Genomic DNA, 56,505 nt, shown 5'->3' with positions numbered 1-56,505 from the left:
GGGTATTTTGATATTAAACATTATAAGAGCATTATAAATTTCTCAATGAAATTTTAGGAATAAATAATTGAGGGGTCAAATAAATGTTATTAAAATTTGGGGAGCATTTTGATATTAAAAATTGTAGAAGCATTATAAATGAAATTTTACGTTTTTTCGAATTTTACCGTTTTACGATATATCAACTCGTATTTTTCAGATTTCCGAAGAATTTTTCGATTGTTGTCATTCTAGAGTATTTCAACTTTTAGAATTCGAATTTCAGTTTCGTTTTATCGAATTTTACTGTTTTACGAGTTATCGACTCGTATTTTTCAGATTTCTGAAGAATATTTCTATTATTGCCATTCTAGGGTATTTCAACTTTTAGAATTCGAATTTCAATTTCGTTTTTTGAATTTTACCGTTTTACGATATATTGACTTGTATTTTTCATATTTCCAAAGAATTTTTCGATTATTGTCATCTAGGGTATTTCAACTTTTAGAATTCGAATTTCAGTTCTGTTTTTTTTTAATTTCACCGTTTTACAAGATATTGACTTGTATTTTTCAGATTTCTGAAAAAATTTTCGATTATTACCATTCTAGGGTATTTCAACTTTTAAAATTCAAATTTCAGTTTTGTTTCTTTCAATTTTATCGTATTTTTCAAAAATCTGAAAAATACGAGTCGATATATCGTAAAACGATGAAATTTGAAAAACTAGAACTGAAATTCGAATTCTATAAGTTGAAATACCTTAGAATGACAATAATCGAAAATTTTTTCAGAAATCTGAAAAATACGAGTCAATATCTCGTAAAACGGTGAAATTAAAAAAAACGGAACTGAAATTCGAATTCTAAAAGTTGAAATACCCTAGAATGACAATAATCGAAAAATTCTTTAGAAATATGAAAAATACGAGTCAATATATCGTAAAACGGTAAAATTCAAAAAAAGGGAACTGAAATTCGAATTCTAAAAGTTGAAATACCCTAGAATGACAATAATAGAAAAATTCTTCAGAAATATGAAAAATACGAGTCGATAGCTCGTAAAACGGTGAAATTCTATAAAACGAAACTGAAATTCGAATTCTAAAAGTTGAAATATCTTAGAATGACAATAATCAAAAAATTCTTCAAAAATCTGAAAAATACGAGTCGATATCTCGTAAAACGGTGAAATTCGATAAAACAAAACTGAAATTCGAATTCTAAAAGTTGAAATACCCTAGAATGGCAACAATCAAAAAATTCTTCAGAAATCTAAAAAATATGAGTCGATATCTCGTAAAACAGTGAAATTTAAAAAAACGGAATTGAAATTCGAATTCTAAAAGTTGAAATACCCTAGAATAGAAATAATCGAAAAATTCTTTAGAAATCTAAAAAATATGAGGTCATTATATTATAAAATGTGTCCGAAAGACACAAAAAACAAAAAACTTAATCTTAAATTCGAAAACTATATATTGAAAAATCTTAAAACATAAAAAACGGATATAAAATTCGAAAACTACACGTCAAGAAACCATAGATGTGAAAACTATCAATTTACCCCTAAAAAAATTTATATTACAAACATGTCCAATATTTATCTCTTGCCCCCTCAATAATTTTTGAATCTTACAGCCCTTGCAGTTTCAAAAAAGTAATTTTTCACCCCAACCCACTGTCACACATGGCAAATTTCAGAAACGCCCACAGTGACCTAATAACGCCATCAGATCCCTAATGTTTTAAAAAAGCCACTAAACCCCCCTACCTTACTGTCACAGTGGGCTTGTTCTTCATGATAGTGGGAAACACTATTCCCACTGTCGGACTGCCAATGGTTTCGGAGGCTTTTTTCGGCAAAAAATGATCATTTCGGTCTCCAATTTCAACATAAATCGAATCTACATAGGCTATAACACAAAACCCCTCAACAAATTCAACGAAAACAGTCAAGAATTAAAACATATTAAGCATTGTACAAAATCGAAACCCTAATATTTCAAACCGCAAAATCTCACTCAAATCTCAATAATATGAATAATAATTTGATTCAAATAAGATTACAGAAGATATATTAACCTTCTTGACCATTTTCGCTCGTCGGAAAGCAAGAAAATCGACGAAAATCGGCTCGACAGTGGGACGATAATGGGCAACGGTTGACAGTGGGAAAAAAGTCTATTTTTCTTTGGATTTGCACAGTAATAGTGGACGTTTTACAGTGAGACATATGAAATTTTGCCTTGTTTATATATAGGGGTAGTTTAGACATTTCACAAATATTGGGCATTTTTGCTTTAATCTGAATTTTTTGGATAATTTTCTTAAGCCCCCTTACTTTTGCCTATTTTTTATAATTTCCCATTTCATTATCTCTATGCGACCTGCTTTCTTTAAGTAATTTATTTACAACCCATTTTTGTTTGACTACTAATGTTATCTTGGGGGTGTAAACAATCAGTTCGGTTTGATTTGATTCATTAAAATTGAGTCGAGTTTGAGTTTGAATTACTCACTCTTGAGTTGAATTTAAACTTGATGTTGGTTAGTTTAGTAAACTCGCACTCTCACATCTTACGTCAAATAAAATATTAATAAATCCTTACAAGTTTTAAATTTAATTTACCTCCATAAAATCTTATTCTTTAACTTTTTTGAATATAAGATGTAGTTGATAATTGTATAATTTATGAGATTGAAGAACATTTCGAAAATTAAGGACTTTAAAATAATTTTTTGAATTTGAGTTAAAGCCACCCATTTTTGTTTTGAGTTTGAGCCAAGACTTTACTAATTTGAGAAACTCAAACTCAAATTCAAATTCAAACTCTTTTATAAAATAATTGAATCGAATTCAAATTATTGTGCTAATTTTTTATCTTTCTCACTTTATTATTAAAAACTTAAATTACTTGTTGATAGCCACGTTTAAGTGAAAAACTTGATAATTATATCCTTTGCTTTTTTCTAAAAAATAATTTTTTTATAATTTATTATTTTGAAAGTGATGATATATATACTCAAATTTAAATATTTAAATAATATATTTATTATAATATAATTAAATATTTTTAATTTAAAATTACTTAACACATAATAACATAATTTAAGTAATTAATTAAATAATAAAAAATAAATAAATATAATTTTATTTAATTTTCAATTAGTGATTGCGCATCATAGTTTTTCTCAACCTTTGTCCATATAAATATTCATTTTCTTGTAAAACCTTAAAAACAACAAAATATTATTCTTGCATATATAACTAAAACATGACAAAACATTAAAAATAGGGATATTAAATATTAGGATTCTAAGCGAAATTTTTTTAAAATTTAAACATTAAACAAAAATGTCTTATTTCTTCGAAATGATTAAAATGTTCTTACATATAAATTAAAAATTTTTATAACCCACCCAAATTTCCTTGAATTCATTGTTGGAATTCAAAGGAAAACCAGAGGCTCCCACAATTTAGCAATTGCTTGATGTATTCAGATTTTTTCAGCATTTTTCAAGTTTTCTTACGATGAAAATGACAAAGAATGTTAGTACTTCATCCCTTATTTTGTTTGAATCATTTTATTATTTAGATTTTATTGATTTATTGAAGATTCTAAGCATTATTAGTTTTAGGGTTTTGAATTTTAACAATGTATAAAATGTGTTGATTTTTTCTTGTTTTTGTTGAATTTGTTGAGGGACATTATATTATAGTAGATTTAGATTCGATTGTTGTTGATATAGAAGGTTGAAATGATAATTTTTGGTTGGCAATACACCTCATGGGACCTCGAGATTCCCCAAGGTGGATAGAATTTGCCCCAGCTTAGGTCAATGCCATGGGGGAGGGGGGAGAAATACAAAAATTCAAACAGTGAACACCTTGACGGATTGAGGGGAGAGGTATTTTGAACTGTAACACTGAGGGGTTCTCGGGGGGGAACTCAGAGGAATTGATATTTTTTGAAACTTTAAGAGTTGTAAAAGAGCAAAAATAGATAAGAGAACAAATTGATATTTTTCGTATCTGTTTTTCAATTTTATTCATTTTATTATTTTTTAAAGTGTTGTTTTCAAATTTTAGGTGCATTGATAGATTCAAATTCATTTACAAAATTAAAAAAAAAACCAATTTTCAGCTTTTTATCATAATGCTTTTTTTATTTTAAGAAAACACATGTTTTTTTAATTAAAGGAAAAAAAATTATTTCAATTTTAAAAATAAAATGTACATTTTCAAAACACGAAAATAAACATTTCATTTTCCTATTTACATTTGTACTTGATTAAATGTAACTATAAAGAAAAATAAAAATAATCGAAAATGTCTCTTTAATTGTTAGATAAATAATTAAAATAACTCTATTAAGGGAAGTGTACATGAATAGATAAATTTTATATTCATATGTCCAATACATTAGTGTTGGAAACAATCATGTGAAAAATTAAATTCTATACAATAAATATTAAATTTGTGTACTTAGATTTTAGTTCTGATTAAGCCTATTCAAATATGATGCAAGATATTGACATTAGTCATTTTCACGACCTAATTTGCTTCACATATTGCATTTCTATGAGAGATAGAATCTCTGTGTATTATGTACCCTTGGGAGAGGAAGAAGAGAACTCTCTTTCTATTTATTAAAAAAAATAACACATTATTATATTCCTTGGGAGGAGTCAGTTTTTGGACAATTTATGAGTGTCCAATTATCCTTTATCTCCCTATAATAACTATCCTTGGGGGTTAAATTAAATCGGATCAAATTGACTGATTATAAGTGGATCTAAATCCACTAATTAGAGATAGATGAAATTATCCCATAGAAACGCTTGCCTTAGAATTATTTACGACATTTGAAAACTTGTACAGTAAACATAGACCTAGCTTTCCTGCACATTCCAATTTTTTTGTTGATATTTTTGGTATTTTTTCTTGATTAATCTTGCAAAAAAATGGGAAAAAGAATAGTGTTATAGATTTATAGATTTGAACCCCAAGATATTCCGATCCAAAGGATATAATGGCGAAAAAAATCAGAAAAATAACAATACGATATACTTGGTTTGGATTTCGTAAAAAAAAATCCTACATCCAAGGCAGAGGTGTTCCTTTAGTCAAATCTACTAATATCAAGTTCGATTACAGAATCAAACACACGGATCTCAATCTTTGTACAACCAAAACAATATACACGGTAAAACAAAGTCAAAGAGACCCCGACTTCACCAATGAGACACCGCCAATTGAACTCAAGAAGCCGAAACTCTTTCACAACAACCACAAGATGCAAGAAACCAAAGAAGGAATAAACCCAACAGCCTCACGCCTTTCCTCTCTCAACATACAGTTCACAGCTAACGCAAGACTTATATACTTAGGTCAAAAATGTGTGAAAGCCCAGCGAAATGACAAACCTGCCCTCACTTAATGAAAGAAATGACTCATGCATCCTTAACTATAATTACAGTACTACCATTATAATTTTTAAACAAAACATTACAAACTCCACCTTGTTTGAAAACTATAAGACTAAAAAAACCATGAATTTAACTAGTAAAAACGCCTCTGCAAGACAAACTCACACACCTCCAATATGTAACAAGTCTAAGACACTCTTAAACTTGTTTATTGGAACAACCTTTGCCAAAATATCAGTAGGATTAACCTCTAAAGCAATTTTCTCCAAAATTACCTGACCTTTAGACAAAATTTCCCTTATAAAATGCAACCTAACATCTATATGTTTTGTTCTCTTATGAAAACCACTATTTTTAGACAAATGTGTTGCACTTTGTGAGTCACAATATATCATAAGAGTACCACAACTCAACCCTAACTTTTATGTTATACCTTTTCAGCCACAAAACTTTTTTATTAGCCTCTATTAATGCAACATACTTAGCTTCTATTATAGACAAAGCAATAATATGTTGAAGGCAGCTCTTCCAACTTATCACATTATCACCATATGTGAAAATATAGCCAGTTAGAGACCTCCTCTTGTCTAAATCTGCAAAATAATCTGAATCACAATATCCTTTAACAAGTAAACTATTAACATCAGATGCAGTATATACAAGACTAAAATCATATGAACCTTTCAAATATCTAAACACCTATTTCACAACATTCTAGTGTCTTTTACAAGGTTTTCCCATAAACCTACTCACCAAACTGATTGCATAAGCAATATCAAGCTCGAGTCCTATCATAGCATACATTAGACTACCTACCACATTACATAAGGAATCTTTTTCATACATTCAGATTCATCAGTAGGCAAATCATGTAAAATAGACATCAATTTGAAATGAGCTCTTATAAGAGTATTAACAGATTTAGCATCATGCATATCATACAATTCAAGAACTTTTTTAACATACATAGATTGAGACAACGTTAAAATACCTTTAATTCTATCTCTATTAATATCCATGCCTAAGATTCTTTTTACAGGCCCTAAATCTTTTATTTCAAATTCATCTTTTAACAATTTTTTCAACTTATTCAGATCACTTATTTTCTTTGAAACAATAAGTATATCATCCACATATATCAACAAGTAAACATAACTGTCCGTTTCAATTTTACAAACGTAAACACAATTATCAAAGTTACTTCTAGACTTCTAGAAAAGCCAATGGAGAGCATATAGCCATCAAACCTTTTATACCATTGTCTTGGTGCCTGTTTTAGGCCATACAATGACCTTTTTAGTAAACAAACCATATCTTCAGATCCAAGTTTCTCAAAATTCTCTGGTTGTTCCATATAAATCTGCTCTTCTAGATTATCATGAAGGAAGGTAGTAGTAATATCAAGCTATTCAAATTCTAAATCAAATAATACCACAACAGATAAAATAAGCCTTATTAATGTATGTTTAACTACAGGTGAAAAAATCTCATGATAGTCAATTCCTTCTACTTGGAAAAAACCTTTTGCAACAACTCTAGCCTTAAACCTTCTATTTTCAAAGCCTAGAGCAGTGAGTTTTCTTTTAAAAACCCATTTACAACCTATAATTTTTTTATTTACAGGTCTTTTAACAAGAATCCATGTGTTATTTTTATGCAGGGAATCTATCTCAGCTTGCATGACATTTAACCATTCCTTTTTGTGTTTACTCATATAGGCTTGTTTGAAATTAAAGGTTCATTCAATTCAATACAATCACCTATATTAAATGCATATGATATAAGGTTTGCATAAACATATTTAAATGGTAGTTTAATAGCTCTTCTAGACCTATCTCTAGCCAATTGATAATCAGAAAGATCAAAATATACATCACTGTTTAAACTACTTTGACCCTGACTCTATGATGGTTGCTAGTTCAAACCCCTATCTTCATATTTTGGAGTATGAATTGGATCTGAGCCCAAACCAGATCCATCACTTGACTCAAAACTGTCAAAATTACTCAAGTTAGAATTCTCCACCTCAATATAAACCTGTTTAGACTGAGATTGGTTAGAGATAAACAGATCTTTATAAAAAACAGATTCATTAAACACAACATCCCTGCTAATCACACATTTTAACTCATCAATTAACCAGATTTTATAACCCTTAGTCCCTGTAGGATATACTAAGAAGACAACTTTTAAAGCTCTAGGGTTTAACTTACCCTGTTTCACATGGATATAGACAAGGCATCCAAAAGGTCTCAAGTGACTTAATTTTGGTGGTCTATCAGACCACAATTCAATAGGAGTTTTAAAGTTAATAGCAGAAAAGGGTGATCTATTGATCAAATAATAAGTAGTAGCAACTACTTCAGCCTAGAATTTCTTACTCAATCTTGAGTTAGCTAACATGCATCTTATCTTATTCAGAATGGTTTTATTCATTCTTTTTGCAAGACCATTCTACTGAGGAGTGTCTGTACAGGTTTTATGTCACAAGATTCCAAATTATTTACAAAAATCAGTAAATTGTTTATTACAAAATTCAAGACCATTGTCTGTTCTTAAAACTTTTAATTTTTTATTAGTTGATTTTCAACAAGAGTTTTCCATTCTTTAAAAAATTCAAAGGCTTGATCTTTAGTTTTTAAGAAATAAACCCATACTCTTCTTGAAAAAATATCCACAAATGTTAGAAAATAATGAGCATTAGACAGAGAACTAGGTACCTGAGGAGAACCCCACAGATCTAAATGCACATAATCAAGAATATTCTTTGATCTATGAGTAGCATTTGCAAACTTCAACCTTTGTGACTTCCCTAAGACACAATTCTCACAAAACTCTAATGTAGAAATTCTTTTAGAATTAATCAAGTTTTGTTTACAAAGTTCTTGCAAGCCCAAGAAACTAATGTGTCCTAGCCTTTTATGCCACAAAACAGTTTCATCCACCTTATCAGGTTTAGAAGATATTGAGTCACTAACAACTGTTCCCTCTAAAATGTATAACCCATTTATTAGTTTAGCTCTCATTACTGCCAAAGCACCTCTCATTATTTTAAGCACACCTTTTTCAAATTTATAAGAATAGCCCTTGGAATCTACAAACCTAAAGATATTAGGTTTCTTCTCAATTTAGGAACTAGTCTAACATCATTGAGAATTTTAATAAAACCATCAACAAGTTTCAGTTTTATTGCACCTATACCAGTTATCTCACTTGCATCATCATTACCCATTAAGACTTTTTCCCCATTTATATGTTTTAAATATAAAAACCAGTCTTTTCTAGGTGTCATGTGAAAGGTGCATTCTGAATCTAAAACCCATTCTTCTCTAGACAACCCCTTAGATAATACCAATACTTCAGCATTGTCATAGCCATCAAGTAGATTTACAGACTCATGTTTCTCATTATTGGAAGGAAAATTCATTTTCTTTCTTTCAGGGCAATTTTTTTTTCATATGACCTTCTTTATGACAATTCCAACAAACTCTTTTAGGCCTAGATTTAGATATATTATTTCTTTTATCTTTTTGTTGAATTTTCTTTTCTGTTCTACCTCTAACTTGCAAACCTTCACCTATGGTTTTCTTTTCTATCTTCATTTCTAAATCTTTTGACTTAAGAGCCCCTAAGACATCCTCTAAAGAAAGAGACTCTCTACAATATTTGATAGCAACTTTTACATCTTTAAAAGTTTCAGGCAATGAGTTCAAAATAATAATGACTTGATTTTCATCTGAAATCTTTTCTTCTATATTAGCCAGATTAATAATAATTTTATTGAACTTATCTAAATTTTCTTTCAAAGACTTTTCTGGATCCATTTTAAGACCAAAAAGTTACTCTTTCAAATAAATTTTATTAGTCAAAGATTTAGTCATATAAAAAGATCCAAGCTTCGACCATAATTTTGCAACAGTATTAACATCATCAACTTGTCTTAAAACATTATCAGAAAAATATAAAATAAGCAAGCTATAGACAGTTTCAGGTACCTCAACCTTTTGAGATTCTGTCATATTAGAAGGTAAAACATCCACACCCTCCAAGGCCTTTGCACATTTTTGATGCATCAAAACAACCCTCATCTTTTTTCCTCCAAATATTAAAATAATTTTTTATGCTAAATTGTTCTATTTCTAGTCTTGTTGACCTCATTATGTTCTTTTGCTTTTTCTTTTAGTTTTTTTAATTCTACAGATACCAAAAGAATGCATAGCAGTACCAAGAAAGCAAAGTACTCATAATAAGAACACAACCTTTCCGAAATATATTCAAATATATCAAGAGACACAACACATATATTTCACCAGAATGTACTGAAAAGCACGAAAGCCAAACACATCTCAAGATATACACAAATAGCCAAATATAATCGAAAAAGAAAAGAAAAAAATAGGTCAAAGTACATAGATCGAAAAAATCTTTAATGGCTTTGATACCACTTGTTATAGATTTATAGATTGAACCCCAAGATATTCCAATCCAAATAATATAATAGCGAAAAAAATCAGAAAAATAATAACACGATATACTTGGTTCAGATTTCGTAAAAGAAATCCTACATCCAAGGCAGAGGTGTTCCTCTAGTCAAATCCACTAATATCAAGTTCGATTATAGAATACAAACACACGGATCTCAATCTTTGTACAACCAAAACAATAAACAAAGCATATACACAGTAAAACAAAGTCAAAGAGAACCTGACTTCACCGATGAGACACCGCCAATCAAACTCAAGAAGCTGAAACTCCTTCACAGTAGCCACAAGATGCAAGAAACTAGGGAAGGAATAAACCCAACAGCCTCACGCCTTTCCTCTCTCAATATACAGTTCACAACCAATGCAAGACTTATATACTTAGGTAAAAAATGTGTGAAAGCCCAGCGAAATGACAAACCTGCCCTCACTTAATGAAAGAAATAACTCATGCATCCTTAACTATAATTACAGTACTGCCCTTATAATTTTTAAACAAAACATTACAAATAGTAACTTATTCATCTTCATCACGCATTGCTCATAATATTGAGATTTACTTGTTTATACAAAGAAATTTGAGGTTCAAGATATCCAGTTGACTTGTTTTCATTCTTGAGTTTTTATGTAAAATAATTTAAATGGATTATGATTATCTTGATTTATTAATTCTTTTAGTAATTAAATAGTGTGATAATAGTTCTTTGGTGAAATGGGGCATGAAATGAACATTTCAATGCCTTTTTTTAACATGTGTGATTCGCAAATAATATGCGAATCACGCATATGGAAGAAGATGAAGGTGGTTTTTTTTTTTAATATATGTGATTTGCAAGTAATATGTTAATTACGCATATTGGGAGACTGTGATACCCCTAGGCGAATCCCACATCGACAAAGCACGGGAGAGATGCTGGGTCTGTGTGTGCTCTGTCTTTGGATCCCACATTGGTTAGTGGTGGGAGAATTGAATTGGTTAAATAGCCTGTGAGCTCCTTAACTGTCAAGACGCGTTTTGGGTTGCAAAGCCCAGAAGCAAACCCATGATGGACTGTGTGTCTAAAGTGGACAATATCTTAACAGTGGGTCGGGTTATTGGACCTGGGGTGTTACAAATGGTATCAGAGCAACTCCGCGTGTCCTCTTGAACGATGGTGGGGCAAACCTCAGCGAGGACGCTGAGTCCCGTAAGGGGGGGTGTATGTGATACCCCTAGGCGAATCCCACATCGACAAAGCACGGGAGAGATGCTGGGTCTGTGTGTGCTCTGTCTTTGGATCCCACATTGGTTAGTGGTGGGAGAATTGAATTGGTTAAATAGCCTGTGAGCTCCTTAACTGTCAAGACGCGTTTTGGGTTGTAAAGCCCAGAAGCAAACCCATGATGGACTGTGTGTCCAAAGTGGACAATATCTTAACAGTGGGCCGGGTTATTGGACCTGGGGTGTTACAGAGACAATTAAAATTTATGACGTTAAATATTTATATTGTCCACGTGACATATTTATAAACAGGTGTGCGCTTTTCTAGCATAATCTTTCGTTAGAACAAAATTTCAAATTTTTCAATGATTATGCATTTTTTCACATATCAATAGCCAATATAATTCATATAATAATAAAAAGACTAAAATGACCTAAATACATGTTTGTGAGTGTTACGACCCGTGGTGGCAATGAAGACAAAAATTGCGACTGTTATAAGCATAAGTGAGAGATCGAAAAAGAAAAAAAAAGGTATTTACACTTTTTAAAGACATATGAAATGTCTACTTTAGTTGAGTGAAATTGAATTTCTATCGAGAAAGATTTTTAAGATAATAAAAAGACAAAAATATATTGTAAAAAAAGAGGAAAAAGAAAAACAACCTTTATATACTTACATATAATCATTGTCAATAATGGAAATAGGTAAATGATTCACAAAAAAATTTTCAAACTCAAGTGGTGGAAAATAGTCATACTGATCAAAATTCAGGTCGAAAATAGTTATTCATTCATTGGAATAAAGAAAAATTATTCAAAGTTGAAGCAAAAAAATCTAATCACCCTTCACATTTAGAAATTTTGCTAAATGTAGTAGAAAAAACAAATATTCAAACAATGGTAAGCATATTATGACTATTTCAATGGTGAAAAATAAATCAAGATTGACAACATATAAGGAAGAAATTGGAATAGGGAAAGTATGTGTTAATTTTAAATATGATTTATTGAAGATATTAGGAGTAAAACATGGTAAGAAATTGACAATATGTCTCTAATTGAAAAGAGGAAGTCTGACATGTAGTGGCTTTGAAACCAAGTGGACAAAATTCCTCCAACAATACAGGACTAAAAACTTATAACGTTTTGTCATTTTGTCCCCTCAAAGATTGGAAAGTATAATCACCCTCAGAAATCTGTAAAAGTATTGTATAGGATTTGAACCGAACCGAGATTTAAGAAAGGTTGATTTAAGCTCAACTAGAATTGAAAAAGTCTCGCTCAAACTCAAGTTAGCGATGAGTTTATCAAAAAAGTTATTAAAAAAGAAGAATCGAAAATAAAAAAGAAAAATTATTAAAGAAAAAGTTAAAATTAAATAAAATTTATGAGTGAAAATAAAAAAGTCAGAACATTACAATCCGTTAATAGTTTTTTCAATAACTCACTTAAGTCAAATTAAGATAATTTTAATTTGAATTCACCTCGTTTAAGTTAAACACAAATCAAGTCTAAGACAGTTTGGCTTACATTTTCCCCAATACGATATTGTCATTTAACGTCTTAAAAAGTACAAAAACCCCCCCATTAGGGGAGTGTTAATACTTTTCAAAAGTTAGGGGGCATTAAAACTTTAAAAAAGAAAAACAAATTTGCGTGGATGCTCTCCAGCATAACCATTTTTGTTAATCATCACATGCCACAAATATAGACAATTATTTCAAATTATTTAAAATAAAAAAAAATTATTAAAACAACTTACCGTGTATTTAGCACAACATGAGCATTCAAAAAATTTACCCAAAAATATTTTTCACACTCTTCCGCGATTACAGGTTTGCTTCTCACTCTCTTCCTTTCTCTCTATTGGAAAATTTCGGTTTGATCTGAATTTCTAAGCTTTGTTGATTTACGAATCGCTGGCCGTTCTGATTCTAGGGTTTCGTTTCATCGCGGCGTGTTTGGTGGACCGGTGATTAGGGTTTTGCATTGTTCGGATCTGAATTTGGCGGTGGCTTCGGTGTTTGATTGCGAAGATGTTTTGGCGTATGACAGGATTGTCTACTGCGTCTCCGGTGAGTTTTTGTCTTTGTTTTTTTTCAATTTTGATTGCTTGGTTGCCTGATTCGTGATCTGTGTGCGCATTTGTTGCTGCATTTATGTGTAATTTGGAAATGGATTTCTTTGTTTGGATTACATAGGTTATTGTATTTAAATTTTTTAGTTTCGATATGCATACAGAACAGTGCGTTTTGGTAAGTTGTGGTTTCTGTTTATATGCGTATCTTTTCTAGTCATTTTGAATTGAATTAAATGCTTACTTAGGTTCTGGTGTATTTGAAATAAAGAGGAATTGACTCTGTGGTCAAAGAACTGTTTCTATCAGCCAAGTTTCAGCAAAATTGCAATGCAATAGTGAGAGTTAAGAGTGTTATCTGTTTGAATTTGATAAATTTTTTATTGTTTTTCTCTTTTTTATATTATAGCTTGTCTCTTTTTGGACATAGGAAAGACAACTATTAATGTTGATAACAATAGAAATCTTTTGGTTAGTTGATCAGGGGCAATTTGGGTTTCAGTGAATAAGTTTACTGGGTAGTAATAACGGAGTTATATTATTGCTTAATTTAGATGCTAAAGTTTAAATCATCCTGTAGGAGAGCATAAGAACTGTACCATTTTGCGCTGAATTTTGTGTGTTGCAAAATCAGTATGTCTGCCGTAATGAGAGATGAATAGAGATAAAATTGTAAGGGGTTCCTTCCAAAGAAATTTAATTTGCTACCAGGATCAGTAACTGTGACTGTTCAGTATTACCAAGCAATGAAGATAAGAAATTTAAGAGAAAGATTTAAGAAATAGAAGGGAGAAACTACACTTAAGATTTATAAAATTTGAGGGAAATTGACTGATGCCTGAGCATTTGATCATCACTGATGCTGGATACTATTCCAGAATGAACTTCTAGTAACTTCTTTTTTCCAAATGTTGTCTTTTACCCCATTTGTTGGTTTAAATAAAAAAAATTGGAGAATAAAAGGACTCAAATTTTTTTTTTTTAACCCTATGCTGATCCATTTTTCTAAGCCTATTGGATCTGGAAACTATCAACCCTCAGTTTTTATGAAAAAATCAGTAAGAGAGGAGATGTTTTGAATGATGTGTTGTCTCTAGCTAGATAACTAACATTGGTAAAGTGGGATGAAGATTTATACTTGATGTTAGATCTGTTCATGAAATAGATCCTTTTTCAAGAGCATCTCATGCTCTTTGAACGTATTTTGCTCAAACTGACGTTTTAAAAGTAATATGTTGCATGCTACATGCTTTGTTTTAGACTGTTGCATCATGATGCATAATATGCCATCGCAGATGCTTCATCACAAACTGGATGTGTTTGAGGAAAGCTTGTGCTTGACTTGTTATGATGGAAACAGAAGTTGTGGTTTTGCTTTAACATGATTTTTGCTTCATTCCCCATTTGGTGATAACATCTGCTTGTCTTTCTCATATTTATTACCCAGCTCATTTAGTTTTGGATGTTCTAAATTTTTATCCAAAAAATTTTAGTTTTTTTTTCTCTTTCATTTCACTTTTCCTGGGTCCTAAATGTAGGTGGAGACAATTTTGGATAAGGAGAATTTCACATTGGAGGAGCTTCTTGATGAGGATGATATAATTCAAGAATGCAAAGCTTTGAATGGCCGACTTATAAATTTGTAATATTTTTTTAATCTTCTTCATGTATATGAAATTTTTATGTATTTTGTCTTTGTTTTGTTATTGCTAATGAGTAATTGATTTCTAGGGACTATTTCTACCTTGTGTTTATTTTTAACTTTTAAATTGTATCTTCGAAAATTGTGTCTTTCTGCTATTTTCAAGGATCATTACTATTGAAATGTCATGATACATGAGGTTAATTAGCAAAGATTGATTAGAATACAGGTTGAAAAGTCAAAGTGTTAGTCAAAGGTTGATTCTTTTTCTCGTAGTTGATTTTTTCACTCATTGCTTCTTAGGCACTAGGATTTGGCTCCTTAGCTAATGCAATAGATTTTAAAAATGAGGTATTCAAACTTACAGGATCTATAGCTGCTCAATCTTTTTCCCTTTTCTTATGCTTATTTACATGAGGGATATCCCTTGTTGGATTTCACCTAGCATTTGTGCCTGGCACAAAATTCTAATGCCTTGGCAAGCTTCAAGGCATTTCCTTCATTGTATGCTCATTTGAGTTTTTGTGGTTAGGATATTATTGCTAATGCCTTGGTGCTGTATAGGTATTGACTGCCCTTGGATAAAGGCTTCAAGGAGGGATATCTTATTTATTTATTTTTTTAGAAAAAGAAACTATACAAAGAATTATGAGTGCTTTTTAAATTTGATGTGTTTTATGTTCTTCTCTGTGCAACACTGAAATTGTGCCCTTAAATTTGCTTTACAAGCTTGCCATTTTTTTGACAGTTGATAATGGTTTTCTGGTTTTTATTATATACCATATTTTGTTATTTTTCTTGCCTTCCAGTTTGCGAGAAAGGCCTCAGGTTGAACAACTGATTCGATATGTTGTGGTTGAGGCTGCTGAGGATGCTGAAAAGAGGCGAACTTTTAAGTAGGTTTAATGGATGACCATTTTTATCTTGTTGCTACATGGTATATCAGTCTGGATTCAGTAGTTGATATTACCATTTATTTATTGATTCCTTAGGTTTCCCTTTATAGCTTGTGAGATTTTTACTTGTGAAGTTGATATCATTCTTAAGACATTGGTAGAGGATGAGGAGGTAAGATGCCAACTCTGTTCCTTTCTGGTTGCTCATTTTATATTTCCAGAATGTCAATCTCTGAACTGTCAGGTCATTTCTTATTTTCAGTTGATGAATTTGTTGTTTTCCTTTCTGGAACCGGAAAACCCGCATAGCACATTACTGGCTGGGTACTTCAGCAAGGTACCTCAAACTGAATTTTAAAGATAGTAGTATGTCAGATGAAGGGACTATCAACACCCCTCATCATTGGAGGTTCTCTTTATATTCTGATTATCATTTTATCTCTTCTAATGTTGCCCTATTGTCTTCTTTGTAGGTTGTGATTTGTCTGTTGTTGAGGAAGACAATTCATTTTATGCATTATGTTAAAGTAAGTTAAGTTATCTCTTTCAACTTTTTTTAATATTCTTTTCCATTTGTGCTACAATAATTTTAATGACAGTTCACTTTCCAGTGTATAATTTATCATTCTTGTTGCCTTTGAAATATAAATAAAAAAGAAGATTTACAGAGGATGTTTATCAATGAAAAATGTTAATTTAACTCTTGGAAGTGTCAGCCATTGTGGTGTCTAGAGTTGAGATTTTCACTCCCTTTGTGATTATTTTCTGCCAGTATTAATATTGAATGAATAGGCTTCCATTTCAGTTGAACCTCCATCAGTATTTTATGCTTGTAAGCCCCTTGTTTCTTTTGCTATGAGGATGTGATGAAGGTATAATGGAGTATGGTAGTCTGTAAGTAGAGTTGAGTCATTGTAGGGATGTTACAGGCCCCTTACATCATATATGAATTGGGGAGTTTGCAGTTTTGCAAATCATGAGAATTCCGGGGCATTTATTTCCACGCTTGTTCATTTACTGGATCTTAAGTTTGCATTGCATTGTTATCAGGATGTCTAAGAAGATACAATCGTCTTTTGTTCAAACAGAACAAAAAATTGAATAATTATGAAAATTGGTGTGTAGATGTTCCTACCTATTGATTGTTCTTTTGAATTGTAACTACAATTCAGAGTGTAGGTCTGATTTTTGGTAGAAATTTTACCTTATCTCTTGAGCTGAATTTCAATGAATCCCATGGATTTAGTTGTAATTGTGTTGTTGCTTTGAAATGAGCACGCTATTGCTGTCTTCTTTGTATGTAATAAAACCATCATATGTTTAGTCAGAATTTCCTTTCCTCTGTGGGGTTGGATCATGTACATTATGATTGTGTTTTATTGAAAAATTTTCAATCATGAATTATAAGTTATCTTCATTGCATACTTTTAGGGACTGAGCACCAATATTATTAATATCACAAGAAAACAATGCTAACAATAAGAGGTCTCAGTTCCTCCCTAAGGATAGCGTCCTAGTTAGCCAAAGGCTGCGCAAAATACCCAAATAACAATATTTTTCTCCTTCTGTTCCTCCATCCAACCCCTCCTTTATAGTAATTTCATCTCATCCCAATACGTGCAATCAAATACATCAAATATCAACTAAGTCAACTATTTTCTAAATCAGATATCATCTTCCTAATCAATATCTAATGTTATCATCCTTATTTATATCTAATATGATCTTAATAATTTGAACTTCTTAATTAATATTGCCCTAATACAAACATTAATTGATAAGTAGTTGCCTTCAACTTCCATTGAGTATGATATTTGACTTGTATTATTGGCAATAAAGGGTATGTTTATTTTTGATAAGGGTATGTTTATGTATGCAATGTTTTTGATATCTTTTTTTATAGTCCACTAATATGCCTCTTATTTTTATCTTAATATAGTTAAATGTTTATTAACAATTTATATAGATATGTTGTATAATATTTGACTTTTTTGTGAGGACATGTCAATTTGCTGATCAGGGTAATAAAGCATAATAGTGTTGGGCTTGTTGATTTTCAGTCCCAAGAAATTGGAGGTTGTTCTTGTGGATTTTAAAAAAGAAGCGATATTTTAAGATACAATTTGAATGTATTCATACCTTATACTGATCCTTGACACTTATTTCTAGGAGTAATGATTTGCAATGTTGTTATTGCTCAAAAATTTATGATTCAGCAAGTCATATACTTTATGAAACGATGGCAGATTCTCTATTCACCTTTAGATTCTTCTGACAGCACTGGTTAAAACCATTTCTCACCACCCTATGCATCCATTTTTTCTAATTTAGTTTAGTTAATTTTTTTATGTTTCTGTATGATATGTAGTAAGCTTATGTCCCATTTTTATGCTGTCATCCAGGCACATCAAGAAATTATTTCTCGGCTAGTTGACCTGATTGGTATTACATCTATCATGGAGGTTGGTTGTTCATCATATATGTTGCTTGTATATTAACTACTTGCTCAAAGTTATGTTTTGGTTACATTCAATTGCATCTGCATTATGCCTGTATTTTGTTCCTATAATTGCTACCTCTTTGTAAACAGGTTTTAATACGCCTTATTGGTGCCGATGAGCACATGCATGCAAACTATAGCGAGTCAATGCAGTGGATAGAGGATACAAATGTGTTAGAGATGATTGTGGACAAGTTCAGCTCTTCGGTAAGTTTCTTTCGTTGTCTTCTTAATTTCTATTCTTAGATTTCTATATCTTGATAAGGTGTGACTGCAACATTTTCTTGCTACTGCATTCATATTGAAGAAACTGGGTTTTCTTAATTTTGATTACATCTCGTTTTCTCCCCCATTGGAGGGACTTACATATATTTAAATTTCAGTTAGCCTATGAAAGTAATCCTCGCTTATTGTTGTTGTTATAAAAAAAAAAAAATGTTTTGATGTGCATAGAGTGGCCATGAATATTTATGATTCTACTAATAGGCATATCTACAAGTTAAGTATAATGATCTGGATTTTACTCCCAGAATTTTGTATGTCAAGAGCTTATAATAGGTTTATTTAATACTTTATATTTATATATGCAATGAAAGTTTGGAAGCTAAAATTAATCAGGATTGCAAAACTAAATTGTGACATGAAGAAAATTCTGAAAGCTAGTTAAGTGAAATCAATTCAAGTTGGTTACTAATGTAATAATAATGTTGGAATTAGAGCCGGCAGTGGGCCGTGCTTGGCTGGGCTGAAAATGGCGAGGCTTGATGTGCCACGAGCTGTGCCATGCTAAGGCCCTCAAAATGCGGGCCCTGCTGGTCCACAAAATAAGAAGGCCCGGGGTCTGACCTGCAGCATTGTGGGCCATGCCTTTGTGGGCTGGCCCACCAATTTTTAAAATTTTTGCGGGCCGTGGCGGCCTACAGGCCTTCCTGTGAGGCCCCGACACAGCCTGCTATGTTCGTGGGCCTTGGCATGGCGTGCAAATTCTCTAGTTGGAATTATGTTATTTACTGAAAAAATAAAGATATTCATTACCAATTTTTGATTGACTAGATTTTCTTTAGACAAGCAGTGAAATTATTGGCAATGATCAATTAAATCATTTGATATTCATTGTTGGATTATGAAGCTTGATGGTGATGGAAATGTCAGGTAGTTTAATCTGTTTTGGGTAATACCTCCTTCCTCTTCTTTGGCTCTGTTAAACAAACATGTTACTTTGGACAAGCAGTGTTATGGAATTTTTACAGTTATGGCTACTTTTTAGGCACATTATTAGAAATAAACAAGAGAGTTTCTTTTTAGATACATCTGGCCAAGAGATTTTGTCTATGTTGGATAAAGTAAAATTTTGGGATTCTCTTTGGGCATCTTTACTCCAGAGTTTCAAGATGTTTCTTTTTTCTTTATTCAACATGGGGGAGCTTCAATTACCTAGATCGGGAAGATTTTTGTGTGAACTTGTTTAGGGATTTAGGGATGATTATTGTTAAATTGGAGAATTGTTTTTCACTTTATATAGTTTTTCTAAGCCTAGGTTTTAGGGACAGCTTTCCTTTTTTGTGTGGGAAACTTTTCCGTTTTACTTTTTATTTGATTGGAATCTGTTTGTTTCTGGCCAAAAAGAAAAGTAAAAAATAAATAAGGAAACAAAATTGTCAGGTGGTTTATGAGTAGTCAGAGGAGTGACTGAAGTGGGGGATCTGATTAACTCAATTATTTGCCAATTTATATATTTTTCCTTGGTGCCAATTTCTTCAAATGCCGCTGCATTTTTGAAGATGTTAGGTCTTTTTTGTTGGACCCTTTTAAAGGTTATCTAGATGAGATGCAATGTTTCACAAATTGTTGTAGCGATACATCTTTGACTTCTGGTCATTTGCCAATTTATATATTTTGCATTAGTGCCAATTTCTTCAAATGCTGCTGCATTTTCTAAGACTTTAGGTCTTTTTTGTTGAACCCCTTTTAAAGGTTATCTAGATGAGATGCTTTGTTTCACAAAGTGCTATAACCAATACATATTTGACTTCTTACTGTTGGGCATGTGAAGTTCAAGAATAAAATGCAAGTTTAAATTATTTGTTATTCACACTCTAGATTGATATTCAACAATCTTTCATATGTAATATGCAATGATTGCCATGTATTAAATAGATACATACTTTTTTTGCCACAGGATTGTCCAGAGGTGCATGCAAATGCGGCTGAAACACTGTGTTCTATAACACGATTTGCTCCCCCGGGTTTTGCAGCTAAGATTACTAGTCCAATGTATTGTTTTATCTTACATTGTTGCCCAGATAAACTGCTAATGGTTCTGTATGGCATCCCCCTAATTTTATTACTGGGCATTTCTTTTTTCTGTGCAATCATGCAGTTTCATAGGGAGGTTATTTCATCATGCTTTGGAAGACTCTCGGCCAAAATCTGTTCTGGTTAACTCATTGTCTATCTGTATATCTTTGTTAGACCCTAAGAGGCTAACATCAGGGACATACTATATGTTCAACCGTCAGATAACTCATGGATCCACAGTAACTGCAAATCCGGATACAGTTGAAGGAATGCTGGGTATCCTAGGTGAATATTTGGTCAATAAGTTTTCCATTATATGGTGATACAAGATCAGAGCCTTGTCTGTTTCTGTCACTAATTTGTTTTCTTTTTATGACTAAAGAAAATAATTTTGATGTTGTGCAATTCTGCAGGTGATTTACTGAAGCTTTTGGATGTGTCGTCTGAGGAGAGTGTCTTGCTAACCACATATGGCAAGTTGCAGCCACCTCTTGGAAATCATCGCTTGAAAGTATGTCTTATTTGTTTATTCTAGTCCTTTTATTTTTCTTTAATGATTTAAAAGCTATCTTAATTTTTTTTTCCGTTAATTGGGGAACCTTGCTTGGATTGGTTATATGGGTAAATCCCTGGGGCATAATGATTAGACCTACAATCACTGAAGCAGGTAAGTTAGGGCTTCCAAGCGTGGTAGAAGCTCAAACCTGGGCTTCTTCCTAGAAGTTCTAGTGCTTCACTAGATTTGCTAACCCTTAGGGTTTGGCTGTCTTAATTTTTGACCTTCGCATAAGTAGAAGTTTCTACTGTTTGACTATTTTGTAGGTAGTCCTAGCTTGAATTTCCAATTTGTTTTTCAGAGTAAGCTAATTAGTGATTTGCTATTCTTGACTACTAATTGAACATGAATGTTTTCAGATTGTAGAGTTCTTTTCAGTATTGCTGACAGTTGGCAGCGAAGCAGCTGAGAAGGAATTAATTCGACTAGGTGCAGTGAAAAGAATATGGGACTTGTTCTTTGAGTAAGTTAAAAAGAAGCTCTGCTATGCAATGGAGGGTGACCAGACTTCTGGCCTTATGCCTGTTTTAATTGACTGTAGGTACCCATACAATAATTTTTTGCATCATCACGTAGAGACCATAATCTTATCTTGTTTGGAGAGCAAAAAAACACCTCTTATCGAACACCTCCTTCATGAGTGCAATCTCAGTGGGAAAATTCTTGCAGCAGAGAAGAATTTCATTTTAGAAGCTGATCCAAACAAGGTAATTGTCCTGTATCTGTAAGTTACTATTATTTATTTGTTGGGGCATTTCTTAAAATTATTTCTGTTTTTTCTTTTCTTTTTATTTTTTCTATCATGTGCTTTTTTTTATGGGTAAGTTATCATGTGCTTGTTGCTTTTGGTCAGCACTTAACCTTTTATCTGCTAGTTAGAACTAACAAATATTGTTCTCCAACAGCCAACTATTCCAGCTGAGGGTAGATTGCCGCCCAGGATAGGGAATATTGGGCACTTAACACGTATATCTAACAAACTTGTACAGCTGGGAAATAGCAGCAAAGAAATTCAAGCATATTTGCAGGTTTATTACTCAACCTATACTGTTGTTTAATCAGTTGATGGGCAATATTGCTTAAGGAAAGTTCTTTCACTGGCTTTTAAAGAGGTAAAGTCAAGATTACAGCCTGATTGGCTTAGTTATATAATAGACTAATATGTGCATGGTGGAACTGTGAGTTGGGGTATATTAAGTAGTTCGTAGGTCTTTTATTTATTTATTATTGTAGTTGTTCTAGAGCATGTTTTTTCATTTAAGATCGATTGAAAGATTATGCTAACTTTGAGTTTAACATCTCTCCCTTCCTAGAAGTGTCCCAACTATTTGTGTCATGTGCATGTTGTCACTAGCAGTGAGCTTGTTGTCCTGATTTTGATTAACTTACACTATATATCTCTTATCTAATGCAAAATTATCTATTGTTCTCAATCATTATTTGAATTTTCTTAGTCATTATTATTTTTTCATTTGTGGATTTTAATTATATAGGAGAACAGTGAATGGAGTGATTGGCAAATAAATGTCCTATCAAAACGAAATGCGGTGGAGAATGTATATCAGTGGGCTTGTGGGTATGTTTTCTTTCAAAACATGTTGTTGAACCTGCCAAAGGTTTTTGTTTCTGAATCTTTCTGCTTACGCATCTGAAGTAAGTTTAACTACTTTTTATATGATTGAGTTCCGTGTGCTGTCTTTTCATATTGCATTTTGTAGTAATGGTTTTCTTTAGAGAAGTTGTTGATACATTTTCTAGATTCTACAGCCATATACCTATATACCTGCCAGGATAAGTCTGGTTATTACACAATTGTGATTTTTATTTTACTAGCATGCCGTTGCGTAATTGTACTTGCCTGTTATGATCAGTGTAAGTCTGAGTGCAAAGAGCATATATGTTGAGATCTTCCTTTTTTTTTTAAATTTTGAATAGGAAATATGAAATTTTATTTAAAATACAAATGTTTACAAAAGTAGTTGCGTAGTAGTCCACAAAAAAGTTAAGAAATATAAATCTCATTAACAACATTCCAATTCTCTTGTCTGCAATCTGATTTATTATTTACCAATGGAAGTGCAACAATGTTGGCTAAATTATATGTATTGAGAGTAGTTGGAAGAATTCTTGGATGACCAATTCGTGTTGTAATTAACTCTGTTGGATGGACCACTAAGTTACTTTAATAGTTCTTTTATTTTCCTGTGTGTGGGTGTGTCTAAAGGATTAGTAAGAAGCTTGTTTCATTAAATGGGTTAGGGATTATAGTTCCCATTTATTTAGATGATGCTAATTATTAGATGCATAAGAAGCTTGTTTCATTAAATGAGTTAGGGATTATAGTTCCCATTTATTTAGGCAATGCTAATTGTTAGATGCACAACTCATATAGGCCAAGGCCTTAAAATATTTTACTTTATTTTAATTTTTTAATTTCATAAATTAGTTACACTCCTATAAAAGTATCTAGAATGGCTAAAATTATATGTTTAAATGAGGTTGGTGCATTTATGTGCTACTATCCCTTTTACCATGGGAGAATTTTGTTGCTACACTTGTATTGAATTTAATAAATGTCTTTATTTACTTTTATTAATATTGGATTGTTTTATCTGTTTAAACAGGAGGCCGACAGCTCTACATGACCCGAATAGAGATAGTGATGATGATGATTACCAAAATAGAGATTATGATGTTGCAGCCTTGGCAAATAACTTGAGCCAGGCATTTCGATATGGCATTTACAACAATGATGATATAGATGAGGTACTTTTTAGAATTTTCGGAGTAGTCCAATTGCAATACATTTTTAATTTCTTTAACTCATCAAATAAATTTTCATTAGCTATATAGTTGAACGGTAAACAATCAAATATTATGAGAAGGAATTATGAAGGTGGAGAATAAATATATTTTTATAAATGCTACTAGTCAAGTAGGTTACCAACAGAGACACGATTGCAGAGGCATATCACCTTTGAATGATCGACAGAAGTCATGACCACTTTTTAAGCTAGGTATTGATCTTTGAATTGTTGGGTCTAGGAAATGCCAAGTGAAGGTATGAGGCAGACTTGCCATGTTTAGAGAACAGATGATCTACTCTAGAACATGACTTATATCCATGGGGCAAGGCCATAAAAAGTTAAGTGTCAAAGATTTTATAAGATGATTTTTCTCTTATGGTCTATTTTGCCTAATACCTCCTTAAAATATGTGTGGATTCTGTATGAAGACCAATTTAACTGGAGCGTTTGATTGGCTTTTCTCTGGTCATAAATCCACATGCATTTGTCTGGAAGGGTGTGAACTATCATTTTATTATCTTGCAGTTATCTTTTCTACACATATACTATGAAGCAATAAATTCAAGATGGCATTTGAAATCTGTATTTTGTTCTTTCTTTAATTTATTTGAGACAGCAGAAATCACACCTATGTTTTAAATGTTTATAAATTATACTTTCAAAGGTTCTTCTTTAAATAAACTTGTCTGGTTGTTATACCCCTCTAATTTGTATTTTCATTCCTTGTCAGCTCACTTTTGTATATAGTTTATTGATGAAGTAACCTAAGCAGTTCTTGGGGATTTGCTTCTTTCCAAATCAAAACTCTATTTTCATTTTGAAATGGAATATCTTTCTTAGCATCATTATGGGCCATGGTCACTAAAGAATTCAAGGATTTTTTAATTTCTTTTTGAAGAACTGGGAAGCTCTTTTGCACTAAAATTAGAGGCCGATTTTTTATAGCTCAATATTGTAGAAAAATGTCTGACCTGTTGTAAATCTGAAAGAGGACTTCTGGTCCATCTCAATCTTTGCATTTTTTGTTGTAGAAATAAAATTTTCTGTTTTAAAGAGGTTTGACATTCTCTGTTTTGGACCAACAGCACCCAGCATTTGTTTACTTTTCAAATTATGTATCTGCATATATAGTCATGTAATGGTTAGACTGTAACTGTTTATCCTATCTTGGATATGGGTACAACAGTTGTGGTAAGCCATATTTCTTGGGAATATATCATTGTAATGGGGAGTTCTAATGCAGATGCAAGAGAAGTTTGTACCATCCTAACCTAAATTTATCTTTTATTTTTCATCTCTTTTCATTTTAGCTATTAGACTGGAATCATTGTGTCGCATATGTAATACCTGTAATGTTATTTTCATGCATCTGTGATATTTATTCATTTTTTAAATTATAACATATTAATTGATTATCATATTTTTCTAGATTATTGATGATAATTTTTATTGGTTACTTCTTTTATTGAATTGCTTTTCCTTTGCCATTATTTTTTCTTTCACTGATGCGAGTTTCCCTTTTTAGTGAGATTCTATGTGAAGCTGGCACAACTTACTAATTCCTTTTTATGAATTTCAGGCACACGGCTCTCTTGGACGGGATGATGAGGTATGAGATGAAATTATATTTCATGCTCACTTTCTTGATTGTGAAGAGAATAACTTTCTAGTATCTGTTTCAGCAACTGCTTTCGAGCTTTTTTTCCTTTTTCTGTTTATTATTATTTGTATAATAATAATTTTTTTTTTGATGATGATGATAATCATCATTATTTGCCGTGATTTTTTAACCAGTCCATGCTCAATTCTTATATTTTTATATTGCAATATTTTGTTATATCAACGTCGGAGCTTTTTGATGAGGCTTAACAAAATCTTATCAAACCTTCTACAGAGAAGTGTCAAGTGATGTTTCTTTGGGTTTTCTTACTGAGTATGCAGGAAAAAACTCACTATATGATCCCTATTTGAATTATGTTGTTTTGATGTCTGCATGAAAGGGATAGGGTGGGAAGAGAGCAACATTTTTTTTTTTTTTTGGGCTTCTCTTGACAGCTTGCTCACTTGTAGATCAATTTTCAAATTTATAATAAATTATCTAGCTTCATATTAAGAAAAATCATGATGTGTGTTACTGTTACAGATTTACTGTTAATTATGTCAATAGTTCTTTGGAAATTGACTAGTTGGATATTAAATCTATATGCTATATTATATAGTGGAAAGTAGTTTGACCAAGTTTTTCAACCATAATCTATCATCATTAGTCTTTTGGACTATTCTAGTTGTACAGCAGTGAATTAAATTTTGTCCAGTTGCTATCTAAATATGAAGAGTCTTAAAAACATAAATTTTAATATGAATATAATCTAATTTCTATTATAACTCTCATAACTTGCTGTCTTGTTAAAAAAAAAATATTTATGAGTAGTGGATATTTTCTGATGGATATACTTGGCAGGATGTCTACTTTGATGATGAATCTGCTGAAGTTGTTATTTCTTCTCTGCGCCTGGGAGACGACCAAGAAAGGTAGGTGAAAAGCCCGTATTTAATCTTCCATTCTTTTTGCTCTTTTTGCTTGGTATCAAATCAGCAAGATATATCTGGAAGTCTTGAGGTCATTCTATTAAACCTATAAACCTTGTATCCAAATTTCGTCGTTAACATGTTGTAGATAACAAAGTAGATGTTTTTGTGCTTAAAGAGTGACTTATGTTAACCTAGTAAGTATTCAACATGTAAAAAATATTAAATTTATCTTAACATATGGGCCATGTTGCTTATTCTATAGCATTTTTTTTGGTTATTACATTGGCTTTTAAACTGGTAGCCCAAATTTGTGAATTAGAGTAAGAGGACCTACTTTGGTTGTGTTGTGGCTATGTGGAATATTTTTGTTCTTCCTGTTGAATTAACAATAACTTTCATACAGGACTAGAACCTACTTTTCTAGGTTCTACTGACTCAGTCTGTTCAGCAAAGAATGGTTGACATTTGAGGAACAAACCTGGTTTGTTCGGTCAACTTTAATGCGGACAATGTGTGTGTGAAATCAACTCTAGTCTGACTAAAGCTTGGCTATATACATGTTTCTCAGTTTTTGAAACAGACTAGCACCTGACTTTTTCGGTTAGGCCTTTTATAGCTTCTACTGATCTGTTCAGCAAAGAATGGTTGACATTTGAGGAACAAACCTGGTCTGTTGAGTTGGTCGACTTTACTGTGGACAATGTGTGTATGAAATCAACTCCATTCTAACTAGTGCTAGGCCATATGAACGTTTTTCAGCTTTTGCAACATTTTTTGGAATTGAATGCCTGGATTCTAACTAGTGCTTAGCCATATGAAAGTTTTTCAGTTTTTGCAACATTTCTTGGAATTGAATGCGTGGATGTTTGCTGCTGCCCGTTTGAAATCTATGAGTTTTCATTTGGACGGCTTTTCCTTGAATTCCTGTAACATACATTTAGTTTAAGTAGCTTTTTGCATTTATAATCAGGGTTTCCATCATGCAAATTACCTATTTACTGACCATCCTGATTTTGGACCTCGTTACCGATGCTTCTTCTTTGGTCTTTGCAGTGGTTCTCTTTTTACGAATTCCAATTGGTTTGCTTTTGAGGATGATAGAGTTACCAATGACCGCTACACTGAATTACTCTCTTCTCCTTCTCCTAATAATGAAGAGGCTGCTGTTACGAATGGTGGAGGAGATGATGAGGTGGTTATTGGGGAAGAAGACTTAGATGACAGTGCAACGTCTGATGCTGTACCAGAAACAAAATCAGAAGATACAGTTGTTGACAATCTGCCAAAAGATTCTGAGGAAACAGGAGGCAGTGCAAGTGAAAAGCCTCCTGTGTGGGTTGAATGGAGGGAGAGTCCGGATCCCAGTAACCTACCCAATGCAAGTGAAGCTAATGGTGAGGTGCAATTAGACTTGATGGATAAGGTTGTTGATCGCTGCCCAGATGCTTCTGAATCTTCTGACAAAATAGCAAATGCAATGCCTGCCGGAGATTCCCTACAGTCAGAAGATGAAAATAAAACTCCAAGTTATAATCCTGCAGACAACGGCGATCCAAGTCCAGAACCAATTACGTCTAAGGAGGTGGAGACAGCCGTAGGAGCGGTGAAAGAAATAGAAAACTGATGTATATTGTTCAACAGAATGAGTTAAATTGATGAATATTTGAGAAATTGGGCACTGTACTTTTAGAAGGTTCTTCTGTACATTGTCAAAGTAGGGCATGATGATGTTGATGATGATGATGATTCTTTTTTTTCCCCCAGGCATTGAAGAGAGTGCAGTGGAGTTCGTTCAACTAGAGAAGAGAAGAGAAGGGGAAGGGGACATTTTACAAGTAATGCAGGATTTAATCAGTCAAATTAACTTTAGCATTTAGTTAGGGGGGGATGACTCAGAAGAAATGGAATTTGACGTACACGGAGTTTTGGTGAAATAATCTGTTCATATTTGTATTTATAAATGTGATATATAATAATAAGAATTGATATGCATGCCTTTTATCATTGAAAGTATTTTTCATTTTCGGTAACTATTATTGAATAAATATTTGTGTGAAATCAGGACTCTGGTTTGAGTTGAAAAATATAGCATATTTAAACTTCTTAAAATATTTTTGGAATGTTTTTAACATGTATTTGGATTGGAGTTGATTCTAGGGTCAGTTTAAAATCATTCAAAATTGATAAATTATAACTTTAATTCAATAAAAACAATTTAATTTTAAATTCAATTTAAGTAGATTTCAACTCAAAATTTCAAATTTTAAAAAATGAGTTTTTAATTTATATTAAAACTTGGTTTGTTTGATGGAATATTAAATTTGAATTTAGAATAAATTTGAGCAGAGTCCCAAGGTTTTAAAAAAAAAACATCGTCCCAAGGGGCAGGACCCTTATAATTACCGGCTGCATTAAAACCCCCTTTTAAGGGGGATTGTGCCCAAGTTTGAAAGGGGTTGTTTGATTTTAAAAATATTTTATTACTAAAATTAAAAAATTATTTTAAAGATAAATTATCTTAAAGATTATTAAATATAAATTATTATTATTATATTTAAAAAAATAGATAAATATAAATAATTATTATATTTATTTAAAAATAATTAAAAAATATTAATATATAATTTTATTTAAATATTATTACGTATAATTATTTAAAAACATTTTTTTATCTTATTTATTATAATAATTAAAAATATAATTATTTTTCTTTTAAAAAATTAATAAATAAATTATATATTATAATAAAATCAAATTTATTTTAATAATCCTTTAATATCTAAGATAGATATGATATTCAGATTATTTCTTATATTATATGTTAAATCATCATTAATAATAAAAAATTATTAATTATTTATAAATTAAATAAAATAATATAAATAATAAAAAATAAAAAACGTAACCTAAAAGTTAGCTCAACAGGGCTCACAATAATTTATTAAATTGGAAGGATGGCAGGCCGAACAATATGCGGATAGACCTGTAAAAACAGAGTCCATGAGGTTACAGGTCATGGCCTGACCCTTTGTGTTGAGACAAGCTACATAACCCGCCAAAGCCGAAGTCGTCTCTTGAGAGACCTTGACATCACGGCTTATAGCACCGACAGATAATGTCAAATTAGACCCTACCCGGCCATAGCCCCTTCTAAATCCATCCCAAGCAATAAGCTATTTGATGTTGTATTCTTCTATATTAAAACAAATTTTTAAATATTCTTCCATCGCATGGGGATAAAATCCTTGCATAATTCTCTTCCAAGTCTCACATTGCTCTACACAAACCAAATGCCACAAAAAAAGAAGTTTTGAATGTTCAAATAAATAAATTATGAACCTTCCTTGAACAATTAATCAATATCTTCTTTCACTTGACCATCTATCCTCGATGGTTGCATAATGTATTTGATCTTTACTTTTTTAAAGTCCCAAGTGAACAAAGACACAAGGCATCAGGAAAAAGGGAGGCGCTGGATACAACAAAACTGGAGGATACAAACTACTATACTCAAATAATTTATAAATTTGAACAAAAGAAAACATGTTATTAATTTCACTTGATTTCCCAACTCACACTAGTCAAAATTGGAGATCAGAAAAATCATTTGCATACCCCTATCATGAGAGTGTAAGGGGATGGACAGCAACTCCATTTTGAGCTGCTGGAAGACTTCCCCATCTTCCGAGACGAGGTTCCTGCCATGAAAAGTATTTTAATGCATTAGATCTAAACCACTCTTAACTGCAAATTAAATATTATTTTCTGGATAACTAGTAGATATATTAAGCATGTCACCTTTCCTACTCCAGCAACAAGGAACTGTCCAGATTTTGCAAAAGCAAGGGAATTCACAAACCCAACCTGCATTGCACACGACAGCGATCAATTGAGATCCTGTGCAATTATGAGCCAACACTTAAATTGTACGACTTGGCACATAAGTACCCGACAGAAGCAGTGACAAGGGTATGCACTTTATAATAACCAAGTTAGACCTCAATTCTAGCTTATTTATACCAGACAAGTACCATGCATAAACCTATATTGTTATTTATGCAGGACAAGTACCATGCATAAACCAATATTGCAAAGACCCCAAGAAAAATATGCCACTGCAGAGCCTAAAGCATGAGAAAACTAATGGCTCACTGAAAACACATGGTTTATGAAAATTTGACAAAAATTTTCATACAGTATGTTAGATTGAGAGTTCTTATCACTACATATTGATTTTATTCTGCTACTGAACTTTAAAATATTCCTTTATGAAAATTTGCCAGGTTAACTTACTATTTCTTGAAAATTTTTCATACAAATCTTGTTTTCACATTAAGTGTAATAATCAAGATGTTATATCAGACTGCAAAATGCATTCAGCTATTTCTTATCAACAGCACATACACAGACAACCATTATCAGACTGCAAAATGCATTCAGCTATTTCTTATCAACAGCACATACACAGACAACCATTACATAGGGATTAATTTACCAATGGAAGGTTGAATAAGGGTCGAATGCCCTTGGTTTCACTTTCGATTGCCCACAAACGGACAGAACCATTACCAGCTCCTGATGCAGCAAGATCACTGCCTCTACATATATTAATTGAACTGACCCACGAATACGCTGACGAGGAATGATAGGTTGTAGGATCATCATCACCACTCTCTGAAGAAAATCAACAGCATTGAGTTAGTCCCAGTTAATGGAAATACTCATTAACATCAAATATAAAAGCAAGCTCTTCACTAATTCTGGCTCTTATTATGAAAACTATAGCATATTGATATGTTAATGGAAAGTGGAAAAACCAATATATGTATAAAAGGATAAAACAGAAACATAAAAAAAAGAATCAATTCATACATCACTGATAGTCTCATTTTCACTATAATCATAATTAAACTTTTCACAATGAAGATTAGACATGTAAACACTTAATGACACATCACTCATGTCCACTTCTTGTCTGACAATCATATATAGGCAGTTACAGTAGACTGTGCCTTTATTTGTGAAAACAATATGAAACATTTTGCACGTGCTGTAAAAATACTCTTACCACTATTTCACAAACTTGCAAGTGTGATAGTTGTTTTGCAAGTAAACACACCTTAAAAGTAGGCATACAAGTTTAAAGTTATTATTGCAAAAACATTCATGTTTATGGTCATATCTTTGAATAAGTTTTCATGAATTTTCAATGAATAGACACTCTATTTCCAGTTGAAAACTGAGCCCATGACTTTAGATCATGTATATGTTTTTTCCCAAAAAATTCAAATTAAAATTAAAAAGACAAAATTTCCAGATTTCAATGCTAGCAGTAAGAATGAGATTAAGAAAATCATAGTGAAAAACAATTTATTTGAACAGGAAGGGCAATAGAGAACACACAAGCAAAAAAAAAAAAAAAAAAAAAACCAAAGGCAACCAAGGCATATAAATTTTAATCAGAACCAGATGAAGATACTGCAAATTTACCCATAAGACCATTGGAGGTCTGGCCATTCTTATTTTGTTCAGTATTCTTGTAGCCACTCAACAAAGGATGGGCATTCTTCACAATGTAAGCAGGCTTCTTCCGCAATATACTCCAAAGCTCAACACTTCCATCATCTGAGCCAGACAAGAATTCATCGTTGCTGATAAAGCAACAACATTCCAGAGATGAAGCAGGAGCTCGAAACACTAAACGTGACTCCTCAGGTACCTATTTAAAAGAATACATTAAGTGAGGACATGTTCAAAAATACAGTAAAAAGGTTACCACTGTAAAAAAGTGCATAGAAATTTCCTCAATCATATATACATTTGCAACAGAATGCAAACTCTATTTAGAGTATGAACAAAAAAAAAAAAAAAACATAAAATAGCTAATCCATGGTTTTAACTCGCATCATGTAAATATTTAAATCAGCAAATTTTGAGGGCCCCTTTGAAGAAACTATTGTTTACCTTCAACAACTGCATAATCCGATCACGTCCAACAGTCAATACCCGTTCTCTGCGTAGGCAATCAATGGTCAATACTTCACTTTGGTGACCAAATAAAGTGTTTATATAAGCCCTGTCTTCTGCATTCCATATACTGACTGTTCGATCAAATGAACCAGAAAAAAGTTCGGAAGTCCCTTGCCTAAAAGTTAAACAAGACACAGGTCCTCTATGACCTGGAAAAGCCTATAAAACACAATTGAAAGATGAGAATTGCATGAGAGAAGGAAGAAATCAAAATCTCATTATAGAGGAGTCAGATGAAGCATTGTATTCAAATATAGTGTATGTGAAGAACTAAGAACCATTGATTGGCTACATGATGAGTCTGCCCCAATGCAAAGAACTACTGTCATGTTTTGAGAACATTGCAGCTAGGCATATCAACATGCATGTAAGTTAGCAGGCTGGAGCAAAATGCCAGATAATTAACATACCACGTGAATCTTTTTAATTATGCTCAGCTTATGTATCAAACAGTCCACACAGGTCCTGCTAGTGCAATAGAAGCTCTTCTATTGATTTATTACATGTTCAGGCATTCCCACAGCTGAATACCATATGGATTATTGTTTAAATTCACACCCAAAATAATTTATAATAATCTTGCATGTAGTTTGGCAATGAATAAATAAAACAGATTACCTGTAAATGCTCTCGTGTGCGGGCGTCCCACAAGTGAACATGACGGTCTAAGCCTCCACTAGCCAAATACCGACCATCAGAGCTAACAGCCAATGCTAAAATCTGTTTACTATGTTTGGTAGCTTGACCTTGCGGATCTTTGGCACCATGGGACTTCAGCACATCTTCACTAGGCCATAAATATTTCACAATTTTCCCACTATCAACATCCCACTGTAAAATGGTGCCATCTTTGGAAGCTGAAAAGCCCTTTGAATCATCCTCAGATAGAGCTACAGCAGTGACAGATTGCCGATGCTTCACTAAAACCCGGAACTCATGAATATTTTGAGGCTCTTGAACCCTGAAATGCGGTTGTTACACAGTATGGGCACCCAAAAGAGGAAGTAAAAAAACATGAATCAAGCTAAATAAAAAAATACAATAACAAAACACTACACCGATAAAAAATCAAACTTAAATTTAATCAAAGCCACAATTGCACTCAAACTTCAAAAGAATCCAACATCTACCAATAACGTACTTACTAATATCCTAGACACCGAGACTCTCATCCATGTTCATCACACACTTCGAGAACTTGTGTTCAGAACTCAACATGGCCATCATATCACCAAATCAAATCCAAGACCAACTCCAACCTCAAAATTAACCAGCCAAACGCTAAAAAATGGCAATCCATAAGACACCCCATCAAAGATTTAAAAAGAGGGAAGAAGGAGGGGTGTCCAGCAAGGGTGGGCAGGGTTGTGCGAAGTGAAAAAGTCTCCCTAGTAATATTGCATACAGCACTTCCAGGACCCGTTTACTCTGTCCTATTTCTTTATTTAGTTTCAGTTTTCCAAGCTGTTCTACCCCATACATGTATAGATATATCCCGTAACGTAGTTCACTTGTAAATATTTCTCGAATATATATAAGTTAATTTGAATTTCTTATCAACACAAAATTGCCTACAATATAAAACTTCTAAAATAAAGAAATCAAACAAACACTATACCAGTATTACCTTGAAGCAATCACTCTCCTAACTCTCCCACTCTCCTCCAACTGTTCCTGCTGCAAAATCTTTGCAACAAGCGAATCTCTTTCACCCTCTTTCTCTTCCTCATCACTTCCATTCTCTTCCTCCCCCTCCTCCTTCTCCCTCCTTGCAAGCCCTCTTATCTTCTCCAAATAAGCCGTCGCCACCCGTTTCCTCTTCTCATCCGCAGTCTCCTCCACCTCGCTATCACCGTCGTCGGACCCACCTCCCCCATATTCGTTGTTATTCTCGTAGTCTTCCGATTCTCCAGACTCAATGTCATCATCATCATAATTAATTTTTCTCCTCTTCTTCGTCTCGCCATCGAAAAAGGGGTCTTGGTTTAATGAAAATTTGTTCTTGCCCTTGTGGGCTGAATCACCCATCTTCTTCTGGGTGTTCTTGTACTTCATGATTCAACAGTTCGATGAAGCTCCAGAAAGATGATAATGTGGCTTGATGTTTTATTTATTAATATATAATTTACAAGAGGTGAGAATTAGGGTTTAAGCTTCAGGGTTTTTCCAGAGGATAAGCGGCAGGGCAACAAGCAAATCGATTTAGGGTCCGTCTCTTTTACGTTATGAGTCGAGTCGAGCGGGTCGTGGGTTTCTGACCCAAACTTGTGAAAGGCTAAAATTTAAAAAAAAAAAAAATGAAATTCGTATTTAGGAAAATGGGATTATAATTAATTTTAAAAGAAATTAATTTCGTAGGGAAAAGTTCAGAGTTATAACTGAAGTTGGATTATAGCAAGCCCACCCCGCCAAGTTTGATAATACAATCAATCAGTTCAATTGGAATAAAAATTTCTATTCTAAGGATTTAAATCTAGTCTATTTAGTAAGAAATATACACCACATAACACTTGATCACAATTCTGTTTGGTTATATATTAGTCTAATTTATATCTACCCTGTTAATGGTTTGATCACCGATAAGAATTACTCAAGAGCTAGATCAATTCCTTATCAGGATTAAAACTTAGATCAATGCTTTGTATGGATTAATGTCCGATCTGGATATGAAAGCATGGAATAATATCACAAGCTAATGATAGGATTTATATTAGATAAATAAATTATAAATTATAAATATATACTTTTTAATATAAATATTTATAAAATTTGATTATTATAATTTTTTCTTGTATATTTATTACTCCTACGAATTACAATTAGGGCGATTTGGGTGGGCGAAAAGAAAGATTACTTTGCTAATATATTTGATAATTTATAAATAATAAAAGATTTTGATAATGTTTTATTATCAATTGTGATAATCTCTATTTTATGCATTTAAAGATTATCAAGGTAATTTTTATTTTATTCTAATCATATCCTTATTTATTAATTTTTAAAGAAAAATAATCTCATTTTCAATTAATATAATAAATAATATAAAAAAATTTGAGTATAATTATAGCAAAAGATATTAAAGTAAAATAATATACTAATATTATTTTATTAATTCTAACCAAATATAATAATTATTTACATCTACAAATTTTTATCAAATTTTATCAAGTATAGTAATAATTTATACTCAGTAATCTTTTAAAAAATTTATTTTCAAAAAAATCTTTTAATTTTGTTAATAAAACATTAACCAATCTAATCGCATGTCTTTGAAGTTTGGAGTATACTCTCTTGCCTCTAAAACATCAATTATATTGACCTAAACTATGACTTGGGTTCAAAAGCTAACTTGACTCAAATTCATTCTAATTTGAATTGAGTTTAAATTAGGATATTTAATTCATTTTTAAAATCGGACCAAACTTGAGTTACAAAAAGTTCGGCTAAGTCCTGCTCAAGAGTCAGGGAATGATTCGATTCAATTCTAACTTGACTTGTGACTCTATTCAAATTATGTTAACAAATGTTAAAATAACGTTGTTTCGCCTATTATTATATAAAAAACGTTGTTTTGTTTATGAGTCACAAATTTGAATAATAAATCTATATCATAGATTTGAACTATAAACTTAAGATGAATTCGAGTTGAATCATTTTTGTTTAAGCCGAACTCGAATATTTTTTAATTTTGCCTTGATAAACTTAAATTGAACTGTTTTTTATTTGAATCGAATTCAAACAGAGGAGTGTTTGGAATTAAGTTGGTTTGCATCCACCAAATGAAGCTTTAGTCCCTAGGAAAAATGACAGCTGAATAAAGGTGTCCAGGTGTGGTATGAAAATAAGCTTCCTCTGTAAGTCAGTGTCTACCACATTTTCAATAGCCTACTGTAGTCATTGCAAATGTTCAGAAGGTTTAAATACCTTGGCCATCAAAGAATACATGAATAATTAAAAGAAATAAAATGTTCAAAAAAATAGAAGACAGTTAGTGTTTCCCTATTTTTTGTTTGGTAAACTCTCAACCTTGAAATTTATGAATTACAAAACAAAGAATTCATTGATGGGAAATATAAGTTTAATACACTAGTGATCATTTGCTCAGTAGATGCTGTCTACTAGTGATCTCAACTGTTGCACGCCACTGCTTCTGGGTCACTTAATGTAAGTATAGGATTCTCATAATTATGTTTCATGTAATAATCTTTTCATTACGCTTCAACTATTCTAAGAACATTCATTTAAATATAAATACATGTTTTTATGAACAAAAAATATGATAAAAAATTATAAATATAACATTTATTAATGGATTTATATATTGACTCTAGGGCTCTGATCTGAACATTCAGAGCCAAATTGACTTTTGTGTTGTCCCTTTAATCCTTTTTGTTGATATGGTGTGTCCCTTAACTGGGCCAACAATTTCTTCACCCCTGCCTTGGTCTGATCCTGTGTTATATCTCTCGTTGTGGTCATTATTAAACCAATGATTTGCTTCAAAGTTGTTTGTTTGCAAGTAAATTAATCCAACGTGAAAGGACACTATCAATGTATTGGAATATATGTTTATCCAGCTTCACATATATAAATCAATTGCGAATACAAGCAGTGGACATTAACATGGACAAATTAACCTATATTTCATCCTATAATTAAGTAATATATTGTCTACTTGATTGTTAATTCATAATTACTCAATTACATAATGTCACTTTATCTGAATCATTATAACCAAATTTGACAAAGTCCCAAAGATATTACGACTTAAACAACATCATTATTTTGATGATCTAAAACTCCAAAGAGTCACTTTGAAGATAGGCAATATAGATTGAGTTGCACTTATTGAACAAGTCTTTGACAACTCGGCTCTAATACCACAAAATGTTGGAAATAAACCAAAAGTTGGACAAATTAAAAGAGATCAGAAGATTGGACAAAAGAACAAGGCATACTGAATAAAATTCTGCACCAGTTTTCACTCATAATTTAAAATGCCTATAAATAGGCTAACAATAACTTAAACGCACAGGTAAATCAAAAACATGTGAACATATAAGTGCTGTCCTTTCTGAAATCATCCCAGGTTTAATTTGCTTGCTTCTGATTGAACTTGATGAATATTTTCGTCAAGTCATAAGCCGTAAGAGCAAAGGCTTCCACATTCGTAAACGCTTGAGCAGTTGTTGGTGAGATTGGGAGGGTGGACTGGTAGGATTCAGGCTGATTATTAAGGCTAGTGACAAGTTCTTTCCCAATGAATCCACCATCCTTCAAATATTAAGAGTTTCTTTGGAAGATTATGCAAGGGTATAAAAGAAGTTATTGTCAAATTTTAAGAAAATTCCTTAGTTACCAACATTGATGGACGGTTCAGGGGTAGTTTTTCATGATTTTGCACGTAGTGCAATTTTGTCTTAATAGCTCAAAATATAGCAATAGTTTCTGCAACTGTCCCATACTTCACATTTACACTTAAGGGATTTTCGTTTAATATAATATAATATATATTATGTTTTTCAATTATACGTTATTTTCAAAACCACTCAAAGTTTTGGTAAAATAATTGATTTTGATGTGATGGCACAAAATTCAAACTGGAAAATAAAATATGCTTCATGAATTATGGTAATAAAGAGAGACGGCGAGAAAAATGAAATATTTCACGTGAAAAACAGCAACAAATATACGCTAATTAATTCTGATAAAAAAAAAAAATGGGTTTAGTCACAAATAAAGAGTGGAAGTCAAAAAAAAAAAAAATGATAAAGCTGGAATATGACCCATCATAACTATTAAATATATATTTTATAACAAATTTCATGAAATTCTGAGTTGGAGTAGCATGAAATGGAGCAGTGGATAGCAGAAATGGACACTGGATTATCAACCACTAAGTCCAACAAATTTTGCTTCTCCCCAGCTTTGAAATTCTTCTACCCTTGTATACATTCAAGAACAAGGATGAGAATACATGTAATGTCCAACTGATTCGTGTTCATTCATAATCAAAATTTACGAAAGTACTACCTGCAATTATATTGCCAACGATCTAATGATCTCAGTGCAGTCTTATTTAATTAATTTTTTCTTACCATTTATTAAGTGATTGGGATGTCCATAAATCTAATGTATCTCTCTAAGAACCGTTATCTATTAGCCAAATCGGTTTCGATTCACTTGAAAGCCTCTTTTTTGTAATTAAACCGGATTGAATCTTTTGGTTGAATTGGGTTTAAAACCGAGTTTGATTCAGTCAATATAAAAAATTATTTTTTTCAAAAATTCATTATGAAAACTTAAACCTGAGACCTTATTTATAATATTTAAATCTATACACAATTAAATTAATTTTATTTTAATGTTAAATAAGTCAAATTATATATTTAATAATAAATTATACAAAAAATTTTTAAATATTATTTTTTAATAATCAATCGGTTTGACCATTAGTCAATCTATTTGACCACTGATTGAATTAGATTGCCTCCTTCATGAGATCAATATCCGATTCTGTTCTAAAAACATTAACTAGAAATACAGATCGTATATTTATGATAAGTAATATATTTGAAATATATTCAAATATATTCTAACAGTTCCATATCTCATACCTAAAAAATTTGAAACTGAAAACATCTCTGGAGGATTGATCTGGTGGTCATCCTAATGGTTGTTTTGGATATTAACCCACACGTATTTCAAGTCCTCAGCTGTAAGAGCGAAGGCTTCCACATTCTCAACCGCTTTAACAGTTGATGATGAGATTGGCAGGCTGAATGATTGAGGGTGATCCCGAATCCAAAGGACAAGTTCTTTCCCAAAGGTTTCAACATTGCCGCCATTGCCATGATCAGTGGCAGTCGAGGTGCCTGTCCATAGATTTCCTTTCAACACAAAGAGAACTTCACTGATCGGTTCATTCTTCCGAACAATAAGAGTGCCTTTGCCATATGAAACTGGCTTGATACGACGACACAACTCGTCCAATTTTGAATCTTCCCAATCGTTTAACACTTGTACCTTGATACATATGCATTCAAGAACAAGGATGAGAGTACATCCAACATCTAACCAATGCTTGCAAATTCGAATAAAAATTTAATAATTTTTGCCTTATAGTCAATAGAGTTGCATGTAATAAGGTTTTCTAAATGTTAGTGTTAATCATAATAATGAAATTAGGTGCACCAAAAATGATTGTTAATTTGTATACTAACAATAACGTGTTATTATGTGATTGAATGATCTTAAATTAGAGACGAGAAAACATACAAAAAAACACTCACATTTTTCAAGCGTTGTAAGCAATCTTCCATCCTCAATCTGTTGATTATATATTTTGGTTCTTCGCCATTGGATTGTAGATATGTCTATTTAGAAAGCATAATTTAAAAATAAATAAATATATTTAATGTTACAAAACACAGAGAAAATAAACAACAACAATGATGAAATACTCAATAAATATATAAGTATTTACGTGTAAAATCTATTACCAAAAAAATAACAAACAAACAATTATATCTGGTGACACACAAATTTTCTTGAAAAATTTACCTTTAAAAAATCTGCACTTCCTAAATTCTTTTAACCCCTTATAATTCATATAACCACTATACGACATTTAATGCTTAAACATATTGAAATAAAGCAGATCATTTACTATCTTGCATATTTCCAATTAAGAACACAAATGGAAGTTGAATTTTCAAATTTTATTATTAAAAGAATTAGACTTTCAAATCGAACCATTAGAAAGACTAAATTTTTACTCTCTCGTTAAATATATTACATTAATTACTTTGTTTATAAAACAAGATAAAATAAACAATACTAATTGTGTTTGTTCAATTAAAAATTTAATTTATTTTATATAAAAATCTAAAAATTTGATTCTTTCAATTAATAATAAAAAAATTTCAGTCCCTTTGATAGAATAAAAACAAAGTTCATTGCTTTCAATAGAAAAAAAAAAAAAATAGTGATAGCTTGATACGGCCCAATATTGTTTTCATAAATTTATTTAGCGGCAGCAATCATATTCATAAGTGTACTGAGATGAATAGAATATTTACCAACCTGCACATTTCCGATAAAAAGGGCAAACAGCACCGTGGAATAGATGATTATCGAAATCACAAAAATATTTTCTAAGACAAATGTACTCGGTAACAGGTTTTGGCCGAAACAGCTGCAGAAAAGATTGCATTCAATACATTAATTAAGCTTAAATGTTGAAATTGACTAAATACAAAGAATAAAGTGATTAATGATATTTTATGCTTCAGGTATGAAACATAAAGGTAAATGTGTTGTTATATAATTAAATAATGTTAAAATAATGATAAATGTATTGAAACGCACAGACCTGAGAGCTTGCAGGCCCCATCTGAAACCGTAGAGAGACCTCTTGCCAAAATCTCTCCTCAAGTACACAATACGAGACTGAAGAGCTAAATTGAATATTCCAAACTCATTCATTTCGGTACCAACGTTCTTTAATTTAGGACAATTTAACTCCCCTATATTCTTTTGCTTATAACGACAGAAAAAAGAATGAGGATCAAAGTGATTCCTTGAAAAATAGTCTTCCCTCCAACATGCCAAAACTCTCTCGATAGCAAAAATGTACCTCCAACATTCCGGAAACACATCAAAGAATTTAACAAAATATTAATACTAGTGATTGTTAATTAATTAATGAGTAATACTACATGTACAAAAAAATGAGTTGAGTTAGATTCACTTTGAGATTTCACATTTTAACCAATTGTCTACCCATGATAGGTTATTTCAAAACAATTTTTAAACATAACATCAAATGTTATTTTTAGGTTGTTTTAAGACCATTAGTCAAACAGTTAGAATACTTATAATAATGCTATATTTATTAGTTTCTCTTATAAACTTATATATGCAAATTGATGTGTTTTATATAATTTTAAATTGAAGATATAACAAAGCATCATATCACTCAATCACATTAATATATGTAAGTTAGTATCAATATGTTTGTATGTTTATTTACTTACCCCCAAAAAAAAATAAAAGAATTAGTGAGTGTTAAGTTACTAAATGTAATATTATTCCGACACCTCTAGTGATTTTTTTAAACTGAAAACCAATGGGTATTTAAGTGGAATAATGCCTATGATGATTTTTTAAAATTGAACCAATGGCTATTTATGTGTTGATTTTTCTCTATCTTAATAAAATAACTATAATATAACCATCAAATAAAATAACTGGTGATTGAATTAACTTACATGACCCCCAAGAAAGTAAAGAAATAAATTGATTGCAGCTTTGCCCCACTTTGCTTTAGCAAGATAGCAGTCACTGTTGTTCTCTATAGCTTTTTTAAAACTTGATGAGAGTCCAATAAGCAGTACAATATATAAGAAAAGAATCAAGTTAACTGTTATCGAAAAGATCCTCTCTTGATTTCTGCCTGTGACGTCAATAATCACCATCTGTAAACAAATAACAGAAAGTTTAAACAACAATCTAATTATTATATTATTCAGAATGACTATAATCTTGTTGTTAATGTGATTTCCCGTCACCAAAAATGAGCTACATCAACAGCCTAATGCTGCAGGAGAGAATGAATATAGACAGATGAAAGAAAAGATGAGACACAAAATTTTTTACGTGTATGTTCTTAGTGTTATCACTAATATGAATACCGAAGGGATAACAACACCTGAAAATAGTAAATTATCACATTTTTTTTTATTGAAGAGAATGAACTTTATATTTTTTTAAAAATTTTATTAAAGGGTTTGAACTCTTATATTCTATTATTGAAAGAATCGAATTATTAGATTTTCTTATAGAGAGTATCAAACTTTTAATATTATCTATTGAAGATATCGAGCAAACACAAGACAATTAATTTGATATCTTCAATAAAAAAAATATAAGTTTAACCCCTAAAATAAAAAAATATGAAAGTTTTGTTCCTTTAATAAAAAAAATCTGAAAATTAAGTCACTTCAATAAAAAAAATAAAGTTCAATCTCTTCGATATAAAAAAAATGATAGTTCAATACCTCTAGGTGTCATTTTGAGCACAAATAATATCATGCATGAGTTTATGTGTTATTAAATCCTTATCAAATTTTATCATATTCTAATTATTCCTACTATAATATATATTGCGTAAGATTTTAAATTACTTATGTCAGTACTGGTGACAAAATATTGCTCCAACAAATCTTTTTTGCCATAAACAAGCATTGTATAACTACGGCCATAATCTTTTTTGCCATAAACAAGCATTGCTCCAACAAAATATTGAACATAAACACGCATAAACCAAAAATATATAAAAAAAAAAAAAAAAACATCAAGAAAGGACCTTACTGATGTCATAAACAATACTGGTATTTGAGGCAAGAAGAAATGATATTTCCTCCATATATAACTACGGCCTTTTTCAAATCTTTTTCCGATAAAATTTAAACTATAAAGCGTCAAATAAAGATTGAGGCCGAGGGCAACTTCGAGTGCGGCGTATAATCCAATGCCGATTTCAAGACAATTTTGTTCAGGCTTGATCACATAAGCGTAGTAATGCAGCGGATGCATAAGGACAACAATCAGATAAGCTGCAATATACAGCCTGCATCCCCAAGTGGTTTCTATATCAAAAAAAGATAGGAGCTTAGCGAAAATGCCCTTAAGATTTCCACATAGCTGTGAATCATGGTTCTGTATCTCTACATCAGAAGCTTCATGCTCAGACTGAGACGGGTCCGACCTGTACAAGCACTTAATATTGTAAAACTAAACCAAGATAATATATATGAAGATTACATTCTTCAATCACTTACATGATGAATGACACCAAGTCTTTGGATTACAAGTTTGAGAAATTGGTCTTCAAGTGCTGGTTTATTTGGTAAGCACGTATATAAAGAGTTATTTGAGGATGCTGATCAGTTAATGTATATATGAAGCTTATAGGGGGCCATAAATTAAAGTTGAAACTGCCTTGATCATTTCGCTACACTATATGCAATTGGATGCCACATGTGTTGCTTTATTTGTCCTTTGAGATTAAAGTAACGGAAATTTTGAAAGAAGACGAGCCCAGCTAGGGGCTAGTTCTAATTAGCACAGAATGCCAATGGATGGTAGCTGGTGGAGTGATTACAACAAAAAAGAATATTTAGTTACATTTTTTATGGCACTTAATTAAAGGTCACTACAAATTATGAGAACTCAAAAAATTAATATTGTATTATGACATGTATAATAATTGATATTATATGAATATTTAGTGAAATTTTTGTTATGATATTTATATTAAAGATGAATAAAAATTATGGAAAGTAAAAAATTTAAAACTTATTTAAGAGTTTACAAAAATTGATGTTATATGTTTCAGCAAACATCCCTCTTAGCCTTCATCCAAGAGATCAAGTCCAACAATTATCAGATGATTAAGCAGAAACCAACTGTCCAAAATTGAGATTAAAAACAAAGTAAACACAATCTGTTGACAAAAATTAATTCCACAACTCCTAACTGCCAATTGTTAAGCTTAGATTTGAAGTCCTAGTATCTCACTCGATCGAGTTTCTCAAACTTCCCTTCAACAATAAGCTGAAATCTCCTCAGCTGTTGATTTTGAACTTCCTTCGAGTACCAACAAGAGAAGACCGTATCCCAAGATCAGTAGCAGTGAACAAAAGGAAATTTTTGAAAACTTGTGGATTTTTCTATGTTTGTATAATAATAATAATAATAATAATAATGGTAATAATAATAATATGCTGGAGATATGTTGAATTAGCTTATAAATTTGGAAATGTCTCAATTAGAAAGATTAAATGTATTTTGGTGAAGAATGTAGCTATGCATCTGATTGGGTCCATCAATTTTATGATCAAAGTACTAGTGAGAATGTATTTTGGTGGAGAATATCACTTTCACTTCTAAAACTCTCAATAGGCTTATTTATAACTAAAATTTATAATTCATTAATTTTATGATCCATAGCTTCACCTATCATTAAGTTAAACAATTTCGAAAGTTTTTTTTTTTTTTTGAAAATCCATGTGGCTAAGAAGGCTGCCATTTCATCGCCTTATCAGCTTATCTTCAAGGAACACTGAATTGGCCAAACAATATAAAACATGAGATATGATTAGTCACGTCATTCTCCATCAACAGGAATCTGAATTGGCCATGTCGACACAATACATGGATATGAATTTACACACATTAGTATCTCAAGTAAGACTTATCTCCTTTGTATGGCTCATTTTCGGGCTACGTTCTATGACACCTGCAAGCAGCAAGCCAAAGAACATCAACCACATTTTCTTCCCAGAACCTGACAACACAGAAGAACCAACAGATTTAGAAGCCAACAATGATAATCTTACCAGGTGAAAGCCTTTCCCCACCATACAGCTCTTGTGCCGAGGCACCGGCAGCCCAATGATTTACACCCATCTGGCTTGAACCCAATTATTTTTCCATCAGTTAAAGAACCACCTAAATTCCAGCCTAAATTACAAGCAAGCAAGTCAAACAATGTTTCCGTTAAACTATTCTTCATTTAAGTTGATTAAGTTTTGTTTCTTCTAATATGCTGATTTACTTTTAATTCTTCCTTTAAGTTGATATAGTTTCAGTTATTTCTCTCTTTTCTTAGGTATGATTTAGGATGCTTATTATCAGAAGAACTTTACATTTCTCCCATTTTATTTAGGATTAGCCATTATAAATAATATGTATAAATTAAACACATATGATAAATTGAATATTTGATAGTAATAATATTGATATGTAACTGAACAATTCGTATTGGTAATGTGCTATGTGTATGTAATATGATAAACTAAAATAGGACTGAAATGTAAACTATCAATAAAATATGGTAAGGAGAAAAACTTTTCTACAAACCCTTCCTTTTTATTTATAAATTCTCCTCAATTTACATACCATCAAAATGAATTCCCTCGCCGCCTTTAATTCCCTTATGGGTGGGATATCCATTACTATATTAAGCGCAGTTTTATTATAAATAATAGAGTAGTATTATTTGAATAAATAATAGCCATAAATTTATATATAAATAATAATATGTTTTCTTGTGATTGAATGTGTAGTCTCCATGAATTTTTAGCTATTCATCTCATTGAGTCCATCAATTAATTAGTATTTAGTAATTAGAGATCTTATAAATTTTATTTTTTAAGAGATAATTATAGGAATAACAACATTTGAATGTATCAAAGTATTACATTTTTTTTTCTATTGAAGAGATTGAACTATTCTTTTTTTGATTTCTAATTGAAAAGATTAAACTTGTAAATTTTTCTATTAATGAAATCAGACTTCAAATTTTCCTATTGAGCATAAGGTACCAAAATTATCACCTTGCTTCCAAAAAACAAAAACCAAACAATCCTAATTAATTGTATTCGTTTTAAGGGAAATTAAATTAATTACCTATTTTACCCCTTCTTAAGCAAAAATGCCCTAAATATTTTTTAAATGATCAAAACTACCCTTTATCACATCTATATAAACCCTCTCACTCTCATTACATACACGTTTCATATCACTCAAACATTCACTCTCACTCTCATTTTTACTTAATATCAATTATTGCGAGTTCATTCGGAAGGAAGAAGTTTGTATTTATAAATTCAAGTTGAAAAAAGTCAATTCGTAAGAAAAAGGTATTTATACGAATCTTAACTCAAACTTAATTTTATTTGTTAAATTTAGTTCGTCTGTCATGTATAGGGGGCATTTAGATATTTGATAATAATTTAGGGGTTTAATGAAATGCTAGAAAAATATGAGAATATTTTGATATTACATAATGTATAAAGGATTTAAATAAAATGTTGGAATAAATAAATGTATTTTGATACTAGACAACATATTAGAGTGTTAAATGAAATGTTAGATAATTATGGGGGTAAGTGAAATGTTAGAAAAATATGGGGGTATTTGATATTAAACATCGTGAGAAGGTTTTAAATGAAATATTAGGAATATATAGATGCATTTTGATACAAGACAACATATAAAGGTGTTAAATGAAATGTTAGATAATTATAGAGGTTAAATGAAATGTTAAAAAAATATGGGGTTATTTTGATATTAAACATTGTAAGACAATTTTAAATGAAATTTTAGGAATAGATAGATGTATTTTTGTACATGACAATATGTGAGAGTGTTAAATAAAATATTAGATAATTATAAGGGGTTAAATAAAATGTTAGAAAGATATAGGGGTATTTTGATATTAAATATTGTAAGATGGTTTTAAATGACATGTTAGGAGTAGATAGATGTATTTTCATACAAGATAACATGTGAGGGTGTTAAATGAAATGTTAGGTAATTTAGAGGGTTAAGCGAAATGTGAAAAAATATGGAGGTATTTTGATATTAAATATTGTAGGACGGTTTTAAATGATATACTAAGAGTAGATAAATACATTTCCATACAAGACAACATGTAAGGGTGTTAAATGAAATGTTAGAAAAATATAAGGGGTATTTTGACATTAAACTTTGTAAGACGGTTTTAAATGATATGTTAAGAGTAGATAGATGTATTTCCATACAAGACAACATGTGAGGGTGTTAAATAAAATGTTAGATAATTATAGAGGTTAAATGAAATATTAAAAAAATATGAGAGACATTTTGATATTAAACATTTTAAAACGGTTTTAAATGACATGTTAGGAATGAGGAGAGATATCTGAGTATGATACCTTGGAGTCATATACTGTAATCGATCAATCATAGAAATCTATAACTCTAGCTATCCAATGTGCACAGTCGACGTTTATAGGGATGAAAACCTATAAACATTGAGAAATTAGAATGAATACACGTGTTGCCTATAAGCTAATTCAAAGTAAATTATAATGGAAATACTATTATACTATACCTTATTGACCTCCCCTTATGGTTTGTAAAACAAACCGGGGGTAACTAGAGGTATAATTTGCCTTAACCATCTTTGTGAAAAGTTTAGGAAACCTATACTCCTCTGTTGGCATGGTAGTCTAACTAGCGAATGCCATCCCGATATGCCCTATGAAGAAGGTTGGGTCGTCATCTAACTCTATGGAATGATGACCTACTGCTCATCTTGGTGCCAACTTAATATCGCCAAAAAAGAATATATTTGCTGAAGTGGATATAAAAAACTTAAATTGTATTAGTTCTTGGTGAATATATAAACCATTTAACCAAATACAATAGAAAGCACAACTTACATCATTGGTCAGACACTTGAGCAACTCGATAACGATCCTCTAAAATTGTCTCTAGACTTAGCTCCAATGAAATAAACCTCATGCTCATCGGATGCTATAGCTCCGGTGTAAATATGAGGAAAGTTTCCTTACGCTCTGCAGCAGAGGATGGAATGGTCTAGAGTTGTCATTTCACTCACGGTTTGATTAGATTTATATATGGGGTGTAAACGAGCGGACTCTTTCGAATAACTCAACCATGTGTAATATGCACCATCCGAAAAAAAACATTCAATTGTTAATTCAATATTTAATCTTAAGTACTAATTATGAGTTGATTAATTAATGTTACCTTATCAATGTATGCCGGAGGAGGTTTGGTGAGGGAATCCTCTATTATTATCAAGTCAACCTGTCATACCCCTCCATGGACTACAAAATTAATGTTATATTATCAGTGATTAGTATATATGAATATATACAAACTATAATGGATATACCTCATCTTGGTTTTCATGAGAAACATCCTTTAATAGGTCCTCCCCTTGTGAACTAATTTCCATTACTTTTTTACTGGAGTTGGGGATATCAATAAGTAACCACAACCACTCATCCTGAAAAGGAGACAAAACATTTTAAATAGACATAATAACATTAATAACAAATTGATCAATGACATTTCATAAAAAAATATGCTACCTCTATGGTCGGGAAAGGTTTATAGGGAGAACTCTCAATTGATAATGCCTCATAGCCAGTACCCTATACAGATAAAAAGAACAAATAGATAAATAATATTTCATATAAAATATAATAACTATAATAATTTTCATACCTCAGATGGGGGATCTGAAGTAATCGAAGGACCAATCAAAACACCCTCATGATTAGGACCTATACAAATATATAAAAGGAATGAATCAATGACAAGTAATTAAAAAATATAGTAACAACAATAAATGACAAACCTAAGATGGGAGAAGTGATGTAACACAAAGGTCAACCAAGACCCTTTCATAGCGATTACCCTGTGGGAATAATATTAATAACTTGATTAGTGACATTTCATATAAAATATAATAACAACATTTCATAGTAAATATCTCTAAGAAATTAAATATAGACCTCATGTGGGTGAAGGAATGGAATTGACCTGTCAATGAGGGAGGTCGTCCTAATACCATCTACATACCTTGCACAGAGTTAATATAGATGTTAGAGCAACAACGAAATACAATTTTTATAAGGAATAAAAAAGATGTGGCTTTGTAACCTGATTGACTAGAGTTGGGCGTGTACGTGTGACGATTTTCTTCAAATGAGTCAAAAGATCCTCTAATCAAGTCATCTGAAAAGACATCTTATCATGTAAGTAGGAAATCTCATGTAATATCATAATGCCCCAATAGGCCAAAACAATATCTAATAGGGATAGAATAGGTGATAGATAACACGATCCTGAACCCCCAAAAGGTGTGTGGTCTTCGTGGCTAGGGGCTAAATAATAAGAAGACATGTAGGATACTCTGTAATAGGAGGCTGAATAGGCTTCTCAGGTGCCTTAAGACTACCAGCCGATATATCAATAGGGGGTTGAATAGGCTCTTCTAGTGGCATTATTGAAGATACTCTATCTTCTATCGGGAGGCGTCGAAGAGGATGAAGAGGAATGCGACTTTGACATACCTGTGTATAAAATAACGTTCGCCTACCATGGTGTAGCCTCCTCAATCGGTGATGGATAGATAAGGAAAGTGACATTATCCTATTCATTCTGATATATAATTTGATATATTTGCAATAATCAAGGTATCAATTAACTAATTAATTAACAATTACATACCTTATCACTAGTGAAAATAGTGCCTATATGACTCCAAGCAGATACATCTCGTGTATGCCACCTGAAAATCTATGAAGACACATGGACATCAACCAAATCCATCCAATTATACACAATGTCCATCGTCTCATATATCCAATACTGCAATATTAACATTAATTGTTAAATTAAATTAATTTGTGTTCTTGCCAATTAGTATATATAATCAAGAAATATACATTTACCTAGAATGCAACAGGAAATTCGTGTATGTCATATTTACGCATATCGGGCATTTGACTGAAGTAGACTCTGTCACTCGCTTGGGACATAAACTTGTATGTTATCTGCCACATTAGAACACCCTATGGATAGAAATTAAACCCACATAAGTGATCGACCAACTGTAGGTACTCTGCAATTACCTTTTTTTGTCGATCATTCCCCAGTAACACCATATATAAACAATACAACAAGGCCATTTTGACAACATCAATATTATTATTACCCTATGGCTTAGCTAAGAAGACACACTCAATATCGTGAAACTACGCCTTCTGATATCCCTGAAAGTACACATGTTGAAATACCTTTGAAAGATGAAAACTAAAAAATGAAAAAAACAAAACTAAAATTTGAAATCTGTACGTTGAAATACCGTAGAATGTCAAAAACTGAAAAATCATTTAAAAATCTAAAAAATATTATTTGAAATATCCTAAAATGATGTAAATAAAAAAAATGACCTTGAATTCCTAAAACTAACCGTTGAAATACCTTGAAATGATAAAAATTGAAAAATTGAACTGAAATTCGAAAAACACATGTCAAAATATCCAAGAATAACAACAATAAAAAAACTGAAATAAAATTTAAAAACTATATGTCAAAAACCTTGAAATGACAAATATAAAAAAAAGGGAACTAAAATTCGAAATGTACATATTGAAATACCCTGGAATGTCAAAATTTAAAAAATCACATGGAAATATGAAAAACACGAGTCTAAACATTCTAGAATGCAACAATTAAAAATCTGAACTAAAATTTGAAAACATGTCCAAAAACCTTGAAATGACAAATATTGAAAAAACTTAATTGAAATTCAAAATCTATATGTTGAAATATTGTAAAATGTTAAAAATTGAAAAATCGCTTGAAAATCTGAAAAGTATGAGTCAAAATATCCTATAATATAGAAATTCAAAAACAAAATTGAAACAAAAACTACATGTTCAAATACCCTAGAATGTGGAAAACAGAAAAATCACTCGAAATTTTAAAACTTACAAGTGAAAATACCCTAAATTGAAAAAAAAAAAACTATTCTGAATTTTAAAATCTAAATGTTGAAATAACCATAAATAATAAAAATTGAATAATCCAACTAAAATTTAGAAAGTGCATACAAAAGTACACTCAAATGACAGTAATTGAAAAACTGGACAAAATTTTGAAAACTACATGTCAAAAAATCTTAGAATGAGAAAAATCGAAAAACGGAACTAAAATTTGAATTCTATATGTTGAAATACCTTAGAATGTTAGAAATAAAAAATCGCTCAAAAATCTGAAAAGTATGAGTCAAAATATCCTAAAATGACCAAAAATAAAAAATGGATCTAAATTTCAAAAACTAAATGTTGAAATAGCTTTGAAACAGAAAAACCAAAATATCAAACTGAAATCAAGAAATTACATAAGCAAATGGCCTAGAAAGCACAAAACTAATGAAACAGACATGAAATTTGAAAATAACAAGTCAAAGAAGCCTAAATAAGGAAAAACAAACATAAAATTTGAAAACTAAATGTTGAATTAGCTTAGTATGAGAGAAACTGAAAAATCAATATGAAATTTTATAATTACATCATAAAACGGGCCTAGAAAAGCACAAAAATTAAGAAACAGATGTCAAATTTGAAAACTATACATTGAAAAACCCTAAAATAGGAAAAATGGATAAAAAATTCGAAAACTACATGTCGAAAAACCCTTTATAAATTTTCTACTCTCCAGTAGGTCCAATAGTTTTCCTTTGCCCCTTATCAATTTTCTAATCTCTTACCGACCATAAAGTGTCAAAAAAGTCAATTTCCTCCCAACCCCCCGGATTCCATATGTTTCATGAATCACCCCCAGGATAATGTAAAATTTCACACCTGCCCTTGTAGATTTCCCTTGCCACTCTTGGGCCCTGAATAATTTCAAAAAGTGAAAATTTCCTCCCATCCCATGGGCGATTGTTTCAGCCCGTAGGAGATTTAATTCATCTCGGGGGATCCAAGGGTCCCCCATGTCAGATCTTCGGTGATTCTAATGCATTTTTGACCAAAAATTGTCATTTCAATCACCAATTTCAACACAAATCAAATCTACACATCTTAAAACACAATAGCCCTAAAAAATTTAAGTTGAAGCTGGCTAGAATATATTATTGATTGCTGGAAAGGGGAAAAAGGAAGAACCAAAATTTACGTGTTTCACATTTTCACATTTCATATTTTAATACTTACATTATCTTATTTAGTTTATCAGTAATAAATTCCTGAAACTAAATGACCCTAAAAAAGAAGAAAAAAATATCTTATACAGATCCACACTCTCTTTATTCAAACCATTACATACACTGTTTAATCAATCTACAATTCTGTTATAACTGATCTTTTTTTTATGCACCTTAAAAATCCAGGACACAGATTTAGATTCAAATCTTTCACATCCTTGTTTAAAAGTCCACAATTGGGATGCGTTGACGCTTAACGTAGCATTCCAGTTACAGGTAAGCAACATAACATCATCACATCCTTGTTAGTTATACAGTACAATCTATCATATTTCCTAGCTAGACCCACGCTAGCCAAGTCTTCTGATAAATTTCTATCACGAGCTACTCCACGTTGACATACCGACATCAATCACATTAAAGTTGCCGTGTTCAGTGGTTTGGATGAAATGACAAAAAAGTAACAATACTTGTAAAAGTAACGCGCATAAATTTGACTATGCGTGATAGTTTATTATTAAATTATTAAATATTATTTTATTTTTAATTTAAAATTATCTATTTATATAATAATATACCATTATTTAGATAAATAATTTTATTATTTTAGCTCCTCTTCACAGCTATGTTAATGTAATATATTTTAACCCTGGATTAATTTTTTTAAGTAAAGATTATGTAATTAGTAATTACCACCTCCCTCCTCCTCACGCAGCTTATAAACACATGCAAAAGCAAATTACCTTAGCCTTAAGAAAAGCCTGGCCCATGTCTTTTTCCTTCTATCAGAATAATGAAAAATAAAATTATATATACCTATTTTAAAAACATACATATATATTATTTTATTATTAAATAATTTTAAATTAAAAATAAAATAATATTTAATAATATGATAATATATATATTTATATGTCGAAAATAAATACATATAATATCATTTATAAGAAAAAGATTGATCCTTGTTGCAAAAAAGTATTTACACTTAAAAATCTTAAATTTGTTATGATAATTTTGCATGAGTCTATTTTCTTCACAGAGGTCTTATTTAGAGAGAGATTTCAAGATATTTTATTTTATGAATATTAAAAAAAAAACAAAATTTTAATTAACATATGAGCATCTTAGAAAATATAATAAATAAAAATTCAGAATTTTAAAATTTCTTAATTATAGCTTTACCATGTTATCTATTTATCTTACATTGCTTGATACTCTTCACAGTAAACACTCACCACTGCAAAGATAACTTCCAAGATTTTCCCTCAGGTCTCGCTAGTCAATCGTTAACACTCTTCTTCAATCTCGCCCAACTCCTTTCATCTTTCTCCACCGGCTTTTTTGTTGATTTATATACTAACAAATTTGACCTTGACATTTGTTTCCTTCTAACTTTTAATTTGCTCGAAGTTAAAATCCTGCAGAGAATAATACCCGAAATAAAATTCAAGATTTTTACCATTCATTTAGCTTTGATGTGGGTGTTGAGATTAAAGCGCCCAAATTCATATATAATTCCCACATCAAATATGAATTCAAATCTTAAATTTTGTATGCACAAATATAATGATAATTTTTATATCAAAGATTCAAAATTTAAGAGAATTATATTCTAAAAACTAATTTGTTAAAAATGAAAAACTCAACCTCACACCAAAAATGAGAAACACATACTTTATGATTGCAACTATGGCTTGATGTTTTATTTATTAATGTATAATTTAAAAGAGATGAGAATTAGGGTTTAAGCTTCAGGGTTCTCCCAGAGGTTAAGCGGCAAGGCAACAAGCAATTTGATTTAGGGTCCGTCTATTTGTGTTATGAGTCGAGCCGAGCGGGTCATGGGTTTTCTAACCCAAACTTGTGAAAAGCTAAAGTTTAAAAAAAAAAATTCCTATTTAGGAAAATGGAATTATAATTAATTTTAAGAAATTAATTTCGTATGGACAAGTTCAGAGTTATAATTGAAGTTGGATTATAACAAGCCCATCCCGCCAAGTTTGATAATACAATCAATCAATTCAATTGGAATAAAAAATTTTATTCTAAAGATTTAAATTTAGTTTGATTAGTAAGAAATATGCACTACATAACACTTGATCACAATTTTGTTTATTAGATATTATTTTAATGTATATCTAACCTGTTAGTTGTTCAATTACTAATTAGAATCACTCAAGACCTAAATCAATCCCTTATCGGATTAAGACTTTGATCAATCCCTTGTACGGATTAATGTTTGATCTAAATATGAAAGCATGAAATAATATCACAAGCTAATAATAGGATTTGTATTAGATAAATAAATTATAAATTATAAATATTTACCTTTTTAAATATTAATATTTGTAAAATTTGATTATTATAATTTTTCTTTTATATTTATTACTCTTGCGAATTACAATTAGGGCGCTTTGGGTGGAGATAAAAAAAGATTATTTTGATAATATATTTTATTGTTTATAAGTAATAAAAAATTTTGGTAATATTTTATTATCAATTACGGGAATATCTAGATTATGTATTTAAATATTATCAAGGTAATTTTTATTTTATTATAATTATATTCTTATTTATTAATTTTCAAGAAAAAATAATCTCATTTTTAATTAATATAACAAATAATATAAAAAAAATTTGAGAATAATTATACCAAAGAATATTTGAGTAAAATAATATACTAATATTATTTTATTAATTCTAACAAAATATAATAATTATTTATATCTACAAATTTTTATCAAATTTTATCAAATATAATAATAATTTATATTCAATAATTTTTTGAAAAATTTATCTTTAAGGTAATATTTTAATTTTGGTAATAAAATATTTTCTAAACTAATCACACCCAAAACAATTTTGTCTTTGAAGTTTAGAGTATACTCTCTCACCTCTAAAATATAGTTGACCTAAACTATTACTCAGGGTCAAAAGCTAACTTGACTCAAATTCGTTTAACTTTAACTTGAATTGAGTTTAAATTAAGATATTTAGTTCATTTTTAAAATCGGACCAAACCTGAACTAGAGAAAATTTGACTAAGTCCTGCTCATGAGCTAGAGAATGACTCGATTCAGTTGTAACTTGGCTCGTGACTCAATTCAAATTATGTTGACAATTGTTAAAATGATGTCATTTCATGAATCACAAATTTGAACTATGAATCTAAACCACATATTCGAACAATAAACTTGAGATGAACTTGAACTAAATCATTTTTGTCTAAGTCAAATTTGAACAATTTTTAATTTTGGTTTGATAAACTTGAATCGAACAATTTTTTATTTAAATCGAATTCAAATAAAGGAGTGTTTGCACTAAAGTTGGTTAGTAGCCACCAAATGAAGCTTTAGTCCCCAGGAAAAATTACAGCAGAATAAAGGTGTCCAGGTGTGGTATAAAAATAAGCTTCCTCCGCAGGTCAGTGCCTACCACATTTTCAATAGCGTACTGTAGTCATTGCAAATGTCCAGAAGGTTTAAATGCCTTGGTCATCAAGGAATAAATAAATAATCAAAAGAAATAAAATGTTCAAAAAAATAGAAGACAGTTAGTGTTTCTCTATATTTTGTTTCGTAAACTCTTAACCTTGAAATTTATGAATTACAAAACAAAGAATTCATTGATGGGAATGATTAGTTTGATATGTTGTTTGAAAAAGTAGGTATTTGGTGGGAGGGAAGAATGTGGGGGTAAATACCTATTCCACTAGTGATCTTTTGCTCAATAGATGCCATCTACAAGTGATCTCAACTATTCTAAGAACATTCGTCTAGGTATAAACATATGTTTTTATGAACAAAAAATATTATAAAAAATTATAAATATGATATTTATTAATGAACTTATATATTGACTCAAAGGCACTGATCTCAACATTCAAAGCCAAATTGATTTTTGTGGTGTCCCTTTAATCCTTTTTGTTGATATGGTGTGTCCTTTAACTAGGCCAACAATTTCTTCACCCTTGCCCGGGTCTGATCCTGTGTTGTATCTCTCGTTGCAGTCATTATTAAACCAATGATTTGCTTCAAAATTGTTTGTTTGCAAATAAATTTCAATGTAAATTAATCCAATATGAAAGGACATTATCAATGTATTGGAATATATGTTTATCTGGCTTCACATATATAAATCAATTGCGTATACAAGCAGTGGACACTAACATGTACAAATGAACCTACATTTCATCGTATAATTAAATAATATATTTTTTACATAATCGTTAATTCAAAATTATTCAATTATACAATGTTATTTTATTTGAATCATCATAACCAAATTTGACAGAGTCTCAAAGATATTACAACTTAAACAACGTCATTATCTTGATGATCCAAAACTCCTAAGAGTCACCTTTGTAGATAGGCAATATAGATTGAGTTGCACTCATCGACAAGTCTTTGACAACTTGGCTCTAATACAACAAAATGTTGAAAATAAACCAACAGTTGGACAAATTAAAAGAGATCAGAAAACTGGACAA

General features: G+C 31.1%; 4 protein-coding genes across 4 annotated transcripts; 1 reads left to right on the top strand and 3 right to left on the bottom strand.

Moving 5' to 3' along the window:
• Nucleotides 1-12,787: 12,787 nt before the first annotated feature.
• On the top strand, nt 12,788-28,434 carry LOC123227934 (serine/threonine-protein phosphatase 6 regulatory subunit 3-like). The gene is made up of 21 exons (XM_044653082.1): nt 12,788-12,931; nt 13,035-13,171; nt 14,712-14,815; nt 15,625-15,711; nt 15,808-15,883; nt 15,974-16,048; nt 16,185-16,238; nt 18,114-18,173; nt 18,302-18,418; nt 20,391-20,485; nt 20,592-20,794; nt 20,923-21,020; nt 21,425-21,528; nt 21,607-21,772; nt 21,971-22,093; nt 22,559-22,641; nt 23,690-23,831; nt 25,452-25,481; nt 26,334-26,404; nt 27,458-28,029; nt 28,169-28,434. The coding sequence occupies exons 2-20, from the start codon at nt 13,133-13,135 to the stop codon at nt 28,026-28,028; spliced, it is 2,298 nt and encodes a 765-aa protein (XP_044509017.1). The 5' UTR covers nt 12,788-12,931; nt 13,035-13,132; the 3' UTR covers nt 28,029; nt 28,169-28,434.
• A 1,261-nt stretch (nt 28,435-29,695) lies between these two features.
• On the bottom strand, nt 29,696-34,647 carry LOC123226993 (U3 snoRNP-associated protein-like EMB2271). Its single transcript, XM_044651591.1, has 7 exons — nt 34,062-34,647; nt 33,053-33,395; nt 32,369-32,593; nt 31,895-32,123; nt 30,900-31,078; nt 30,203-30,268; nt 29,696-30,102 (listed from the first exon to the last, which is right to left on the bottom strand). The coding sequence occupies exons 1-7, from the start codon at nt 34,487-34,489 to the stop codon at nt 30,025-30,027; spliced, it is 1,548 nt and encodes a 515-aa protein (XP_044507526.1). The 5' UTR covers nt 34,490-34,647; the 3' UTR covers nt 29,696-30,024.
• A 4,456-nt stretch (nt 34,648-39,103) lies between these two features.
• Nucleotides 39,104-39,756, bottom strand: LOC123226753 (protein CNGC15b-like). Its single transcript, XM_044651281.1, has 2 exons — nt 39,727-39,756; nt 39,104-39,460 (listed from the first exon to the last, which is right to left on the bottom strand). Exons 1-2 carry the CDS (start codon nt 39,754-39,756, stop codon nt 39,104-39,106), a joined length of 387 nt encoding a protein of 128 aa, XP_044507216.1.
• A 1,941-nt stretch (nt 39,757-41,697) lies between these two features.
• LOC123226751 lies at nt 41,698-43,415 on the bottom strand. Its single transcript, XM_044651280.1, has 3 exons — nt 43,279-43,415; nt 42,809-43,205; nt 41,698-41,913 (listed from the first exon to the last, which is right to left on the bottom strand). Coding segments are annotated over exons 1-3 (615 nt in total). The 5' UTR covers nt 43,281-43,415.
• Between the last annotated feature and the right edge of the window lie 13,090 nt (nt 43,416-56,505).

Source organism: Mangifera indica, chromosome 10 (assembly GCF_011075055.1).
Source record: "Mangifera indica cultivar Alphonso chromosome 10, CATAS_Mindica_2.1, whole genome shotgun sequence".
Lineage (NCBI taxonomy): Eukaryota > Viridiplantae > Streptophyta > Magnoliopsida > Sapindales > Anacardiaceae > Mangifera > Mangifera indica.
The sequence above is the reverse complement of the archived record's forward strand: the minus strand, read 5'-3'. Positions and strand labels throughout refer to the sequence as shown.

Bases quoted from the DNA above. Each gene is read 5' to 3' on its own strand.
- LOC123227934 (XM_044653082.1), top strand. From the start codon at position 13,133: ATGTTTTGGCGTATGACAGGATTGTCTACTGCGTCTCCG. The intron at 16,049-16,184 runs GTACCTCAAACT...TCTTCTTTGTAG, and splicing joins TGGCTGGGTACTTCAGCAAG to GTTGTGATTTGTCTGTTGTT. The intron at 23,832-25,451 runs GTACTTTTTAGA...TATGAATTTCAG, and splicing joins ACAATGATGATATAGATGAG to GCACACGGCTCTCTTGGACG.
- LOC123226993 (XM_044651591.1), bottom strand. From the start codon at position 34,489: ATGAAGTACAAGAACACCCAGAAGAAGATGGGTGATTCAGCCCACAAG. The intron at 32,594-33,052 runs GTAATCTGTTTT...TGTGTTTTATAG, and splicing joins GCACACGAGAGCATTTACAG to GCTTTTCCAGGTCATAGAGG. The intron at 30,269-30,899 runs GTAAATTAATCC...TGTGCAATGCAG, and splicing joins CCTTATTCAACCTTCCATTG to GTTGGGTTTGTGAATTCCCT.
- LOC123226753 (XM_044651281.1), bottom strand. From the start codon at position 39,756: ATGGAAGATTGCTTACAACGCTTGAAAAAT. The intron at 39,461-39,726 runs GTGAGTGTTTTT...ATATGTATCAAG, and splicing joins GCTTACAACGCTTGAAAAAT to GTACAAGTGTTAAACGATTG.
- LOC123226751 (XM_044651280.1), bottom strand. The intron at 41,914-42,808 runs GTAAGGTCCTTT...ATTTGTTTACAG, and splicing joins CAGTATTGTTTATGACATCA to ATGGTGATTATTGACGTCAC.